This window comes from Jaculus jaculus, chromosome 13, assembly GCF_020740685.1.
Source record: "Jaculus jaculus isolate mJacJac1 chromosome 13, mJacJac1.mat.Y.cur, whole genome shotgun sequence".
Lineage (NCBI taxonomy): Eukaryota > Metazoa > Chordata > Mammalia > Rodentia > Dipodidae > Jaculus > Jaculus jaculus.
In genome coordinates this window covers 90385497-90457585 of record NC_059114.1, presented here as the reverse complement: position 1 = coordinate 90457585, position 72089 = coordinate 90385497, and positions in this window count along the sequence as shown.

Genomic DNA, 72089 nt, shown 5'->3' with positions numbered 1-72089 from the left:
ACCATAGGAATGGAGGCTTTTCTTTTAAGACAATTATCATCCAGCACACGACCATGCGCATGGCTGGTTTTCTTCCCCCAGAGCCTCCTGGCTCCACCTCTTCAGGAGTATCCTACTGGCATGTGCCACCACAGCCGCCTGGTTTTCTTTTCTCTTTATAATGTACACGTTATATTCTTATGAATGCCGTCTAGTATGTAGTAGTAGTATGTACATAAGTCGGAGAGTTGACCGTTGGTGTTTTCACTTTCACTGGACAATTCTTTCTGTCTTCTGAGAGTGTCATAAATCAGTTTTCCACCACTGTACCAGTTGGCAAATTTTGCCTGGCTGGCCAGCTATGAAGCTTGCAGGAGCTCCTGTTGGTGATACTGTTGGCGACTTTCCCCCACTGCAGGTAGCGCAGGTCTCTGCATTGTCCTGCCTGTGAGTCGACAGGGCTCTCTCAGCTCTGCCCTGGTTCATTTTGTTGGTTACCTACAGCCCAGACTTCTGGAGTCTCTAGCAATAGGGTCTTACATCAAGATTTTGTGTCAATAGACTGTATTGTTTTGGGGACATCAGGAGTCTCTCTGATCAGCAAGAGTATATGTTTTAATAACCCAGACATATTAGGCATCTGAGAAAAATTTCATGGGACAAGAGATCTATTAAAAAAATCATCATTAAAAAAAAGTGATAGTTCTTAAAAAAGCGATAGTTCCGGTATTCTATGAAATTCTCTCTGTCTCCCACGTAGCAGAGGCCACTGGGTTTGTTTTGTGCTCTTCAGCCCCGCACAGTCCCAAGCTCAGCTCAGCGGAATATTTTCATGTTTTTGGTCCATCTACATTTTAAGTTTGGCAAGGGAGCAAACTTTTTTGTTTTTTTCTATCTTCCATATGGTGTGAAAAAAAAAAAAAAGATGGTAAAGCAGCAAATCTGGTGAAGAAGGAGATGAAATGCAGAGAGCTGAGTGGAGCTGAGAGGCGAGGTGGAGGATCCGAGGGTTCCAGCCTCGGCTTCGGTCCTTTCTGGCGAAGTGGCCGCCTCCCCGGAGTCCGGCAAGGCCTCGTCTGCACTTCTGTGACCCCTGTTCTGAGTGGGCCAGATCCTGCAGAGACGACATTCTCCTGTGCTGTCTTGCATTGCCTTTTAATCGGGTTACACTGAAATTCAATCTCACAGTGCTCCACAGAAATGTAGGGTTTTTTTTCTTTTATAACAATTGGCATCTCGCACAATACTATGTGCATGGCTGGTTTTCTTTTCTCTCTAAAATATACACATATTCTTATGAATATTATCTAGTATATGGTCATATATATGTGCATATACATATATGTAAACACACACACATATGTCAATAAGTTGACAATTAGTATTTTCACTTTTATTGGGACTACAATCCTCTCTGTCTTCAGAGAGGATCATAAATCTGTCTCCACAGCTTACAGCTAGGACAACATGCAATGATTCTTTCATATCATCTTAAAATTGTGTATCACACATCAGCTCTCCACACTGGTTGTGATGTCACTCTGGCAAACTACAAGGCAGACTTTGCCTGTTGCCATGGCCATGTGTAGGTCACCTGGTCCCCAGTGCACTGTGATTCCCACTTGGGGACTATTTGAAGGGGTAGGTGACACCCTCCCCCAACCCTCTGTGGGCACTCTGGTTTCCAGGTTTCTCTGTGGGCTCAGCTTTACTGCTTGCTCTGCACAAGGTCTTCCAGCGTGGACTGATTGTGGAATCTTCCAGCAAGCAACCACCGTCTCTGCCAGCTTCACCTTAGCCCCAACGCAACAGCCCAGAGAACTTTCTTGCAATTAACTCAGCAAAACCAACACTACATCAAACACAAGGGTGTTAAGCTCAAGCTCTACAAGACACCAATGTGCGAAAGCATATATTTAAGTGATGTCAGTTTAATACTGTGTGCAATTTTGATAGTTTGTATTTCTTTCTTTTTAAAATGTATTTTATTTATTTGTAAGCAGAGACAGATAGAAGACAGATGGACAGTGGAATGGGTGTGCCAGGGCCCCCGTTAATGAGAAACCATTGAAACCTTGTCAAAGGTAGAAAAACTATGAATATTTCCAGTAAGCTTGGAAATATTTGAAGAGACAAAAGATGATGTAAAGACAGGATGTTAATCCTGGCTCCTCGTCGTAGTGAGAGGCACAATGAATGTGACATCTCTTTCTTGTGCTTAAGCATGCTATTGGTCCCCTAGTGCCTTCCTCTAATCCAAGTATTTTAAAACTGACATTTCAATTCAAATTTCTTATGTACAGTTATATAAATAAATTGAAATTCCTAGTACATACAGTGTCATCTGTTTCTACTTTCTCAACTAAATTTACCACATTGACTTCTTTATAATTTCTAGGCATTTTGCCCACACTTCACATTCTTAAAATTATCTAGAAGCTTTGCAATGACTTTTGCCAACACCTAAGTACCTCATTAATTGGGACTGAAAAAAATTGTATTCAGACTGGATATTCTTCAATATATTCAATTAATATCAATAAGTATCCATGGGGCTGCTGCCTCAAAGTTGAGTTCATGCCAATCATTTCTAATCCAAAGTATAATGTACTCCCTTCTGGAATAAGTCTCCATTACCCTCAGCAAGACCGTTGATCTCTTAATTCTCCTCAGTGCTTCCACCAGCTCCTCACCATGGTTTGGACTCACTGACGTGGGAAATGTAGGTATCTACTTCCACGCTGTGTCTGTAAGAAGTAAGGTGATAAACCCAATGGTTCCATGATGCCTATTCTCTTTGCAGATTTATTCAAAATCGTGAGAACCCAGGTTGGTTTCCAGAGGCTTTGAGTAAGTACAAAGGAAGAGGAGACTATCCTAACTGTAGTCACTCCCTCTTATTGGATTTTAAGACAATTTGGGTATTAGTTTGTATATTGTACATATTTTTTTCTTTCCCCCTTGCTTCCATTTCAATACTTTCCACCTGTATTTAACCACACATAAATTATTTAAATAAATCAAGTGACAGAAATGGGTCGGAATTCAGCATTATACTTATTTATTAGAGCATATTGTGGCAAATGTATTCAGATCACTGCAATTTTTAATGTCACAAATTTAAAGTGCATGGAGATAGACATTTTAGTCTCTACCTCATCATCTTGGAGTCGACTCTATAGCCAAATGGAACAGTTATGGGAGCCGCTGGGGGAATGCCATTCGTCACATTAGTCTAGAAGTCCTTCTGTTCTGAAACAAACACCCAGACAGTATTTTTAGCTTGTATTATACATAACTTGCAAGGAGCTGTACTTGGATACCTCCCAAGTGAAAAATGTAAGTATAACTGTAGATATATTCTTTCTTGTTTTGAAGGAAAAAAATATTACCCTAATTAAATAAAATTACATGGGTTTAATGAATTATGATTTAATTAGTGGAAGCTGTATTTGTAGAACAAGGTCATTTTACTTATTGTTCCTTAAATATGTGCTGGAAGAAAAAGACTTATCACAGCTGTAAATAAACATTTGTAGTAGTTAGTACAAATTGGTGAGCTCAGTGTTGTCCTCTTCCCCAGGCCCTCATCATCTGTGCTGTGATTGGTCCCTAGGAGCCAAACATGCAACCTCCTACTTCTGAGTTTCTTATCACCACAAAAAGGGGGGTTGGGTGTATTTTCATGAAGCAGTCTATCACATTTTGGTTCTCTTATTTAGATATCCTTTATAACTGGCTATACTGCATCAATATAATTAAACAATTGACTGGAGAAATGGCTCTGCAGGTAATAGTGCTTGCCATTCAACCGTGATGGCCCGAGACAGCCCCAAACCACAAAGCCTGAGTGTAATGCCCTCATAAACATCTAGGCAAGGCGGCACATGCCTGCTGCCCCTGTTCTGTGGGGAGAAGAGACTGCAGAATCTTTAGGGCTTGATTGACCAAAAAAACATATCCCAAGTTCAGAAGAAACACACAAATAAGTGAAAAGAAAGACATTTAACTTTCTCCTCTGGCCACTCCACATGCATGCGCCTTATGGATCAACATACATGTACACACACAGACCCCACAACAAGACTACTCATACCCAAAAAATAAATACACCATGGAGAACTTATGTTTAGCTATTGGGACATTAATAACTGTGTCCAACACTCTCCTTTCCTGGAGCGCTTCCTCATCAGAACACTTTACCTTCCATATCACACTCGTTATTACAAATGTGAACCATGAGCATGTCAAGACATCTATCTACCATCCTTCATCTATCTGTATTTATCTTTGATGGTTAATCTTGACTATCAGGCTGATGGAATTTAGAAGAAGCATGGAATAAATGTCTAGACATAGCTGTGAGAAGGTTTCTAGATATGACTAATTGATGTCAGCGGCATCATTCCCTGGAAGGGGCCCCAAACTGAGTAAAAAGGGAGAAAACAGGTTGAACACCAGCACTTTTTCCTGTTTCCCGACTACAGGACATTCACCCTCCGTCACACTCCTGCGACCATGTCTTCTTAGCCTCCGTGGGCTATAACCTTCAACTATGGGTCAAACTCATCTCTTCCTTTCTCAAATTACTTCTGGGAGACATTTTGTCACAGGAATAAGAAAAGTAATTAGCATGCTATCTTGCATCAATCTAACTACTTACCTATCCATCTACATACCAGACATGGGCAGGTATGGAGCGTTTAGTGTGATCAGTGTGTGTACATGGATACATTTAGCAAATTGAGGACTGCTACATTAAACAATAAAAAAAAAATGATAGATTGGTAAATTAGCAATCACTAATACCCCCCACCCAAAGGCTAAGAATGATTGCCTAATCTAAGAAGCTATCTTTTCCTCTGCCAACTGAGAGGGAGTAGGCAGTTAGGATGACTGTGGCCCCTAAAAGTAAAAAGGCAGGAAAGTCTGCACTTACTAGAAATCAAAGATGATCTGACTTCTTATCTCTTGCCTAGTTCCCTAGACCTGTTTCTCCACAAACAACCCGGGGCCCTCTTGAGACGGAGGTCATTCCTAGGATTTAAATCTCACACTAACACTGTGGTTGGTCAAGCTTGGACCTCTGAACTTGGCTGGCCTCTTCCTGAGACAGCCCTAGCCCAAACCAAACAGCTATCCCTCAGCTCACCTGGGCTGAAAGGTAGGGCCGACCACTCTGAGGTTATAAATACATTTGTGAAGGAAGGACACACTCTTGGAGCTGCCTAATCACTTGTTAACTTCCAGCTGCTGCTAAGTTTTCCCTGGGCTTCGTACAGGCCCATCTGGGTTAAGCCGAGGGTAGGCCCAATAGCCCTTACTCTCCACACGGGTTCTTCATCACCTCCAGCTCCCCACTTGGCAGGAGCGCTTTGAACTTTATTTTCTCTTTTCTTTCCATGATTTTCCTAGGCCCTCTACGTTGGATCCCTAGCTATATAGGTGCCTTTCTTCGGCTCTGTACTTCCCTTAATAAATATAATAATTTAATAATTTGCCTTCTCAGTCTTTATTTAATTCAATTCTTTGACTGAAATTAGAAATGAACCTAGTGTTTGGAGTTCAAGGACCTTCCTGAACCCTGAGAACCAGTTACACAACCTAGGAAAACAGAGATGAGTGAGCACTCAGGACACAGTGAGGTGTGGATGTCTGGAGGAAGAGGCACTTAACACAACTACGTGATTCAATGCTATTCCACACTTTTCTTTTAGGGGGAGCCACAGGTTATCTACAAGATTTTTGGCATTTATGTCTTCAGCCACTTAAACTTCTAAGGCACACACACACACACACACACACACACACACACACACACACACACGGGTGGGGAGATTATACATCATTGGCACATTGGTCAATCTTCTCATTAGTAATTTGCTCATGAGCTTTTTCTTCTGAGTCAAAACAATGTACATTCAAAAGAAAACGGTAACTGTGTCTTGGAAGTCTGGGACTCTGTCTAAGCATTCTGTCAACACTATTAGTTCTGATCCGCTAAATCAGTCCACCATCATTCAGAAACATGTAAACACAATTTCTACAAAACAAATAAACTATTATAATAATTCTGTAAATAATGATTTGCTCTTTACAAGTCAATGCAAATTTTTCATTCAAATGGTTTCTAAACAACCTCCGCAGACAATGGAGTATTTAGTGGAGTGTGTACTATGCAAATTTTAATACTTGTGTACATTTCTAATTAATTACGTATGCTAATGTTTATATAGCATTCTGTCACAAAGTGGTTTTACCTTTTCAGCTTTTTTGTTTCCTTTTTTTAAAAAAATAGTTTTAGACATATTCAGTATGTAAACAGCATTGTTAGCACCATGCTTACCCTCGTCCCTGTGGCCCCTCAAAAGAGACCTTCCTTGTTGGTCATCCCCATGGGGACTGGGGGTCGTACATTGTGTGGTTAGACATCAGTTATGGGGAAGAGGCAATGTCTCTGTGCATAATGTCCCAACTCGTGGCTCTAACAATCTTTCTGCCCCCTCTTTTGTGAAATTCCCTGAGCCATGTTGGGTTTGTTTTAAGTCTGTTTCAGTGGTGGGCTCCTAAAAGCCTCTGGATCTCTGGATCTACCTCATTTCAAATTCACACACTCTTTGGTAGGAGAGAATTCCAACTTGAGCAACATAGAATAGATTTATAAAGTTAGCAATTTAACCAACATCAAATAAAAAGTGATTTTCAGGCCTGGAGAAGATGGCTTAGCAGTAAAGGCACTTGCCTGTAATGCCAAAGAAACCTGGTTCTATTCCCCAGTACCCACGTTAGCCAAATGCATGTCACATGAGTCTAGAATTCATTTGCAGTGGCTGGAGGCCCTGGCGCACCCATTCTCTCTCTCTCTCTCTTTCTCTCTGTCTCTCTCAAAGAAATGGGTAAGAAATATATTTTTAAAAAGTGATTTGTGGGCTGGAGAGATGGCTTAGTGGTTAAGCGCTTGCCTGTGAAGCCTAAGGACCCCGGTTCGAGGCTCGGTTCCCCAGGTCTCACGTTAGCCAGATGCACAAGGGGCCGCACGCGTCTGGAGTTCGTTTGCAGAGGCTGGAAGCCCTGGCGCGCCCATTCTCTCTCTCTCCCTCTACCTGTCTTTCTCTCTGTGTCTGTCGCTCTCAAATAAATAAATAAAAATTAAAAAAAAAAAAGTGATTTGCAGGGAAATAATTATCATCAGTATCTGCTTGTTAACAAGTATCCTGGTCATAAATATAGGTGTTCTGTATTCATTGCCCTGTATGGCTCTGGCTCTCCTTCCAGGGGAGACAATTGTGTTCTCAATTAATTGATGTGCTATCGAAGATTAGTTCACATAAGCAGTGCTGCACAGAAGTGAACTCAAGAGAGTTTCTTTATGTGGGTCACAACAAACTTTCTAGCATCCGCATTCGATGTGTTCCCTCCTCTCTTAATAGTCTGCATCAATGAATTTTTTATGGTGGTGGAAGAGCAGGGCTCCGATTTTTCAGGTCAAAGGAGTAAATATAAAATAATTTATAGTTGGCTCCTGGAGATTTCTGTTGACAATATCTTTTTTTTTTTTTTAAAGTAAGCTATTTTGAATGGCAATTTTCTGCCAAATTATGAATGTCTTCTCCTCCCTGCAGAGTGCTATAATAGGAAGGGCAGTATCTGGTGGCACTGAGTTAGGTGCTGCAAAATAAACTAGCTGGGCCTGTTTAACTCATGCTTCTGGTAATTTAATTTTTTATCAGACATTCCTCTCAGTTAAGACTCAAATAATGGGGAGGAGGAGAAATCTCATGGAAGCTTCATCACCATTTGTTTCCAAGCTCTTAATACATTAACACATGAATCCTTCCTCAATCTGCAATCTAAAAATGTCTAAAGACAAAGCACCCAGATAGAAATACTTTTTAAAAAAATAATTAATGGTTCTTTTCCAAACTAAAACAAAACAAAACAAAAAACAAAAAAAAAACCCCAGAAAACAAAAAACAAAACAGGCCTGACAGGAATGATTAAAGTCAAGTGTTAGGGATGGTCTGGGGATACTAGCTCAGCTGGTCCAGCACTCACAGTGCCAGCATGGAGACCTGGACTCAGGCCCCCAGCATCTGAGAAAATGCCGGCCACTCCAGCAGCGTGGACGTGGAGAGTGTCTCTGGACCTGCGGGCTGGCTAGAGTCAAACAGGCCAGCCCTGAGCTCAGCAGGAGATGCTTTCCTCAGTGACTAACACAGGGAGTAAGTCAGGAAGACACCTGATTTTGTCCCTTGGCCTACACACACATACACATGTACACCTATGTGGATATGAACATGCATATACACACATGCACAACACACACACACACACACATACACACACAAGAAGTATGAAGGAAATGCTTGAAGGTAAAGATTTCATTGAAGAATGTATGTGTCAAAGTTATATAACCACTAAGATAACTGCAATATTTTTTTTTTCTTTTTTCTTTTGGAGTGGAAAAAAATAAACTTTATACACGTATTACATGTTCATGTGCTGAAAAAAGACATGTTGTGTTATTTTGCTATTTGGGAAGAAGAGGTTTATTAGGCAACATTTCAATTTTAGTGCTAGAACTTTGTTTCACTCATGGGTTCAGCTGGAATAAGCCCTTCTACAGTAAAAACTTACTGCATTCCAGAAGATCGCTCACGAAGCCAGTCAGTACAATTGTCTTAAGGGACTTTCTCCATCTTTTCTTTCTTTTTTCTTGATGGTTTTTCAAGGTAGGTTCTCACTGCAGCCCACGCTGGCCTGGAGTTCACTATGTAGTCTCAGGGTGGCCTCAAACTCTTGGCAATCCTTCTACCTCTGCCTTCTGAGTGCTGGGATTAAAGGCGTGTGCCACCACACCCAGCTTGACTTTCTCCATCTTAATTGTTGTAGCCAAAAATAAAATAAAAGATGATCATAACTTTTCTAATTTTGTTCCTGAATATTAAGTCCTAATATTAATACTTTATGACTCATATTGGAGGATAATGAGGATTACCAATGCTCAGCTGTGTACTGACTGCTTAGCTATGTGCTGGTTTATAAAGACACAACATTTCTTCAGAGTTCTCTGTCTCAATAAATGAAATTGGTTGTTCTAGGTGTAAGAACAGTGGGGTAATTCATTCACAGGCTCCTGGAGAACCTAGACTGTGAAGGGATGGTTCCTGAATGTAGCACTGCCCTCTACTGGGCAAAGAAAACCCTGATGCTGTTAATGGATGCCTAATTACGTAAGGACAACTTTGGGGGAAAACACATGAAAAAAAGATCATGGAAATTGAAATAGCTGATATTTTGGAGGTGAAGGGGGTGAAACACAGTATTTCAGAATATTAGAGTATTCAATTTATTAATACAGACTCTGCTGTTGTTTTGAATACGCTTGTTTGATTTGAACGTGAGATCTCCTGGGACTGACGTCACGTTCTTTTGAGCATTAACTTATGAGAGGTGATTCCTGTAGTCTATTATTAACTAGTAAACCTATAATTGCATCAGTACATTTGCCATCAGTTTCAAGTGCTTTTTGTTTAAGTGGTGCTTAGGAGGCAGATAAAGTGAAATCTATCTTTCATTTGTAACTTTTACATTTATAAGCTTGATTATACTTTGGATCAATTCATACTTGGATGGTAATATTGTGTTATGGGTTCTTATGTATACTTTTTCTTTGGACAAGGATGACAAAACATGAAGCATATTTCCTTTTTTCTCCTTACTGTTATAATGCAGGGAGAAACATCCAAAGGAGGATAACTACTACATAAGACAAAAGTTAAAGGTGCTGTAAAAAGGAGTGTGCTCTTAAGGTTCATATCTAAGTAACACCAAATACAATTTAAAATATGACTGTTTTACACACTCATTTGACAAAATTGAGACATCTTTGATGATATGGTCAACACTAGATATCAGAAGAGTCACAAAATCAACAGCACGGATAATAGTTTTTCCAGAGCATTGTTTTAATTATTTACTCTCTAATGAAGTCCTTAGCTTTTGAATCTTTCTTTTCAAGTCAATATTTGTCTCAATCAAACTTAGGAGATATAAGCAGTAGTTGGATATTATTTTCCTTCATGGGCACCTATGAAGATAGTAGACCTGTGTAAGTAACAAAGTACTTTTTCTAACAACAGGTAAACTGAGGTAGATGACACCCTCCTGTAATATTTTTTGACACATGAAAGATTATTTACCATGAGGGATCAAGGAGTTCCTGATGACAGAGCTAAGTTACTCTAAGAAAATACATTGCATTCCCTCCCTTCCTACTCTTCTAAGAGAAACACGTTCTTAACCTAAAAGTGAAAGGCCATAGATCTTTCAGCAAAGGATTATTAAAAATTATAGCAATGCTATAAAGCGTTATTCTCAGTGGAATTGTAGCATAGGACTCTCAAGAAGATGTGACTGATTGGGATGAACTGGAAGCTTCTTTGATTTTCTCTTATCTACCAAGCTTTCCTGAGTCGACTAAACAATAATAAACATGCTTACCACCAGTGAACACTTGAAAAATAATGTGCCACGAGATTCTCCCATTCAATACCAGTGATGGCTTTCTGTTACCTTCTAGCTAAATCTGAGCGATCATATTAATGGCATGAGAACTTACAGGATCTTGCCTCTCTTGTCTCTCTAGCCATGGTATACACACCATGCTTGGTGGGCATGTGTACACACTCAGTCAATCATACAGAAAGCCATACTGATTCTTATTAAAAATATACCCAGACACAGAAATAATTTTGGTTAACTGTAATACATATTGATAGGAAATAGTATTTTTTTCTCATAATCTCTAAGTGAAAATTAGCACTACTTTTCAATGGCAACTCTAAGTAGACATTACCAATTACCTGAGATTTTATAACAAATAGAAATTAAATTTATTTTGAATCATATTATACTAGCTATAGATACTAAAATTGTCACTAAGTCAAAGTTTAAAATTAAGAAATTGTAAGAATCAATACTAGACTTTATTACTTAATTCACTTACAATAAAATTCATGCTTCATTATACCATATTTATAGTGATTGAATACTTGTTTTTATAACTGAATATATTTATAATCATATTTACTTTAGTGGCAGATATTAAAATTTTTATACTATTTCTAGATTGGAAAAACAATATTTACATGGAAATAATCCAGAAGAACTGTTTGAAAGATTGTCATCTAGGTTGCCCAATGGTTAAAAGTACTTGTTTGCAAAGCGAGATGGAGTGGGTTTGCTTCCCCAGTACCCATGTAAAGCCAGATGCTCAAAATGGTACATGCATCTGGTGTTCCTGTGCGGTGGCAGGAGGTCCTGGCGCACCCATACCCACTCTTACTGTCTTTCTCTTTCTCTCTGCCTCTTTCTCAAGTAAATAAATAAATTTTTTAAAAAGAGAATGCTTTATTAAAAATGAAAAAGTAACATTTAAAAATAAATTAAAATGTGGAAGCAATGAAAATTAATTAGCTGTTGAAAACTGGGACCAAATGTAAATCTTAAAAGGTACCAGGGGACTAAATATATGTGGTTAGTCTAAAGTCAAGAAATGAGCAAATAATGTTTAAAGATGCAAAAAGATATTCCAGTGTGATATATACAATGCCACAGAATTGGCAAGAATGAGTCTGTAAGTAGGAGAATGAAAAGAGGAAGCAGAGAATTCACTTCAGTGATGGATTGCTTAATTGCTGAAAGAACAGCCCTATAAAATTGACAAGAGTATGACAAATTTGCTAAACATAGCTAACATTTGACCTATTTTAAATGTGTGTATGTGTGTGTGCCACTGAATCATATCCTATTATAATAGAACGTTGATTCCTTAAATGTGCACTGATCATTCAGGTAATTAAAGTTAATGATATTATGAAAAATACTTGCAAATTAACTTCAAATTTAAATGAAATGAGTTCCTTGATAGCAGCATCTTAACCAAATGAACAGAAGAAGAAATAGAAAATAACAACCAACCAATATTCATATTCACCGCAGATGTGAAATTGTGTGTGTGTGTGTGTGTGTGTGTGTGTGTGTGTGTGTGTGTATTTAAACCTTCTGCTTTTTAAGGTGTCTTGGTATCTGAATAAATCTGTGGTCTTTGCCACCTGTAAACTTTTTCTTCTTATACTGGAAAACTCCTGTTAAAAGGTAACAGCAGTTTATAGGAAAAACTTTAAAGCAAATAAAGATTTTAAGCAAGAAGGAAGTTGGACATGGTGGTGTACACTTTTAATCCCAGCACTTGGAAGGCAGAGATCAGAGAATTTCCACAAATTCCAGGCCAGCCTGAGACTACATAGTGAAGTCCAGGTCAGGCTGGGCTAAAGTGAGATACTACCTGGAAAAAAAAAAAAAAAAAAAACCCAAACAAGAAAAGAAAAGAAACAAAGAGTAACGAGAGGCTTAAGGTACACTGGAATAAAGCTCCAAGAGTAGCACAAAGAAGGAAACAAATATGCGCCTTGAGGGAAAGACTACAGACACAGCATGGCTTGAAGAGAAGACCAGGGGTCATGCAGGCCTACGTGACCGCTCTGCACAAAACTCACTTTGAGTTCAAGTACTGCTTCTGTGAGGATTATATTCTCCACAGTCTGGGTGGGTTCCCAGCATCACCCACACATACATTATCCAAAGAAAAGAATGAAGGAACCCCAATAAACATAATCGGATGGGTCTTTATACCATGATACAGATAAATCGGGTATCAAAGTGTATTTTATTGGGTTATTAACTTTTCAAGAGCATTTTTACTTGGTTTGGATTGTGCAGTATCGTAAGTATGTCAGTTCTCAATTGTTTAGTTTTAATCGATTCTTTTTGAGATAGATTCTCACACTAGCACAGGCTGACTTGGAACTCACTCTGTAGTCCCAGGTTGGCCTTGAACTCACAGAGAGGCTCTCACTTCAACCTCCTGAGTGCCAGGATCAGGGGAGTGACGGTACTGAAGGAGGATAGGAGAAGGCCAGCTTTCGTTAGACAGTTTCGGTTAGGGATTGAGGGCCAAAGAGAACCAGGAGATGGCACCCCACCTGCTGCCTTGCCCTGGCACGGTAACGGAACTCGGCAGAGAGGGAGCTCGTTGTCTGATTGAGAGTGACCTCAAGCGCCCCTTGCTGCCCACAGTCTCGTGCCCCACCTGGCTGGGCTGGCCCCAGGGTCCACCATCCCAATCTATGAGCCAGCGGGTTTTCTCCTTGCGTACCTGAATCTGATGCTGTGAAGACTGTGGCACTCCAGTCCCTTCCTCTCTTCTGGCATGACCCCCAGGGGTGCTTGGGTCTCTCTGGCTCTTACCCTGTGATGCTGGGACACACATGAGTGTGGCCTCCTCCCCCACCCAGGGCTCGGAGAACCTGACATTGTTTCTTGATGTAAACTCTTCTGCCTCTGCTTTATAGTTTGAGGCAACTTCTCACTTTGATTCCATGCATGACTTTTCTCTGGTTTCTGAGCCTCCCGGGTGGGTGCTTTCATCAACTCTGCACTTGCTGCTTGTGTAGTGACTCGGACCTCAGGTTGACTCATTTCTCCACTAAATTTCTTAGTCTCTGCTCTGGTATTTCCCCTCTGTAGGAAAGCACCCGGGGGATGCCCCAGGTATGTTCTAAGTCTCCCTACATACACATCCAAATTCCATCCTCCACACACTTGGGCTCTTCTCCACTTTCTCCTCACAAGCAGTTCCCAGAGCTTGTGACTGGGAAGGTGTTATTAAAGGATCAGACAAGGGAGAAAAGTTCTTAATCTAGTATCATGTTATCAGTGAAAAGATTGCAAAAAGCCGCCCATGGGCAATGGAAAATAGCTAGGGTCTTTGCCCCCAGATAAACCCTTCAACCAAACGAGGAAGTAGTGAAAACCTTTGGGAAGAGTTGCTACCTGTCACATTGAACAAGACAATCAGTGAAACCACATAGCTCCAAGATACATCAATGACCCACCTTGAGTTGCTCTAATATGTAAATAAAACTATCCTCAATTTAAAAAAAAAATGGACTTAATCCAAAAGCTCTAGAAATAACAGATTCAGGGGATGAGACATCATTCAAATATACCTTTACATCACACATACCTTCAAAAGGAGGCACCAGAAAGGTGGCAGGATCGGTGGTTTATACGTGTGGTTCTAGCACTTGGGAGGCAGAGAAAGGAAGACCAGCAGTTCAAGATCATCTTTGGCTACATGGTGATTTGAGGCTATCCTGGGCTGTATGAGATCAAGTTTCAGAATAATAATGATAAAAAACAGAAGACACACATGTGCAGTTGTAAAATGGTATTAAGATGGGAAAGTGATAAGAAAAGTGGTAAGAGAAGAAACAGTTACCTCATTCATAAATCCCAGGTAAAAATCTGCTCCCCAAATTAAGGCACAGAAAGGAGTCCCATAGCTTCATTAGGCAGCTTAGAGATACAGCTGACAAGAGAGAAATCTTTTTTAAAAAATATTTTTATTTATTTGACAGAAATTGGGGAGAGAGAGGGAGTGCACACCAGGGCCTCCAGCCACTGCAAGTGAACTCCAGACACATGCACCACCTTATGCATCTGGCTTACGTGAGTCAAATCTGAGTCCTTTAGCTTTGCAGGCAAACACCTTAGCTGCTAAGCCACCCCTCCAGCCCAAGAGAGAACTCTTAAACTGATCTCTGCTGTTGTTTGAAACACAAGCGACTCCTCCTTCCTTCAGTCTGGGTCACACAGCTGCCCTGCTGCAGCCCCTGAACTGGAATTCAGCAGCTGCTGGTGTCTCCCATCAGCTCTTTCTCTCTTTCCCCACCCCAACTCAGGTGTGTGTGGAAGGACCCAGGCCAATTTGCTGTCACACCTTACATAGGTATCCAACTTCTTTTGGAGACAGCCCGTTGACCTCAATAAATACTTACTGTAGCCACATGGTAGGCAAATTCTTTTCTGGCTCCTTGGCTATTCAAATCTCCATGTCTGAGTCTGGGGATGGGGGTCCCAACACTAGTAAGATATTTTGATTTTTTAAAAGCACAAACATTTTTAGAAGAATCCCCTTTTACATTTCCTCCCCCACCCCCCGCCACCTAGGTCCGTTAGCTCACACATGGGCTCTTGGACCATGTGAGTGTGCCCATTTTCCTTTCAGGGGTTCTTGAACTCTTCCTCTCCTTGACGTTCCTAAATAAAAATATAACAGTTAGGCCAGGTGTGGTGCTGCACACCTTTAATCCCAGCAGTTGGGGGGTAGAGGTAGGAGGATCACCGTAATTCCGAGGCCACCCTGAGACTACATAGTGAAATGCAAGACAGCCTGAGCTAGTGCGAGACCCTATCTTGAAAAAAAAAACCACCCCCCCAAAATGCAACAGTTTATAAACCATCCTTCACAGTCATGTTTTATTCCAATTCTTTATTTAAAAAAAAAAAAGACACAAACTAGGTTTAGACTTTTCGGACTTTTCTTGAATCTCCAAATTTTGGTTACATTATCAAAATAGTAACATTATTTTATTCATGGTTTTGACCCTTAAGATTTGGATAGAACCGAATGTGGGTAGAATCCACTCTGGGGGCTGGAGTTGGATCATCTGTTTGAAGGTGGCTATGCATGCATTATCTGGCTGTAGGGGTTACTTGGCATCTGTCTTTCTCTCCTAGCAACAAGGTGTCTTCTTTCTCAGGACCAGAGGGGTAGGTGAACCTGTTGTTACTACCTGTCTGCAGGTGCTCAAGAAAAGACTTCTCAGGGGCTGTTTGGAAATCGCAGCCTGCCACAGCAGATTCAATGGGCATTTCCACATAGAGAAACAAAATCTGAAAATTGCATGGAATGCAAGTTTAGGAAATGTTGGAAATTGTGAAACTGAGTGATTGAAGGGAAAATGAGATTGAGGAAATGGCTTAGTGGACAAGCCTCCTGCAGGGAAAAGGTAAATGCTTCAATTTGTATCCCCAGAAGCCATGCAGAAAGCCAGGGGCTCTAGCATGCACATCTGCAATCCTGAGGACCAGTTAGCCTGAGGAATGTAGCCATGGACAGAAGGGCTGGAGAGATTGATTAGTGATCAGAGACATTTTGCTTGCAAAACCCAGAAACCTGGGTTCAGTTCCCATACCCATGTAAAGCAAGATGTAAATAATGGGGTGGCAGCATTCATCTGGAGTTCATTTGCTATGGTAAGGTCCTGGTGCACCAATTCTTTCTTTCTCCCTCTCTCTCTCCTTGCAAATATATAAAAAAACATATTTTTTTAAAAAGAAGAGCAAGAGAGACTCTGCCCCAATCAGGTGAGTGGTGACAAGGACCACCACCAGATGTTACCCTCTGGCCTCCATAAGTGCAATGTGACACATTTATACACCCACACATGAGTGTGCAAAGCATCTTCCCACACAAAAGGAAGACAGGAGATGAGCAAGGTTGCCTTATATCAAGTGAAGCTATCAGAGGAAAATGTAAAAAATTCCCAAAAAACAGTGCTCAAGGAATAATACTCTGGTTTTCTTGAGATGTGAAGAAAAGATTGATTGATTCTTTAGATCAAAAGGTCAATTTGAGTACTGAGCAGTACTAGAACCATTCAAACCTAGATATGTTGAGGAGAAGCTAGACAATATCACCGACAAGGAGATACATTAGTAACTCACCTGCCATGGAAGTCCCATTACTAAAAGTAAATTAGCATACAGTGCAGGGTATAGTTTTCAGAGGACTAGGGACTTGTGGCTATTGGGATATCCATAATAGGTTTCCTGAAAAATGTTGGATTAGACTTGTGGTTGCAGCACCGGAGCAGAGAGTGTTAAGCCGTTAGCACCCGTCTGAGGACACACACTCTCCGTTTCTTGTTTGAACACCATAGAATACTTTATCTTAATAGAAGTCATAATTATTATAATCATGTTTTCATGGTTATAAGGGCAAGATTTTTTAAAAGGTCATTTCAATCATGATGTCATCCTTAAAATAATGCTGGCAGATGGCTGTTATTTTTCTCATTTTATGGACAAAAAATAAATAAATCACCGGTTAACATATACTATGTGGAAAAATTAGCATTGAACCCAACGTCTCATCCTCATAGTACTAACTTCTTAACAGCCACTGAGTAGCCCTCCAAAAGTTCTGAGAGTCTGTGTGCTTTCTCATACTGCCTGGACATGCATATTCTTTCAGAGGCTAGCTAGTTTGCTACATGTGATTGTGTGCACAGAAAGTGATTTCCCCTGATAAACAACTGGCCTTATGGAATAGTGAGAACTTTTACAATGGGGCTATAATATAATTGTGGTTTTAGTCTGTCTTTCCTAATAATAGTGATGTTGTAAAAAGAAGCAAAACCTGAGATGAAATTTTCTCTACAGAGCCGAACAATGCCTTTTCTTTCTACTTTGAGGCTGATGGAAGAAGGTTAATGTTTCTCTTTTAGTTTTTATCCATTTCATGCGGTTTAAAAAATGGTGGATAGCAAACACTGCCTTTTCACTTCAAACTAACCCCACCTGTATCTGCAAAACCAACAAGAAGCTTCTTCCTTGACCGACTGCTGGGAAAGGTGAGCTCATGGCATGTTTTTGTGTCACGGTTCAGTGTGAACGGTCTCTCACCAGTTCATGAGGTTGAGTAAGGCTCCCCAGCATGTGAGGCTATTATGAGCGGATAGGGAATCTGTTGAAGACTGAGCCTGGCTGGTGGAGCTAGACGCCGGAGGTGTACTCTTGAAGGTACCGTCCAGCCCCAGCTCCCATCAGCCCTCCTTGTTTCCTACTTGCCTGTGCGGTTGACCAGCCACCTCATACTCCCACCCACATGCTCTGGCTGCTGCAATAGCCATAGCTGTACCCTGCCTTCACTGGGGTGCTGAAATCTCCTGAACTATGAGCCTAAACAAATCCTGCTCCCTTAAGCTGCTTCTGTTAGCACCTGTCACTGTGAAAGAAAGGCAGCTGAAATGACTCTCGGATGAATGATCGATGGGCACTACTAAATGTGTCCTCCTACACTGATGACAACGTGAAACTTACTGATAACTGGTACCCTATTTATCATGAAAGGAGGGAAGAGACGTCTATCCCATAAGTTACAAGGAGGCTGGGCATATGCAAAGCTTCTCTTGACATAGTGGTGGCTGGTCATAGTGGCTCTAACTATGCTTGTGCTTTTGTCTCCTAACTGGCACCCAGGCCATTCAAAATCACATCAGGATGGAGCTTCACATTCTCGATCCTTTTTACGCTTCATTCTTAGGTCTTAAATATGTTTCCTCCTATGCTTATGAGCTGATAGGGAGAGCTGCGGGCTCTCTGTCTGGAAGAAGTTGTGTTTCTATGCTGGAAAGGTTGCCCCTCGGCCTCACATCCTCAGAAAGGGGTATCTTTCAGAACAACCACTCACCTCAGCACTGATTTCTCTCAGCCGTTACGGCATTCACTATAGTTCATCCCTATTCTAGTTGTCCCTTCTGCTACCATTTGTCATTTCTTTGTAGCATATGGATGAAAATCAATAACCAATTTAGAAATGAATGAAAGTATTGTAATATATGATGGACACTTTACTTTTAGAACTATTTTGACAGAAGGAAAATTTAGTTCGCATCCTGGGGGAAATATTAGACAGGGAAGAAACGAAGAAAGCTTTAGCTCTAACTCTATTCGTGACTGTGTGATAAAGTGGCAATTGGCTGTCATTTGATATTTCATCAATATCTTTTGTAAAATAAGATAGTGAGGTAGTATTATTGAGTACTTCCTGCACGTGCAGGGCATTTCAGACCATCACATCAAGAAGCATGGTTTTAATTGTAAATGTCTGAGGCAGTAACTGCATTGCAGAGGGAGGTAAACAATGTTCTGAGCCCCCCAGCATTTAGGGAGCAGAGAAGGCCAGAGGTCTAACCTGTAATCTGGACTTCAAGCCTGGCCACAGCTGCTCTTCTGGAAGTAGACAACTACCCAATCTTTCAAATCCTTCCTATTTCAACTGGATATACTTCTTAGTTTACGCAAGTGTCAGTAAGTATAGGAATCATATGGAAAATGGGATCTGTAAAAATCAAATGCTTAAAATAGAAGGATGTCTGGATGGCACAAATCTAAAATGATTATCTTGTGGAGCGAGTACATTCTTTAAAATGAAATTCATTTAATTAAGAAACATGGGGCCAATAATGTATTCCTATATTTAAGTAGCATCGCTCCTTCTTGCTTCTTCCTTTGCTCTGTGCTTATGCATATACTATGTGTGGTGTGGCATATGCAGATGTGTGTGCCCCATGCAAAGCCCATTCAGAAATCGGAGGAGACCATGGAGCCTCTTCCTCTGTCACTCTTCCCCATTGCTTCCTCAAGAGAAAGCCTTTCATTCAGCGTGGTGCTACAATTTTTGGTCAAAACGGCTGACCAGTAAGCCTCAGAAATTCTAGAGTCTCTTCCCTTCTCAGCACCAGGGCTATGTCCAGCTTTTTATGAGGGTCCTGGAAATGAATCTCAGGACCTTTCAGGCTTGTTCTGAAAACACTCTAGCTAAGCCATTTACACAGATACTCTGTTCACTTTTTTCTTTTATCGCTTCTTATTTATTTTATTTTATTTTTGAATTTATTTTGGTGTAAGGTCTCACTCTAGTCCAGGCTGACCTGGAATTCATTCTGTAGTCCTAGATGTCTTCCAGCTTACAATGATCCTCTGAACTCAGCCTCCTCAGTGCTGGGATAAAGGAATTTGCCACCATGCCTGACTTTTCTCCCACTCTTTAAAAAAACAAAAATTTATTTATTTATTGAGGTAGGGTCTTTCTGTAGCCCAGGCCCACGTAGAATGTATTGTCAGGCCTTCAAACTCACAGCAACCCTCCTACCTCTGCCTTTTGAGTGCTGGGATTAAAGGAAAGTGCCATCAAATCTGATTGCCCCATTCTTTTAAGAACATGAAGATTATAGATATAATTAGAAAATATAAATGTAAAAACCCCTGTGGGGTTTAATTAATTAGTTAGTCTATGGGGTTTAGTTAATAAGTCTAATATTGGCTAATAGTTCTATGTCCTGAATAAGTAATAGATTGTTCCCCCTATTTTGCTATTTTTTTCGATTTCCAATAATGATAGTATGTGTTTCTTCAAGCAAGCATACTGAATTTATCCAGTAGGTACTAATACACCTCACCAGCCACTTTATATCTGTCATTTGTCCTAGCTTATGATTATATAATTTTTGTGAAGTTCTAACTCCATCTCCCCGTGCCAACTTCCTCTAGTGTAGATGCTTGGCTAGTGTTAACAGTCTCATCCAGTTCACACTTGTTTCAGCCCTGCAGTAGCAGGTGGTATGTTAAGGCTTCTATTGTTCACACTCTCTCCAAGGGAAAAAGAAAATCCTGAGAAGATGTCCCTAGACATAACGATGTCATAACGTTTCCTCAGCAGGATTGTGAATTGGTGCAGAAGTAGGTAAAGTGGCCTAAAGGCTAGGGTAGAGAGGTTGGAAGTGGCATTGATATCCAAGATGTCACAGATTTTGCCACAAGGACCAGGCATAAAGGGACAGCCTAGTCAAAGTCGAATGCTGGGGTGCATGGAAAACAGTGAAATAAGATGCCTTCCTTATGCATGCAGAAATACACTTTAAGAAATTGGAAAATGAGCACTTAAAGGCAAGGCTTATGCAATTTAAGGTGGACTAATAGTGTTTGACTTTAGTGAATAATTCTATGAGCTAGTCACACAAGGTGAAAAAAATGAAGATTGTTGTTATTAATATTGATTAGCTATGCAGCTAGAAGGTGTTACTGGGGAGATCTGTTTTTAGCCTAAAGGTTTGCATAGTGCTTGCGCTCTGCCTGGGGTTCCCAGAGTTTACTTGCTTGTGGTGCTGGCAGAGGTTTTTCTCTCTCTGTGGATTTGGTAAAGGAAGCCAGCCTCATCCACCATTATGGAACTTCCCCTGGCTCTGTGAGCCTGCAATAAACATCATCCCTCCCATAAACGATGTCTGGTGGGAGGTTTGCCCCAGCAGCGTGTACCTGACTACAAGAAGGTCCTTGCGCAAACAGAGCTCCTCTAGGCTCACTGGATCTTGCACTTCCCACCTCCATGCTGAGAAAAAACATTCTGTTGTTTAGGAAGCCATTTTTAATTGCATTTTGTTATAGCAGCTAAAACTGAGACAAAATTTTACTATTCATTGAAGATAAAACACTAACTAATTAATAGTATCATAAGTGAAACAATTGGGTGAAAAGATATTTGCAAAATATCAAAGCAATCACCAAATAATACCTCTAAAATGGAAACAGCTAAATATACCTAAAAATATACAAGCAATTAAATAGAAAAATATGAGACATACTAGAGTGTATAATTAATAAGAAAAAAACTTGACAGTGAAAATGGACATGTAGAATATTCTCAAATATAAGGTATGGAGGGAGGTGTGAAAACCCATAAAGAAACACCACTTGACAGCTACAAAACTGGCAAAACAATTAAAAACTGATAATTAAGCATACCATATGACTACTTGTAACCATAGGTATGCTTACACAGTGATGGCATATGAGCAAATTGGGATATGTCCTTTGGAAAATGATCTGGCGAAGCCTAGTAAATGTGAAAACATTCCTTGCTTCAGACCCCATAACTACAATCCCAATATGATGCCATTAGAGACAGCATAGCATAAATGGGAACACTGCACAAAATGTTATTTGTATCATTGTCAATAACAGGGTGCAATCTAAGCCGCTCTGCCCTGCTACTCTCTGATAAATGCCCATTTTAGAGGGAAATTGACATGGGCACTCCAGAATGAGCATTAGCATTTGTGACCCCAGGAGCACTTCCCTCCTGTGTGTGGTAACAACATTCAATTGTCTGTTTACTTGGTGGATTTTTCAGTCATTTTTACAACTCATTGTGTAATAAGTTTATGACAATGAAAATGCTCACTGAAATATTTTACTTATTTTTTGAATTATTTATTGAAAAATTTTAAAGATTTTCTTTTTCTTGTTTTGTTTGGTTTTGTTTTTGAGATAGGGTCTTGCTCTAACCCAGGCTGACCTGGAATTCACTATGTAGTCTCAGGCTGACCTCAAATTCATGGCCATCCTCCTACCTCTGCCTCTTGGAGAGGCGGGATTAAAAGAATGTGCCACCATGCCCAGAATTTTTTTTTTAAGATTTTTATTTATTTGCTCTGAGAGAGAGAGAGAGAGAGAGAGAGAGAGAGAGAGAGAGAGAGAGAGATTGGGTGTGCCAGGGTCTTTAGTCACTGCAGATGAACTCAAAATACATGTGCCACTTTGTGCACTGGCTTTACATGGGTATTGGGCCATAAGACCCGGGTCACTAGGCTTTGCAGGCCAGTGTATTACCCGCTGAGCCCTCTCTACAGCCCTTGACTGAGGACCCGCTGAGTTTACTTAGCTTGCATGGGCTCAGGATGGAGATTATTTACCAGTAACATGGGCCTACCAGTGGTTGCACCACTGTAAAAAATGTCTCTCACGTCTCCAGCCACCATTAAATGCCTGTAATTCCTCAGGGAGGAACGGGGACCTCAGGACATCCTCCATCATCTGAGAAGGAATGTTGATGGGCCCAGATCATCCAGTTGGCCTGCTGGTAAGAAGGAACTTACATACAATATTATGTCACATTAAATGTAACTTTTGTTCCTATTCTACTCAAAAAATGTCAAAGGTCTTACACCCAGTAGTGACCACTGGAGAATGTGACACAAATGCTTTAAGTTGTAGTTGTAAACAAACATTCACGACTTCTGGTTAAGATGGCAGCGTAGGTACCACACCAAAGCAGCCTACGGGGGTGGGGTGGGGGGGAAGACCAAAAAAAAAAAAAAACCTCAGCAAAATACACACTTTTACTAAAAAGTGAGGTGTACAGGAAATTGAAATGGCAGGGGAGAAGTAGAAGAGATTCGGAGCATCCAGAGCCCGCACAGGCTGGCAGAAGTAGCCCCAGCAGGTCTGCCGACCACGGTGGAGGCAGCATACCAGAAAGCCACCAGGCTAGGCCTGATCCACAGGAAAAGACAGGTGCAGGGAGCTTCCACTCACACTGGAGCTCTCCACAAACTCTAGAAACATGAAGGGAGAGCAGCAGTGAACAATGGAGGAACAGATCACAAGGTAGAAGAACATGTGGAACAGTGAGAGAACCATAGCAGCTGCGCCTGGGAATTTCAAGATATTCGGGACACCATGAAAAGATCAAATACAAGAAATCAGGGCATAGTAGAGGAGAAGAATTCTAATCCAGGGGCATAGTAGGCATCTTCAACAAAATCATAGAAGAAAACTTCCCCCAAATTGGGAAAGAGGTGCCAATGCAGATACAGGAAGCCTTTAGAACCCCAGCCAGACAAAACCTAGAAAGAAACTCTACTCGCCATATTATAATCAAACTACCAAACTCACAAACCAAAGAAAAAATATTGAAAGCAGTTAGAGAGAAAAATCAAGTTACCTACAAAGGCAAGCCCATCTGGATCACAGCAGATTATTCAACACAAACTTTAAAAACCAGAAGGGCTTGGAGTGATATGTTCCAAGTTCTGAAAGATAACAACTGTCAACCAAGGTTACTTTAACCTGCAAAGCTATCCATTCAAATAGATGGAGAAATAAGGACATTCCATGACAAAAGCAGGCTAAAGGAGTATTTGAAGACAAAACCAGCTCTACAGAAAATACTTGAAAGAATCCTCCATGCTGAAGAAAAGGAAAAGCACACATATAAGGAACCTGGAAAAAACAAGGAATATTCAAATACTACTTAACACAAGAGAGCAAAGGTAGAACCGTAACCACCAAAATAAAAAAAATAAAAAAAGGCAAACATAAATACACACCTTTCAATAATATCTCTTAATATCAATGTCCTCAATGCCCCAACCAAAAGACATAGGTTTGCAGGCTGGGTTAAAAAGCAGGATCCTACAGTTTGTTGTCTCCAAGAAACTCACCTTTCTACAAAGGATAGACATTATCTTAGGGTGAAAGGTTGGAAAATGGTGTTTCAAGGAAATGGGCCTAGAAAACAAGCAGGGGTTGCTATGCTAATATCTGACAAGGTAGACTTCATTCCAACATTAGTCAAGAAAGATATGGAAGGTCACTTTATATTGATTAAGGGCACACTCCAACAGGAGTACATTATAATCCTAAACATATATGCATCTAACATGGGGGCTCCCAAATTCATCAAACAAACACTATTAGAACTAAGGTCACAGATAACACCAAACACAGTTGTAGTGGGTGACTTCAACACCCCACTCTCATCAATTGACAGGCCATTCCGGGAAAAAAATAAAGAGAGAAGCATCTGCAATAAATGAGGTCACAGAAGGAATGGACCTAACAGATATATACAGGACTTTTCATCCAAATGCTGTAGAATATACATTCTTTTCAGCAACACATGGAACATTCTCTAAAATAGACCATATATTAGGACACAGACTAAATCTTAACAAATTCAGGAAAATTGAAATAATTCCTTGCATTCTATCTGACCACAATGGAATTAAACTACAAATCAATAGGAAGAACAGCTATAGAACATACTCAAAATCATGGAAACCAAACAATATCCTGCTGAATGATGAATGGGTTAATGAAGAAATCAAGAAGGAAATAAAAAATTTTACAGAGTCAAATGATAATGAGAACACAACAAACATTCACACAGGAATGTCTAAGACTTAAAAATTGAAAGTAACATGACCATTATGCCCATACTGATAGAATACCATGCCACCTGCTGGGATCGATTAACACTAAGTCTCTTGCTCCAGAAAACACTGCTCTGGATGATACAATTTTCATTCATTTCCTTTTGAGAAACTGCCCTTCTCATTTCCATTGTCAGAATACCACAGTTTCCATTGGTGGCATATAAGGCTTTCCTTTTCTCCCTGTCCTTGTCAGCATTCCTTGCTTATTTTCTCACCATGTCCCAGTGTACGCGCTTGCTTCTGTCCCCTGCACTGTCCCTCTGCTCTTGCTGTGCTGCTCCCACCGTTTCTAGTCACCCCAGACTTTTATATATGACCAGAGCCCACACCATGCAGAGCTGCCTTACTATTTTCTTTTGTACCCTTTTGATCGCACCTCAGGAAAACCTTGAAACTCCATCTTGATCTCGACAGGCCACCTTCACCACGATGCCAAAGTCAGAATTAAAATCTGTTCCACACGGTGCTCTGGCAAGCTGGCTGGTACTCAGTTCTACTGGTGCCATTTTGCAAGTTGTGAATCTGCCGCTCCCTGAGGTCATGCCTCCGGTTAGGAACTCATGCTTTCCTTTTCTTCTAGGCTCTTACATTATAAATTTCATCAAATATATGCACACTATTTTCTTGATTCAAGTTCATCTAAAACACTCAAAGTAAAAATCAACTCCTTCAAGGAAAAGAGGTCATTTATTGTAAAGTGGTGTGTATATACATGCTTTGAGATGTTGTTACAAATCAGTATTAATGAAACAAATATACCAACTAAAGCCATGCACTATGAGCAATTGAATGATAATTTCCCAACTCGATTTTCTGCAAGCCGTTCTCTACAACACAAAATCAGAGAGCCTGTAAAATTTAGGTCAATTTTCCTTCTGCTCAGCAGGAATACAATTGCAAAGTTCAGTAACTTCAGAACAAAAGCACGTTTATGTTTTCTTTAGGAGTCCTTAAATTATAAAGATTTTTACTTTCTATTTCATTGATGGAATCTCATTCTATATTGGAGGGTTTAACTCATTCTCTTACTTTATTGTCTTTCATTAAATGTTTTTATATTTGTGATACAAATATTTTGTAAGTTCTGTAATATATATATATATATATATATATATATATATATATATATGTAAAGTTGAACAATTACCAATTTATAAAACCTCATTTTTGCATGTGTATGCTTGTGTACATATATGTGTGCATGTTTATATGTATGTGCTTGTGGGTGTGAGAGAGAGAGAGAATGTGTGTGGGGGCTTGAGTTCAATGCTCAATATCTCCTTCAGTCACTGCCCACATTACTCACATTAGTCTTTGAGAGTGTAGTTTGCTCATCCTAGAGCTCACTGAGTTGGCTAGTTTCACTGGCCAGTAAGCCCAAGGGATTCCCTTGTATCTGCTTCCTGGGCACTGATATTACATACAGAACACCACCATGCCTAGCAAATTCTTACAAGTAGTCCGTGTCAGAAAATTGTAAAACAATTTTGATTCCCCAGTACCCATATCAACCAGATGAAAAAAGTGGTACATGTGTCTGGAGTTCGTTTGCAGTGGCTGAAGGCCCTGGCACATCCATTCTCTCTCTCTCTCTCTCTCTCTCTCTCTCATAAAATAAATTAACCAGGCCCTTAGAGGGAATACCTGAATCACAAGGCCCTGGAGAGTGTCCTATGAAGACTGACTTTAATCTTCTCCTGTTACTGTTTTTTTTTTTTTTTCTCTGTCTCCCTCCTCCCTCTCTTTTCTCTATCTCTTTCACTTACCTTTTTCTTTCTTCTCTTCTTGGGTGCTGACCTATAACTGCCAGTACCAGCATGTGGCTATCACCAAGAACAAGCTCTTGATGAGAGAGCCCTACAAGGTTTCCCAAAAGAAGACAGGTTCTTATCAGAGTACTTGATGACCCACCAAAGGTTAATTGTAAGAACCTATTGCTAAAGATGCCATATGCTGTTGGCACTTAACATTGAGTAACATGGCTGGAAGGTGGATGAGAGTCAGTCCCCATACAGTTAGCTCATCTAGTGCCAGAAGGTGCTACATGAGTGATTGGGGGAAAATCTGTCCAACCCACTTGTAGTTTAAGCTACTCAGCAGCAAACAACCTGATGTGATGCTCACACAAGTGCAATAGTAGCACACAGCCATGGTAGGAAACCAACTGCTGTTGATTTGGCTCACTGATCTACTCAGTGGAATGGAACCCATAGCTGGAGCTGGAAAACAAGTCAGAATCATATCCAAAAATGAGCCCACTCTCCATTATCAAGTTCCCACCAATTATGGGCTACAAGAGGGTCTATGCCTATTAAATTCTCTCTAAAAAAACAATGGTTATCCCATTTGTCTGGTGTTAACTTTACTCTCTGTTGGAGAATTTGCTTCTCTCTTTCAGATATATGCAGATCCTAAGGAGACAATCAACCCATCATACCTCAAAAGGACCCCAGCTGAAACTAATAGTAATTGGGGAAACAAGCAAGAATGCTGTTTCTTGGTGAACCTGGTACCAGCACAAGGGTGAAGGAGATCAACACAGAGAACAATCAACTCCTACCAAACCAGATATCCAGAGACATAGAGGTTCCCAAGACTTCATTACTGAAGCAGACCTAAAATGAACCCAACATGGCTCATGGAAATTTGCGGAAGGAGGGGTGGTGGAAAGAATGTCAGAGCCACAGGTTGTTATGATACATAGAGACATTGCGTCCCATCCATAACTGCTGGATAACCCCACAATTCACGACCCATATTCCCCAACAAGGAGGGTTCCTGTGGAGGGGGAGGACAGGGAGGAGGCTAACAATGGTATCAACTTGACTGTATCCACTGAGTACAAAACTAATAAAAAAATTTTAAAAACTAATTGCATATATATTTTTATTCCTCAATTGATCATTTTGACACTTCATCCTGGAAAACATATTTCTATATGATATAATTTTATTAATTAAATATAGTGTTTATTAGGTATCTTAGCAAAGCATATTTAGATTAATTTATCATAACTTAAAATGTCTCAATAAGGTTCATGATAATTATTGTTGAAAATGACTTACTATTGCATATTGTCAGCATCTTACTTATTTATGCCCCTTCAGTTTAACCTTAGAACAACTATTGCTAGGTTTTCTACCATATATACAAGACTACCAGAACATCTGAGAACTGACTATGCCATCAGCTAGCTTCGCTGCTTGCCGTACATCTGAGTGTTTCCTCTTCCACAAATTATTTTCATGTTCTCTATTTTCAGTTAAGAGATTAAAAAAAATACAGTCATCAAGCTGTTTTGGTTGATACACAGGCTTTTCAGGTCATTTCAGTTGTTAGCCTTAAAATGTGATTCAAAATATAATTAAAATATTAATTACATTATATATTACTAATCATACTCAAATATGTAGAATTAAAATAACACATGGTCCAGCCACATTATTTTTTGACATCGATTACAAAAATAAATATTTGGTAAAATTGTGATAATCTTAGCATATGGTGAATGCATATTTTATCAGTATCATTTTCATTTCAATAAATTTAAAATTGGTATTTAAAATAACTGAGAAAACTGGAAATGATGACACCTGTGTTTGGTCCCAGCACTAGGGAGGCTGGGGTTGGAGGATCACCATGAGTTCCAGGTCAGCTTGGGCTAGAGTGAGACCCTGCCTCAAAAAACAAACAATAAAAAAAAAGAAAAAAACAAAATATAAAAAGACAGAGATGCCTCATTTTGTGCTGAACACTGTCACTTCTCAGCACTTTAGTGGGTTTGGAATTATCCCAGTGACCATTGCCATCTGAAAAGAGAAGATTCTGTAACTAAAACTGAGAGTTGCATTAATGTATGGGCACAAACAGAAGTATTTAGAGGGGAGTTTGGTGGGCATAATATACCCATTTAGCCAGCCATAGTTCCCCCCCATCCCCCAGGTTTTTTGACACCCCCACAGCCTTAGGCTTTTGATCAGGTTTTCAGTACAAGGCAGGAATTTCCTCTCATGGAGTGAGCCCCAAGTCCCATAGAGGGCTGTTGCTTTCCTTGGTAACAAAGATACCACCATTTCATAGAGACCATGTTTGGAAGAGACTGTGGAAAGATTGTATGAGCCACGGAGGGGAGAACCGCTTCCAGTGCTCTCTTCCAGACACGCAGTGCCCCTGATACAGATGACGTCACGTGACCCATGCGGCTGACACACGACCTGCATAACGGCAGAATAAACGATGACATCACAAGAGAAGAGACGAGTTAGGCAGAAGTGGGGATTCCAAGGAGGGGCATTTGGGAAGGGGACAAGGGGGGATCATGGGAGTAGATTATGATTGGCATATATTTTTTACGTTTGTGAAAGTGGTCAATAAAATTGCAAATATTAAATGAAATAACCAGGAATTCAACCAAATTGCAAAGGGGTGGGTTAGTTTGTATATGTGATGGAAGAAAATACATTGCCTCATTTGGCCTTCATCCTCCCAAATTTGAGCGTTTAAGTTTATATAGTTTAGTGCATTTATGTTCTCCTTAGGCATAATTAAACTTTAGAGAAGATTATTTATACAGAGACAAGATACTGAGGTCCTGAAAAAATTTTAAGTGGGTTCTTTAAATCATTAAAACAATTCACTAACATAATCTCTCCTCCCACCTATGCTCATGAAATTAGTATTCACAGGAGATTTCAAGAATGAGTTAGGAAACTAGAACTTCCATTATTGGATGGACTATTTTTAAGTCTAAGATGGCCACTGAGTCTTATTGTAACACAAAAGAACAGGCACATTAAAATTATAAATACTAAACATTGACTTCAAAATTTCAAAGGGCATTCCATTATTAAGACATGAATATCTGCAAATATTATGAATGTAAGAACCATGAAAATGGTTTTTTTATTAAGATGTAAGATTGGAAAAATCCAGCTTAATTAGCAGCATTCTTTGTATGACAGGGATAATTATCTGATTTACTGAGGGTATTTTAATAGGGCAGGAAATCCTCTCAATGAATATCAAATGGAATGAAATATGCATAGACTATTAATACCAATCCACTTTCCCTGACTAGTTAGCATTCAGTGCCTACATGTGTGGGAAATATATAAATTTTTTGCAAGCCCTTAACTGCAGTCAAGAAGTTTAGAGTGCAATGCATATGAGACAGAAGGATGGACAAGACACCACATTAAAAGGCAAAATGATACTCATGGAAAGACAATCATGCAATGCATAGGGACAGGAAGGAAAGGATCTACTTTTCATTTCAATGCAGTAATCAGAGGAAATGTTTACCTACATGGACCCTCAAGGATGAGCAGGTGTTCTTTTTAATAACAAAGAAGATGGGGAAAGTATACTAAAATTCGACAGGTTGGGCCGGAGAGATGGCTTAGCAGTTAAAGCACTTGCTTGTGAAGGCTAAGGACCCAGGATCTATCCCCCAGTGCCCACATAAACCAGATATACAAGGTGGTGCATGCATCTGGAGTTTGCTTGAAGTGGTTGGAAAACCCTGGCATGCCCATTCTCTCTCATCATCCCTTTCTTTCTGTCTCTGTCAAGTAAATAATATAACATAAAATTTAAAAAAATGAATCAGGTTGCAAAAAGCTCAAATAAAAATTACGAAGAGAGTGAACATCATGCTGATTTCAACTGGAAGGGATGCCTTTGTGTGTGTGCGTACATCATGTATGTTATAGTATATGTGAATTCAGAAAACAACCTTCAGTGGTCGGTCTTTGTCTTCAGTGCTACTTGACACAGGATCTTTCTTGTTCTTTTGGCCTTATGAATACCAGGCTACCCAGCCCATGAGCTTTGGGAGTCTTCTGAGTCCCCCATTCATTGTTGTATGTACATTTGATTTTAGACACTTCTGCTACTTGAATCAGGTTTAATGTGGGTTCTAGGCACCTAAACTCTTGGCATGAGGCTTACCCAGCAAGTGCTTTTAGCCATTGAGCTATTTCTTCAGCCCAACATTTTTTTTTTTAAGAATCAAATAAATCTCTTCCTTATAGAAGAGCCTATAGAACATGGAGCTGAGTGGATAGGACTTCCTGGTTGACGAGGTTTCCATGTGATGGAATCAATTTTATTAATTCAGTCGGAAGTCACTGATCAGTGGAGAGAGTTGGCAGATTTATTACTTTGATTTGTGTTTTATTTATTTATATTTTCGAGACAGAGTCTTACACTGTAGCCAGGCTCTCCTGAACTCATGATGTAGACCAGGCTGGCCTTGAACTCATGGCTATCTATCTGCCTCAGTCTAGAGAATGCTTGGGTTCCAGGCATGAGCCACCATGCTTGGCACTTCACCTTGATTTATAAAATTGGGAAGATGATAGCTAGATGCTATGATCATCAAAGAAACTGTGCATTTTAAAAATATTTTTATTGACAATTTTCATAATTTTGACAATAATATCCTCTTTTAATTTTCTTGTGACCACTTCTTTCTCTTCATATTCCCTTTCACTGAACCTCTTAATATTTCTGAGTAGTCCATCTTCTATTTTGGTGCCAATTTTGCCCTCCTCCATCATCCATGATGGAATGTGAAGGACCCAATGTTGCACAGGAGTTTCTAGGAACAATGGTCTTTGTGAGGGCCTGAATACAGTGGCTACGTCATGTCCAGAAGACAGCATTCCAAAGCTCTTCTCCCCATCCTTTGGTTCTTACATGCTTCCTGCCAATAATTCAGCAATGTTACCTGAGCCTTGGTGGGTGTGATAGTGATGTGTCATTGTGTACTGAGCATTCAGTTGGCGCTTATTCTCAGAAATTTGATATGATTTGAGTCTCCCCAGTAGCAACTGCCACCCAAGCAATGCATTTTTAAAGACAATGACAGAAGTGGTTTGGGTAGGAAGATCATATAAGAGAATCCAGCCTCATGCAACAGCTGTGAAGGCAAGTGAGTTTACCCTGGACAGAGTCCCAGACAGGCACAAGCATAGCAAGTAGGTGAGAAAAGAAATTAACAATGCCAGCAGTTTGTTCTTATTCAGGTGGAAAACAACAGGGCATGTTTACGATGGATTAGGGCATGTGTCAAATATAAATTCAGTTTTATTAGTATGTTGGAAGACCTACATGTTGGATGTTCAGACATAAATACAAGGATAGCTAATGCCAGCCTCAAAAACACGAACTTGAAAACACTGCAGGTCCTGTCTTGGAGACTATTAGGAAGTTGGCATCTGGGAGGGCAAAGATTGGCCAGAAGAGACATTTCAGATGAGATGGATTTTATTTTATTTATTTGAGGGAGGGAGGGAGAGAGGGAGGGAGGGAGGGAGGGAGGAAGGGAAGAAGGGAGAGAGAGAGAGAGAGGGAGGGAAGAAAGAATGGGCACCAAGGCCACCAGCCACTGTCAACAAACTCCAGAAGCATGTGCCACCTTGTGCATCTGGCTTATGTGGGTCCTGGAGAATCTAACCTGGGTCCTTAGGCTTTGCAAGCAAATGTCTTAACCACTAAGCCATCTCTACAGCCCTTCTGTATTAGTTAGAATCAACTATATCACTTTCTCCACCACACACAGCTTCTAACTGGTTTCTCTGGTGGACAGGACGCTCAAGGCAGCTCATAGTGAGTAATAATGCACACTTTCTGCTGGGGCTTCCAAGGGGCCCAGACCTTTCACTCAGTCTGATTCCTGCTTGGAGAGGCACAGCACCAGCAAACCTGCGTTTGCAGTAGGCATTCAGCTGTCTTAGTCACCGTTCAGACAAGTGTCTTCGCACGAGTCAAGGGCGGTGCAAGGGGAGTGCGGGACTTACTTGAAGGGAAGGCTTAGTTACTCTCAGCAGAACGCCTTGGTCCGCCTTCCAAGGAATGCTGGATGCTGCTCTTGCTGGTTATAATCGACATTATAGACTACACACTATTCTTTGTCATATGTGTGGTCTTCTGGCTTCCTGGAAAAGGGACAACAATGCTCGTTGAATTAATGTTTCTGTACCTTGGGACTGAAACTTTGTAGTCATCTTGGAACATTACACACAGCACTTCACAGTGGAATAGTTGTGCCCTCCAGTGTCCCCTCTGCTGACTGGGTCCTGTGGTTTATAACGACACCCATATCCTAAGAAGCTTTCTACCAGCTATGAATCAGCACAACTTTGGCTTTCTAGTCCCAGGCCATGCTCAGGAGCGGGCCATCACTCAACGTGAGTCAACTTCCCTGGGTTTTCCAAACAGGCACTTACCATGGATTTACTCACTTACCTCGACAGTGTCCCAAGTGAAGATAACTCTACAGCTGCTTATAGCTGTAGCTCCTTGGGGGCTGTGTTATCATATCTCATGGAGACTGAATCAAATCTCAGAGCATTTAGAAAATATCTAATACATGAAAATTAAATCATTTGATGACAGCATGCTATGTTAAGTGTTTCTAGAAGGGAAGAACTTATTTTTAATAGGTCTGTAATATTATGCAAGATTGATTTATAAAGAACACATATAGAGAAGGGTTCACATAGTAATACAGAAACTCTTGGAATTACTTGCCTGCAATGTTGGTTTTAGCATTGACCTCTAATATAAATTTTTCTTACAAGCAATTGTTTATTATCATTGGAGTTTGCCTTCCTTGTTGGAGTTTAAAAAACTTACACAAGCCAGGCAGAGAATGCCAGTGTACTCAGCCCCCAAACAAACCATGGACTAGTCTCAAGGGCATCTCGCAGTTGCTGATGGAGAAATTCAGCTTGCCCTGTGTGGCACTGAGGGGAGAAGCCTCTTGGAATCTTGCACCTGGCCTCTTGCACACATTGCCACCTGCCATGACTTCTGCTGATTTTACCTTTTATCCTTTATCTACAATAAATCACTGTCGTATGTACGATGGTATGCTGAACTTGGGAGTTCTTTGGGAGATACACCATACCTAATGGTGGTTTGGGGGAACCTATGGTCTAGTATAAAATAAGTTTGGTCTTAATAGGAGTATAGTTAGTAAGGGTGGACTCATCTTTAAAGCTAATTGAATAGTATACTTAAGATCTGTGCATTATAGTTAATTAAATGATGTGTTAAAAATATAAAGAAAAAAGTTTCTAAGCATAAATGACGCTGTTGACAATTCTCTGGTTGCATGTATTGGCACATGAACAGTGATAGCATGGGCAACAGGTAGTGTGGCTGCAACCATTACAGAAACGAGCTCTTCCGTCTTCACAGCAGCCTTTGCTGTGTCTCAGCTCATAGGAATAATGACACTCAATTTCTATATGAGTATTTAGCATGATGTTCAATTAGCAGTGCATTTAAATAAAAGGCATTTTCAATTGTTTAATTTCAAATAAGTTAACATAAAAACCATGATAATTTTGATTTACACTTTTCCTCTCAGTTTTCTGCATGGTGAGGGTGTTTTATACGGTCCAGAATATTACCACAGGCCAATGTACCATAAATGGACACTGAATGAAATTAATGCTAGTGAATATTCTGGGATAGTTTGTATCAGAGTTTATTCTTCTAATAGATACATCAATAAACGAGTTCTGTCACCAAAACAGTATTTTTTATTGTAATATCTTAGTTATTAGTATATTGTTATGAAATGGTATAAAGAGAGAAAGGAATCTAACATATCTTATTTGTTGATAAAACAGTTTTTATCTATATTATGGATAGATTCCTGTAGAACACTTTTTGGAATCTCTTTTTAAATGAAGACATAATTTACAAGAGGAAATGGCTTTAGTGAAACAATGTACATTTAAACAAAATATGATATATGGCATTTAAAAATTACATGATAAACTAGTGTGACAATGTACAGTATTATACATTGAACACTGTGGTATGTAGTTAACACTAACTTTTGAAAAGGACATGAAAGTGTCTATATTTATGCTCATTTTAGATTTCTCATAATACTGACTTCCCTTAGATTTAGAACTGAAGGACGTAGGTAAGATTTTGCAGTGTGAGTGTGTGTGTGTGGGCGGGGGAAGGGGAATCCTTTCTTCATTGATATGTATAGTTTAATGGGGAATTTTCAGGTGTCAGATGGGTTAGAAGGAATAGGATCCATTCCTGCTGTGTTTGCTTAATTAGAATTGGTACATCCAGATGTCATCTACTGCGTCAAAGAATGTTCAAACAACAATGAAGGAAAACATCAATTTTACTGCATTCTTTGGCTTATATTTTTATTTTAAATGTCTTCCCAATAAATCCAGTCTCTCAATTTTTTGTGTTCACAATATTGTGTTTTAGTATAAACTGCTCAAAAACAAATAGGAAACTCAATAGCTCAAATTTCTGTGTGAGACTCAGAAAAATGTATTCATCTAATACTAGCTCATAATTTGTGGTATTACTAATGGATATTTGAAAGAAGGCTCATTAAAATTCAGAGGGAAGGTTGTGAGTTAGACAGAGAATACAGCTAGAAGAAAAGAAAAACATCTTCCTTTTGAAAGCAACATAACACATGAGGAATGCCAGTTTTGAGTAGAAATGTAAGCATGTGGCTGTGTCCTGCAAAGTAATGTTATGTCACTCCAAGGCATCATAATTCTAGTCTTAAGAACTGCTGTGATCCCGAGTTAAGAAGAAATGAGTTACATTAATTTTAAGTAAATTATTTACCTCATTTTAATATATATAATTTGATCATTGTGATACTATAAATATTTTTATTAATTATAGTTTTTAAAACTCTAAATCTTTAAAGATATACAAGACCTGTGATTTATCACTTGCTTATAACTTCTAAATAGTAAGCCTACACATATTTTTACTCAAGCGAAAGCTCGAGATTTCAGGAATTTGCAGTTCAGTGGATTTTAATGGTCCTGAAAGGAGGAAATGATGTGTAAAATAACCAAAATGTACCAATTTGAAGCTTGCAGAAAGCCCTGTAATCTATAATACACAGATATCATGTTTTCCATTCAATTTACTAATTCTTTCTGGAAACATACTACTGACCTCATCTTTGAAATGCCTGAAACCGCTGATCCAGATGATCAGCCCAGGAAATAACTTGACTTTATTCAGTAATTATGCAATGAGAAGCGCTTATTCATCCCAGTGATCATGGAAATCAACCCATCTTAATGATGAGGTGGTAATGGATGAATTTGGTGACACAATTATATTTCATCACTTCCTGTAGATAGGCCCAGATTCTCCACTTGCTGCTCATCAGCTTCCTTTTTGAAGCAGTGAAACTTAGAGTGTGCAGGTGGCTAGAAATATGTACCAGCCTACATGAGAAGTTATTGGATATTTATATAGGAATCAGATTGTCTTGTCTACTGCCCAGTAAAAGTGTAAATCCTAGAGTTAGTCATTGTATTGGCAAATGAGTACAATAACTGTACAAGATCTAAATCAAAACTCCCTTCTTTTTAAAATATTTTATTTTTATTTATTCATTTATTTGACAGAAAGAGGTGGAGAGAGGGGCGATTCACTTCTTAATAATTACCATGTGTATCAGTGCATTCAGTATTAAAGAAAAGAAACTGTACTTGGAATTACTTTCTGGACTGTTAATGAGGAACAGTATGTGGTTATGGACCCAAACCTTTTTTCCTACTGAAATGACATATTTAGATAAGAATGTTTCTGTGTAAATCAGGTTTCTACCTATATATCAGTCGTTCCAGTCTCAGCAACCTGGGTCCTGATGTTCACAGAACATATGTTCTCAGATATAGGTATCTATTTTAATCAGACATGACAGCACAGTGATAAATCCATCAAGGTACATGTAGACACACAAAGCGATGGAACTTATTGCTCAAGATAAACGACTATGCAAAGGTGATTATTTATTTGTACTTTCATAATACATAGTGGATAACTTAAAGTGTGGCACTTATAATTGGTACTCAGTTTGGTTTTTTAATGTGGATCTATTATGAAGACATTTAAGCAAAAACATAGCCTTCCTTCACACTGTTTCCTTCCTCCCTCCTTCCTTTCCTTCTATTCTTCCCTCTCTCTGTCCTTCCCCCATTTCTGCACTCTTTACTCCTTCCTTCCTTTGTTTTTCTGTCTTTCATCAGTCCTCAATTCCCTTCCTTTATTCCTTCCTTCCTCCATTATTTCCTCTCTTCTCTCTCTTTCTTCTCCACTTCCTTTCTCCTTTGATTCCCTTTTCCTTTCCCTTCTTTCCCTCCTTCCTTCCTTCCTTTGTTCCTTCTTTCATGTTTCCTCTCTTCCTCCCCCTTCTTCCCTCCCTCCATTTCTTTTCTGGTACATAACACAATACTTACCCACCAAAGAAAACAATTTAATGTAAATAGGTGGAATGGAAGAATGAAAGGCAAGAACCCTGATACACATTTTTGGGACCATTGGAGAGCTTCATTCTCCTTAGCAATAAAGGCCACTCTACCTTTTTAAGTGGCTCAGTAAGATTGTAAAACTCAATTTTTTGTAAGTAAGCATCATGCCTCAGGATAGCTTACAGGATTCAGTTCTAGCCAGGACTGCTGCCCAACATGGATGATGCCATGCACTACATACACAGGGCAGAGTAAGCAAGGGTGGCATGTGCCGGGAGTGTGACTTTCCTGTTCTTGGGTTCCATGTACTTGAAAGTGATGGATAACCCCATGTATTAGTTATTAATACTAATAATTGCTGTTACTAAATACTTTACTAGACACAGCTTAAGGGAAGGGAGGGTTTCTTAGGGCTTATTGTTTTGAGGGGGGCACCTTCCATGTGGTAGAGATGGTATGGCAGGCTGACTTGTCAAACTGCAGACAGGAAACAGGAAGTAGGATGGGTAATAAAACATCAAGACACTTCCCCAGGGACACCTTCTCTAGAAAGTCTCCAGGCTGCTTAATGTTCCAGAACTTTCCAAAACTGACCTACCAGGTGGGTCCAAGGATTCAAGTACATGGGCCTATGGTAGTTATTTCACATTCAAATCTCAACATGCTGAGAGGAAAGATGACACATAGGGTGTCCCAAGTTCAGTGAATAGATATCGCCCATGCTTCAGGTTGACACTAGAATCAGGTATATTCAGGTTTGGCTCTGGTTGGAAAAGAGTAGCAACATGATGTCACTGAAGTGGGAGACAAAGAGGTACAAACACCTGCACTTCTAAACAGCAAAGCACAGATACTTTCATGAGAGTGCATACTTGCAGCGTTAGATGAGAACTGAGATTAGTGACAAGAATTGGAGTTCTAGTCACTACAGCAATTCCTAACTGAAATCCTCCTAGGTAAAAAGAAAGGGGCTTGAGAAAAACTGTAGTTGTTTGGGAAAAACCAAGCATTTAAGGAATTGCAAATGATGAAATTCATATGAGGTTTCCCTTTTGGTTTCTTTAAAAAACATAATATTCCTCAAAGTAAAATTCTAACATCGCCATGGCTTATTTGTTATCTGTCTTCCCATCTAACATCTATCTATCTACGTATGGTAGCATGGTAATTGTGAAATGAAGTATTAGGAGAAAGACCTTTATATTTATATTCTTACCGCCTCTTATATGAGCTTGACACATCATGTTTAAAAATAAACAGGTTTGGGCTGGGGAAATGGCTTAGTGGTTAAGACATTTGCCTGCTAAGCCTAAGGACCCCAGTTCAATTTACCAGGGCCTACCTAAGCCAGAAGCACAGGAGGTGCATGCTCCTGGAATTCGTTTGCAGTGGCTAAAGGCCCTGGTGTGCCCATTATTTCTCTCTATCTGCTTCTTCCTCTCTCTCTCTCTCAAATAAATAAATAAATCACACACACACACACACACACACACAGACACACACACACACTCCAAAAAAAAAAATAAACAGGTTATTGAGGTAGGAAATTTTCTCATGTGAGATACAAAGTCTGTAGGCTTGGGTTGCCCTCATAATTGTGCAGCCATCACTAATGTCAACTTCAGAACATTCTCACCACCCCAAATAGTCCTTTGTAACCATTGACTGACACTCCCCATTCCTCCAGTTGGCTTCCCATTCTCTTTCTCCCAGTCCCAGCTAATCATATACCTCCTTCTTGACTGTATAGATTAGCCTTCTCTGGGCTGTTATGTTTATATTCTTCCTATGTAATGGTAGTTACACATACTTTCTAAATAGGTTTTCAGAAGTTCAGAGTATGTGTGTGTATATTATATTATATTATATTATATTATATTATATTATATTATATTATATTTATTATATACATGGGTGTGTAATATATATATAGAACACATCCATCATGCAATTTCTACCTCCCTCCATTAAGTGGGCAGGATACCTGAAGGAGGGGGTTTCCTTGGCCCACAGGAGACCATATCCTCTCTCCCAGGTAAACTTCACATAGCAGGAGACATACACTTTGTATTGTGAATTTCATGGGGCCTATCACAACAAAAGACATCCTGCTTTTTTTTTTTTTTCTGCAACATAGGTAACCTGGAATCCATTAAGTCATATGAACAAAGCAAGATCAAGAAGGTAAATACCACAAGATTGCACTTCTATGAGAGATGCAATCTAATTGCTGTCACAGATAGAAAAGTACGAATCGTGGTTACGATAGTGAGGACAGGATGGGGCACAGGAGCCTGGTTGGTATTTTCAGTGGGAAGTAAGTGGGAGTGCATGAGCCTCACATGGTATTGGGCCATACGGTAACCACAGCTAACTACAAAGTACCTTGCATTTCATACTGGTGTGCTTTTGAGCATTAAGTGGGACCAGGTTGTTGGGCTCTGAAAGGCCCAGGCATGAGGCCTAGTGGAACTTCCTGAGCCTAGCTAAAGTTTGGTGACCTGTCTCTGGCCACCTAGGACTCAGCAAGACACCTAATGGCTTCTGGCCTGTCACTTCTGTGTGGCAATTGTCATTACCATTGCAATAGTTAAAGTTTACTATTAGCCCTTACCTCTTCCCCCATCCTAAAATCCCCACCTTCATTCCCAACATGACATAGGTAACTGCTCATAGCAATAAAGCGAGTTGTTTCTGCGAGTTCCTGCATTGAAAAGACTCCTGACTCAGTGTGGTTTTTCTCCGGTGGCCAGGAGAGGTTTCTGAGTTGTCCGACGCTCATCATCCTTCTCAACCCCTAGGGAGGAACCAGCAGGCCTGGTCCTTCCCTCGGCACTACCTGACCAGGAAGAAGCCCCGCACCAGGTGAATCATGTCTGGGTATTTGGTGACCATTGGCATGGCTAGAATGTCACCTATGTAACTAAAGATAATTTGCTTCCTGTCTTTTTCTGTATTTATGTCTCCTGGACATATGCTTTACCTAGGAGAAGTTCGATGAAGTTTATATGGATGGTGAATGAATGGCAGAACACTTTATTGGGGTGTGTGTCTGTGTGTACAGTATATGTGGTGTGTGTGTGTGTGTGTGTGTGTGTGTGTGTGTGTGTATCCCATGTACATGTGTAGGAGCCAGAGGCGAATGCTTGGTGTCCTTATTTTATGGCTCACTCATGTATTTCTTGGGATGGGATGGTTCCCTCCACCCGGAGCTTCTGTCCATCCTGAGCCCCAGGGATTCTCTGGTCTCTGCATCCAGGTGCCATGGACTAGGGTTACAGATGAAAATGACCACAACTAAATGTGTAACCTGGGTTTTGTGGAGTCTACTTTAGTAGTCTCTAGTCTGAGAGGCCCTCATGCTTAAGGAACGAGTGCTGCTTGCCAATGAGCTATCTTTCCAGCTCCACGTTACTTCCCCATGGCTCTCTTTTCAGGGAGCAATGTGCTATTCCAACTCATCCTTTTGTGAAATGCTTTTCTCAAGCCATGTGGAAATTTAACTCTTAATCCACGAGAATGTACACATAAAAGCATTACATCTTTTACATTAATAAATGTAGAATGTGTATAATGACTTTCAAATTCAATTAGAACCTGTCTCTTGTGGTATCGTAACATTATCAGCAACACAGCTCACATCTCTCTTTGAATCATGAAATCAGAAAGCTAATGCTAATAATAGAGGACAATAATGAGAAATACAAGAAAGAATTGAAATTCACAATAAATTTCCTAGCCACATTTTGCCTAATAAATTAAAGTCTCTACCTCCTAACCTTTAAGTAGATCTGTTTCAGGGAAGGAAAGTGGTTCTACCTCTCCAGGTCTCTATATCCTGGAGGGTTAAGAACTATGAAATATCTAGTGGCAACTAGGAGGAAGAGGGACAATAAAGGGCATTACTGATCCACAGAAAATCCCTAAATAATTAAATATGCAATCAAATGAAAAATTCATGTCATAAGACATTATTTTTGAGCACATTATACTCCCAACAGTTTGCCTCAGAACTTAGTATTCTATCCCTTAGTGCTTTCACACTTATTCCATTCTATATGCTAACAGGGTTATAAGTACTTTGGAGACAGAATAGGAACATTTTCTTTTCTAAATGGTATATAGAATTTTATATGTGATATATAAAACTAGATGGCACTAAATTGATGCATAGATAATAAATATTTCATGATTATCCTTCTCTGTTTCATTAACAAGCAAAACTATGATGAATGGGAATTGACATTTTATGTTAATAGATAATGAAATTTCTTTAACTTACTCTTTCTGAAGTTTTCACATGAAATATCTAGTGCTGCAAAGATCTGGCTTACCCCTCACAATGAGAAGTTTGCCAGGAAGGACCATGAGGTCCCCCAAACAATGCAGGCCATTGCCAAGCACTTGGTGACCCAGCAGAGATAAAAGGTAAGACCCTATTGCTGTAGACACTGCAGGCAGGCTGCCGTCTCAGGACACCAAGAGCCACTGTGGGAACCGGGAGGAAAGCCAGGCCTCTCCTGACAACTCCATGTGGCACTGGAAAGTGCTATGGGAGCTACTAGGCTGCAAAGTATGCGACACACCAGACAGACAAGAAGCACACACTTGGGCTGGAGAGGTGGCTTAGCAGTTAAGGCACTTGCCTGAGAAGCCTAAGCACCCCAGTTTGATCTCCAGGTCCCACGTAAGCCAGGTGCACAAAGTGATACATGCACCTGGAGTTCTGTTGCAGTGGTTAGAGGCCCTGGTGTGCTCATTCTCTCTCAATTTGTCTCTAATAAATAAATAAATAAATAAAAATTTTAAAAAGAAGCACACACTTGTGCAATAGTGGCACACAGCCTTTGTGGGGAACCAACTTCCCTCTGATTGGATAAGAGACCTACTCAGATGGAGAGAGATCATAACTGGTGGTGAGAACCAAGTCAAAGCCCCACAGGCAGGAAACTCACAATCCCCAGAGAGAAGCCCCCATTGTTCTCTGGACAAGTTGAGTCTGCAATAAAGGGTCATGGGAACAAATGTACTTCTCAGCTTTCTTTGGACTCAGAATACAGAGCAGCAAAGCCAAGCCAAGCTGGGTAGAGAGGAGAGAGAGAGAGGATGAGGACACTCTGAAGAGTAAGTGTCACTCTTCCACAGACAAGTGTTGAGAAGAGAGGACATTACAGGGTTCAACCACTAAACTTTGCTCTCTCTCTCTTTTTTAACTTGGTATGTACATGTAGCATATGATGTGTGTGTGTGTGTGTGTGTGTGTGTGTGAGAGAGAGAGAGAGAGAGAGAGAGAGAGAGAGAGAGGGAGAGAATGAGTGTGAGAAAGAGTGAGGGAGAGAGAGAGAGAGGGACTACGCTTGCTCACACCATGCATGATACGAGTATGAAGACGCGTGTGGAGGCCAGAGGAGAGCTTACTCCTCCCTTGATTTCCTGTTTATTTTTCTCAGGCAGTGTCATTACCAAATGTGGAGCTCACATGTTTTTGTTCAGACTGACCGACAAAGATCCGCAGCTGTCCTCCTGTCTCTAGTTCCCCAGGTCCTGGGGTTCCATGCATACCCAGACATGCCCTACTTTTTGTTTGCATGCTGGGTATTGAACTCAAGCCCTCTTGCTTGCACAGCAAGCACTCTTAGCTGATGAGCCATCTCCCCAGCCTCTATCACGCACTGCTTTTCAAGATATCCTTTAAAAATACATTATTACTTATTTATTTATTTGGGGGAAGATGGGCATGCCAGGGCCTCCAGTCACTGCAAGCGAACTCAAGATTCATGTGCCACCTTGTTCATCTGGCTTACGTGGGTCCTGGGGAATTGAACCTGGGTTCTTTGGCTTTGCAAGCAAGCTCATTAAACACTAAGCTATCTCTCCAGCTCAAGATATTCTTACCACTCAGGAATAACTCAAGTATCAGATGCTAGGAAAATAAGAGGCAAATGAACAGTGGATATGGACAGATGTGAAATAGGAAAATACATTTTGTCATCTCATAGGACTGGTAGTTAAGCCCAGTGAAGGACTTCACATAAAATTCTGTGTGGAGGAGTTCTTTTAGCAAAGACCTCAAACAAGTGCCTCTGGAATGTTCTGATAGATAGATGAAGGTGATAAGTGAAGTTTCCATAGTTGATGGTCATTCATTTTGAAATGAATCTACTGGTCCAGTCCAGTTCTAAGCATCCCCACTTAGGGGCTTTCCATCTGTATGTCTGGCAAGATGCTCCTGTTGTCCTGCCTGACACACAAGGCTATCTGTCTAGACTGGGGATAGACCACAGAGTGTGACGTGTATCCAGATTCTGTGTCTGACAAATGTTCTCCGCTCCTGTCCACTGGCAATCCCTCTTCGCTGTCTATCAACATCCACCAGAGAGCTGTAGGCCTGTGCTCCTCTCCTTTGTCCTTGAGAGCCCTTGTACACAGATACTGTATTTCAGTTGTGTTTTCTTCATTTTCATTCCTCTGGTAATATCCATAGTTTATATTCAGAAGAGGAAGTAGATTATTCCTACTACTCTTCTTGCCCTTCCTCCTGTTCCATCTCCTCCTCATCTTCTTCCTTCTTGAAGTCATGCATTATGACCTCAGTTTCAAAGTTTCAAAGAAATTAGAATAATAAATAGTATTTTATACATTAATGAGTTGCTTCACATTTCCTGGCATTCTAAATACAGTTGTACAGTTGGCGAGAGAATCTCCCTAGTGACTTATTTTAGAGACACAGTGAGCAAAATCAGAACTCAAATAAGCTCATTAATGAGATTTTTCTAGTACCATGTCTCTTGACAGGTAACACTTGCCTCAGAATTTTCCAGGCCCAAATGTTCAACGTCGGGAGGCCAGGTGAGAAACTGTAGGACTATCATGATTTGCTCAGTTTATGTGGACCCGGAAAGGTCACCTGTATACCCCAGCACTCGAAGAGGGTAGGGGGGTCATCTGCTTATATGAAAATCATAGTAAGAGTTTTTAATTATCGGTGAAATAGTTCCACTCTTACAACTGGTCTCTGTGGCATTTCATATTTGGGATATTGTCCTTAATCAGCCACATAGGTGATCTGTAACAGACCTAATTGGGGGGGAGGAAACATTTTAGTCCAACACATTAAGTTCCAGAAAAGTATATATATATTTTTTTAAAAAGCTTGCTGCTTTTATATGTGCTACAGATACTTTTTTAAAATGATACTCACAAGAATTCAAATTATTATGGGGCATGCATAAAAATTGGTGGTCGAATATTTTCTGAGAGCAATAAAGTATCAATGGAAAATTTGAAACAGGTTTCTTAAATGGCAGCTTTAAAACAGATTGGTATGAAATGAGCTTGCAATGGACTGGAACAAAATGAAGTAGAGGGAAGATGGGGAAAAGAAGCCATGGTGTTCATCTACAAAGCACATACTGTAGTCCTAATCCTAGCAGGGTTGCCCATTCTTGGTGGCACACAATGAACAGAAAAGAGAATAACTTAGAGGCTTTGCTGGTGAACAGGGCTTCTCGGGATATTTGATAAGGTAGTTTTCCGATACTGGGGCTCCACCCTCCAGAGCTCTTCATGCAACCACAGGTCTCTTGTCCCCAAGTCATCTTCATGACATCACAGTCAGGAGCTCTTCATGCAACCACAGGTCTCTTGTCCCCAAGTCATCTTCATGTCATCACAGTCAGGAGCTCTTCATGTCACCACAGGTCTCTTGTCCCAAGTCATCTTCATGTCATCACAGTCAGGAGCTCTTCATGTCACCACAGGTCTCTTGTCCCCAAGTCATCTTCATGTCATCACAGTCAGGAGCTCTTCATGTCACCACAGGTCTCTTGTCCCCAAGTCATCTTCATGTCATCACAGTCAGGAGCTCTTCATGTCACCACAGGTCTCTTGTCCCCAAGTCATCTTCATGTCATCACAGTCAGGAGCTCTTCATGTCACCACAGGTCTCTTGTCCCCAAGTCATCTTCATGTCATCACAGTCAGGAGCTCTTCATGTCACCACAGGTCTCTTGTCCCCAAGTCATCTTCATGTCATCACAGTCAGGAGCTCTTCATGCAACCACAGGTCTCTTGTCCCCAAGTCATCTTCATGCCATCACAGTCAGGAGCTCTTCATGTCACCACAGGTCTCTTGTCCCCAAGTCATCTTCATGTCATCACAGTCAGGAGCTCTTCATGCAACCACAGGTCTCTTGTCCCCAAGTCATCTTCATGTCATCACAGTCAGGAGCTCTTCATGTCAACACAGGTCTCTTGTCCCCAAGTCATCTTCATGTCATCACAGTCAGGAGCTCTTCATGCAACCACAGGTCTCTTGTCCCCAAGTCATCTTCATGTCATCACAGTCAGGAGCTCTTCATGTCAACACAGGTCTCTTGTCCCCAAGTCATCTTCATGTCATCACAGTCAGCAGCTCTTCATGTGACCACAGGTCTCTTGTCCCCAAGTCATCTTCATGTCATCACAGTCAGGAGCTCTTCATGCAACCACAGGTCTCTTGTCCCCAAGTCATCTTCATGCCATCACAGTCAGGAGCTCTTCATGTCACCACAGGTCTCTTGTCCCAAAGTCATCTTCATGTCATCACAGTCAGGAGCTCTTCATGTCACCACAGGTCTCTTGTCCCCAAGTCATCTTCATGCCATCACAGTCAGGAGCTCTTCATGTCACCACAGGTCTCTTGTCCCCAAGTCATCTTCATGCCATCACAGTCAGGAGCTCTTCATGCAACCACAGGTCTCTTGTCCCCAAGTCATCTTCATGTCATCACAGTCAGGAGCTCTTCATGCAACCACAGGTCTCTTGTCCCCAAGTCATCTTCATGCCATCACAGTCAGGAGCTCTTCATGCCACCACAGGTCTCTTGTCCCCAAGTCATCTTCATGTCATCACAGTCAGGAGCTCTTCATGCAACCACAGGTCTCTTGTCCCCAAGTCATCTTCATGACATCACAGTCAGGAGCTCTTCATGTCACCACAGGTCTCTTGTCCCCAAGTCATCTTCATGTCATCACAGTCAGGAGCTCTTCATGTCACCACAGGTCTCTTGTCCCCAAGTCATCTTCATGTCATCACAGTCAGGAGCTCTTCATGTCACCACAGGTCTCTTGTCCCCAAGTCATCTTCATGCCATCACAGTCAGGAGCTCTTCATGTCACCACAGGTCTCTTGTCCCCAAGTCATCTTCATGTCATCACAGTCAGGAGCTCTTCATGTCACCACAGGTCTCTTGTCCCCAAGTCATCTTCATGCCATCACAGTCAGGAGCTCTTCATGTCACCACAGGTCTCTTGTCCCCAAGTCATCTTCATGCCATCACAGTCAGGAGCTCTTCATGTCACCACAGGTCTCTTGTCCCCAAGTCATCTTCATGTCATCACAGTCAGGAGCTCTTCATGTCACCACAGGTCTCTTGTCCCCAAGTCATCTTCATGTCATCACAGTCAGGAGCTCTTCATGCAACCACAGGTCTCTTGTCCCCAAGTCATCTTCATGTCATCACAGTCAGGAGCTCTTCATGTCACCACAGGTCTCTTGTCCCCAAGTCATCTTCATGTCATCACAGTCAGGAGCTCTTCATGCAACCACAGGTCTCTTGTCCCCAAGTCATCTTCATGTCATCACAGTCAGGAGCTCTTCATGCAACCACAGGTCTCTTGTCCCCAAGTCATCTTCATGCCATCACAGTCAGGAGCTCTTCATGCAACCACAGGTCTCTTGTCCCCAAGTCACCTTCATGTCATCACAGTCAGGAGCTCTTCATGCAACCACAGGTCTCTTGTCCCCAAGTCATCTTCATGTCATCACAGTCAGGAGCTCTTCATGTCACCACAGGTCTCTTGTCCCCAAGTCATCTTCATGTCATCACAGTCAGGAGCTCTACATGACACCACAGGTCTCTTGTCCCCAAGTCATCTTCATGTCATCACAGTCAGGAGCTCTTCATGTGACCACAGGTCTCTTGTCCCAAGTCATCTTCATGCCATCAGAGTCAGGAGCTCTTCATGCGACCACAAGTCTCTTGTCCCCAAGTCATCTTCATGTCATCACAGTCAGGAGCTCTTCATGCAACCACAGGTCTCTTGTCTCCAAGTCATCTTCATGCCATCAGAGTCAGGAGCTCTTAATGTCACCACAGGTCTCTTGACCCCAAGTCATCATCATGTCATCACAGTCAGGAGCTCTTCATGCAACCACAGGTCTCTTGTCCCCAAGTCATCTTCATGTCATCACAGTCAGGAGCTCTTCATGTCACCACAGGTCTCTTGTCCCCAAGTCATCTTCATGCCATCACAGTCAGGAGCTCTTCATGCAACCACAGGTCTCTTGTCCCCAAGTCATCTTCATGTCATCACAGTCAGGAGCTCTTCATGCAACCACAGGTCTCTTGTCCCCAAGTCATCTTCATGTCATCACAGTCAGGAGCTCTTCATGTCACCACAGGTCTCTTGTCCCCAAGTCATCTTCATGTCATCACAGTCAGGAGCTCTTCATGCAACCACAGGTCTCTTGTCCCCAAGTCATCTTCATGTCATCACAGTCAGGAGCTCTTCATGTCACCACAGGTCTCTTGTCCCAAGTCATCTTCATGCCATCACAGTCAGGAGCTCTTCATGTCACCACAGGTCTCTTGTCCCCAAGTCATCTTCATGTCATCACAGTCAGGAGCTCTTCATGCAACCACAGGTCTCTTGTCCCCAAGTCATCTTCATGTCATCACAGTCAGGAGCTCTTCATGTCACCACAGGTCTCTTGTCCCCAAGTCATCTTCATGTCATCACAGTCAGGAGCTCTTCCTGTGACCACAGGTCTCTTGTCCCCAAGTCATCTTCATGTCATCACAGTCAGGAGCTCTTCATGTCACCACAGGTCTCTTGTCCCCAAGTCATCTTCATGTCATCACAGTCAGGAGCTCTTCATGCAACCACAGGTCTCTTGTCCCCAAGTCATCTTCATGTCATCACAGTCAGGAGCTCTTCATGCAACCACAGGTCTCTTGTCCCCAAGTCATCTTCATGTCATCACAGTCAGGAGCTCTTCATGTCACCACAGGTCTCTTGTCCCCAACACATCTTCATGTCATCACAGTCAGGAGCTCTTCATGTCACCACAGGTCTCTTGTCCCCAAGTCATCTTCATGTCATCACAGTCAGGAGCTCTTCATGCAACCACAGGTCTCTTGTCCCCAAGTCATCTTCATGTCATCACAGTCAGGAGCTCTTCATGCGACCACAGGTCTCTTGTCCCCAAGTCATCTTCATGCCATCACAGTCAGGAGCTCTTCATGCAACCACAGGTCTCTTGTCCCCAAGTCATCTTCATGCCATCACAGTCAGGAGCTCTTCATGCAACCACAGGTCTCTTGTCCCCAAGTCATCTTCATGCCATCACAGTCAGGAGCTCTTCATGCGACCACAGGTCTCTTGTCCCCAAGTCATCGTCATGTCATCACAGTCAGGAGCTCTTCATGCAACCACAGGTCTCTTGTCCCCAAGTCATCTTCATGTCATCACAGTCAGGAGCTCTTCTTGCAACCACAGGTCTCTTGTCCCCAAGTCATCTTCATGTCATCACAGTCAGGAGCTCTTCATGTAACCACAGGTCTCTTGTCCCCAAGTCATCTTCATGCCATCACAGTCAGGAGCTCTTCAAGTCACCACAGTTCTCTTGTCCCAAGTCATCTTCATGTCATCACAGTTAGGAGCTCTTCATGTCACCACAGGTCTCTTGTCCCCAGGTCATCTTCATGTCATCACAGTCAGGAGTTCTTCTTGCAACCACAGGTCTCTTGTCCCCAAGTCATCTTCATGTCATCACAGTCTGGAGCTCTTCTTGCGACCACAGGTCTCTTGTCCCCAAGTCATCTTCATGTCATCACAGTCAGGAGCTCTTCATATCACCACAGGTCTCTTGTCTCCAAGTCATCTTCATGTCATCACAGTTAGGAGCTCTTCATGTCACCACAGGTCTCTTGTCCCCAAGTCATCTTCATGTCATCACAGTCAGGAGCTCTTCATGTCACCACAGGTCTCTTGTCCCCAAGTCATCTTCATGACATCACAGTCAGGAGCTCTTCATGCAACCACAGGTCTCTTGTCCCCAAGTCATCTTCATGTCATCACAGTCAGGAGCTCTTCATGCAACCACAGGTCTCTTGTCCCCAAGTCATCTTCATGTCATCACAGTCAGGAGCTCTTCATGTCACCACAGGTCTCTTGTCCCAAGTCATCTTCATGACATCACAGTCAGGAGCTCTTCATGTCACCACAGGTCTCTTGTCCCCAAGTCATCTTCATGCCATCACAGTCAGGAGCTCTTCATGCAACCACAGGTCTCTTGTCCCCAAGTCATCTTCATGTCATCACAGTCAGGAGCTCTTCATGTCACCACAGGTCTCTTGTCCCCAAGTCATCTTCATGTCATCACAGTCAGGAGCTCTTCATGTCACCACAGGTCTCTTGTCCCCAAGTCATCTTCATGTCATCACAGTCAGGAGCTCTTCATGTCACCACAGGTCTCTTGTCCCCAAGTCATCTTCATGACATCACAGTCAGGAGCTCTTCATACAACCACAGGTCTCTTGTCCCCAGGTCATCTTCATGTCATCACAGTCAGGAGCTCTTCATGTCACCACAGGTCTCTTGTCCCCAAGTCATCTTCATGCCATCAGAGTCAGGAGCTCTTCATGTCACCACAGGTCTCTTGTCCCCAAGTCATCTTCATGACATCACAGTCAGGAGCTCTTCATGTCACCACAGGTCTCTTGTCCCCAAGTCATCTTCATGCCATCACAGTCAGGAGCTCTTCATGTGACCACAGGTCTCTTGTCCCCAAGTCACCTTCATGTCATCACAGTCAGGAGCTCTTCATGTCACCACAGGTCTCTTGTCCCCAAGTCATCTTCATGCCATCACAGTCAGGAGCTCTTCATGCAACCACAGGTCTCTTGTCCCCAAGAAATCTTCATGTCATCACAGTCAGGAGCTCTTCATGTCACCACAGGTCTCTTGTCCCCAAGTCATCTTCATGTCATCACAGTCAGGAGCTCTTCATGCAACCACAGGTCTCTTGTCCCCAAGTCATCTTCATGTCATCACAGTCAGGAGCTCTTCATGTCACCACAGGTCTCTTGTCCCCAAGTCATCTTCATGTCATCACAGTCAGGAGCTCTTCATGCAACCACAGGTCTCTTGTCCCCAAGTCATCTTCATGCCATCACAGTCAGGAGCTCTTCATGTCACCACAGGTCTCTTGTCCCCAAGTCATCTTCATGTCATCACAGTCAGGAGCTCTTCATGTCACCACAGGTCTCTTGTCCCCAAGTCATCTTCATGTCATCACAGTCAGGAGCTCTTCATGTCACCACAGGTCTCTTGTCCCCAAGTCATCTTCATGTCATCACAGTCAGGAGCTCTTCATGTCACCACAGGTGTCTTGTCCCCAAGTCATCTTCATGTCATCACAGTCAGGAGCTCTTCATGTCACCACAGGTCTCTTGTCCCCAAGTCATCTTCATGCCATCACAGTCAGGAGCTCTTCATGCAACCACAGGTCTCTTGTCCCCAAGTCATCTTCATGTCATCACAGTCAGGAGCTCTTCATGTCACCACAGGTCTCTTGTCCCCAAGTCATCTTCATGTCATCACAGTCAGGAGCTCTTCATGTCACCACAGGTCTCTTGTCCCCAAGTCATCTTCATGTCATCACAGTCAGGAGCTCTTCATGACACCACAGGTCTCTTGTCCCCAAGTCATCTTCATGTCATCACAGTCAGGAGCTCTTCATGTGACCACAGGTCTCTTGTCCCAAGTCATCTTCATGCCATCAGAGTCAGGAGCTCTTCATGCGACCACAGGTCTCTTGTCCCCAAGTCATCTTCATGTCATCACAGTCAGGAGCTCTTCATGGAACCACAGGTCTCTTGTCTCCAAGTCATCTTCATGCCATCAGAGTCAGGAGCTCTTAATGTCACCACAGGTCTCTTGACCCCAAGTCATCATCATGTCATCACAGTCAGGAGCTCTTCATGCAACCACAGGTCTCTTGTCCCCAAGTCATCTTCATGTCATCACAGTCAGGAGCTCTTCATGTCACCACAGGTCTCTTGTCCCCAAGTCATCTTCATGCCATCACAGTCAGGAGCTCTTCATGCAACCACAGGTCTCTTGTCCCCAAGTCATCTTCATGTCATCACAGTCAGGAGCTCTTCATGCAACCACAGGTCTCTTGTCCCCAAGTCATCTTCATGCCATCACAGTCAGGAGCTCTTCATGTCACCACAGGTCTCTTGTCCCCAAGTCATCTTCATGTCATCACAGTCAGGAGCTCTTCATGCAACCACAGGTCTCTTGTCCCCAGGTCATCTTCATGTCATCACAGTCAGGAGCTCTTCATGTCACCACAGGTCTCTTGTCCCCAAGTCATCTTCATGTCATCACAGTCAGGAGCTCTTCCTGTGACCACAGGTCTCTTGTCCCCAAGTCATCTTCATGTCATCACAGTCAGGAGCTCTTCATGTCACCACAGGTCTCTTGTCCCCATGTCATCTTCATGTCATCACAGTCAGGAGCTCTTCATGCAACCACAGGTCTCTTGTCCCCAAGTCATCTTCATGTCATCACAGTCAGGAGCTCTTCATGCAACCACAGGTCTCTTGTCCCCAAGTCATCTTCATGTCATCACAGTCAGGAGCTCTTCATGTCACCACAGGTCTCTTGTCCCCAAGTCATCTTCATGTCATCACAGTCAGGAGCTCTTCATGTCACCACAGGTCTCTTGTCCCCAAGTCATCTTCATGTCATCACAGTCAGGAGCTCTTCATGCAACCACAGGTCTCTTGTCCCCAAGTCATCTTCATGTCATCACAGTCAGGAGCTCTTCATGTCACCACAGGTCTCTTGTCCCCAAGTCATCTTCATGCCATCACAGTCAGGAGCTCTTCATGCAACCACAGGTCTCTTGTCCCAAGTCATCTTCATGCCATCAGAGTCAGGAGCTCTTCATGCGACCACAGGTCTCTTGTCCCCAAGTCATCTTCATGTCATCACAGTCAGGAGCTCTTAATGTCACCACAGGTCTCTTGACCCCAAGTCATCATCATGTCATCACAGTCAGGAGCTCTTCATGCAACCACAGGTCTCTTGTCCCCAAGTCATCTTCATGCCATCACAGTCAGGAGCTCTTCATGTCACCACAGGTCTCTTGTCCCCAAGTCATCTTCATGTCATCACAGTCAGGAGCTCTTCATGTCACCACAGGTCTCTTGTCCCCAAGTCATCTTCATGTCATCACAGTCAGGAGCTCTTCATGTCACCACAGGTCTCTTGTCCCCAAGTCATCTTCATGTCATCACAGTCAGGAGCTCTTCATGTCACCACAGGTGTCTTGTCCCCAAGTCATCTTCATGTCATCACAGTCAGGAGCTCTTCATGTCACCACAGGTCTCTTGTCCCCAAGTCATCTTCATGCCATCACAGTTATTAGCTCTTCATGCGACCACAGGTCTCTTGTCCCCAAGTCATCTTCATGTCATCACAGTCAGGAGCTCTTCATGTCACCACAGGTCTCTTGTCCCCAAGTCATCTTCATGTCATCACAGTCAGGAGCTCTTCATGTCACCACAGGTCTCTTGTCCCCAAGTCATCTTCATGTCATCACAGTCAGGAGCTCTTCATGACACCACAGGTCTCTTGTCCCCAAGTCATCTTCATGTCATCACAGTCAGGAGCTCTTCATGTGACCACAGGTCTCTTGTCCCAAGTCATCTTCATGCCATCAGAGTCAGGAGCTCTTCATGCGACCACAGGTCTCTTGTCCCCAAGTCATCTTCATGTCATCACAGTCAGGAGCTCTTCATGGAACCACAGGTCTCTTGTCTCCAAGTCATCTTCATGCCATCAGAGTCAGGAGCTCTTAATGTCACCACAGGTCTCTTGACCCCAAGTCATCATCATGTCATCACAGTCAGGAGCTCTTCATGCAACCACAGGTCTCTTGTCCCCAAGTCATCTTCATGTCATCACAGTCAGGAGCTCTTCATGTCACCACAGGTCTCTTGTCCCCAAGTCATCTTCATGCCATCACAGTCAGGAGCTCTTCATGCAACCACAGGTCTCTTGTCCCCAAGTCATCTTCATGTCATCACAGTCAGGAGCTCTTCATGCAACCACAGGTCTCTTGTCCCCAAGTCATCTTCATGCCATCACAGTCAGGAGCTCTTCATGTCACCACAGGTCTCTTGTCCCCAAGTCATCTTCATGTCATCACAGTTAGGAGCTCTTCATGCAACCACAGGTCTCTTGTCCCCAGGTCATCTTCATGTCATCACAGTCAGGAGCTCTTCATGTCACCACAGGTCTCTTGTCCCCAAGTCATCTTCATGTCATCACAGTCAGGAGCTCTTCCTGTGACCACAGGTCTCTTGTCCCCAAGTCATCTTCATGTCATCACAGTCAGGAGCTCTTCATGTCACCACAGGTCTCTTGTCCCCATGTCATCTTCATGTCATCACAGTCAGGAGCTCTTCATGCAACCACAGGTCTCTTGTCCCCAAGTCATCTTCATGTCATCACAGTCAGGAGCTCTTCATGCAACCACAGGTCTCTTGTCCCCAAGTCATCTTCATGTCATCACAGTCAGGAGCTCTTCATGTCACCACAGGTCTCTTGTCCCCAAGTCATCTTCATGTCATCACAGTCAGGAGCTCTTCATGTCACCACAGGTCTCTTGTCCCCAAGTCATCTTCATGTCATCACAGTCAGGAGCTCTTCATGCAACCACAGGTCTCTTGTCCCCAAGTCATCTTCATGTCATCACAGTCAGGAGCTCTTCATGCGACCACAGGTCTCTTGTCCCCAAGTCATCTTCATGCCATCACAGTCAGGAGCTCTTCATGCAACCACAGGTCTCTTGTCCCCAAGTCATCTTCATGCCATCACAGTCAGGAGCTCTTCATGCAACCACAGGTCTCTTGTCCCCAAGTCATCTTCATGCCATCACAGTCAGGAGCTCTTCATGCGACCACAGGTCTCTTGTCCCCAAGTCATCTTCATGTCATCACAGTCAGGAGCTCTTCATGCAACCACAGGTCTCTTGTCCCCAAGTCATCTTCATGTCATCACAGTCAGGAGCTCTTCTTGCGACCACAGGTCTCTTGTCCCCAAGTCATCTTCATGTCATCACAGTCAGGAGCTCTTCATGCAACCACAGGTCTCTTGTCCCCAAGTCATCTTCATGCCATCACAGTCAGGAGCTCTTCAAGTCACCACAGTTCTCTTGTCCCAAGTCATCTTCATGTCATCACAGTTAGGAGCTCTTCATGTCACCACAGATCTCTTGTCCCCAGGTCATCTTCATGTCATCACAGTCAGGAGTTCTTCTTGCAACCACAGGTCTCTTGTCCCCAAGTCATCTTCATGTCATCACAGTCTGGAGCTCTTCTTGCGACCACAGGTCTCTTGTCCCCAAGTCATCTTCATGTCATCACAGTCAGGAGCTCTTCATATCACCACAGGTCTCTTGTCTCCAAGTCATCTTCATGTCATCACAGTCAGGAGCTCTTCATGTCACCACAGGTCTCTTGTCCCCAAGTCATCTTCATGTCATCACAGTCAGGAGCTCTTCATGTCACCACAGGTCTCTTGTCCCCAAGTCATCTTCATGACATCACAGTCAGGAGCTCTTCATGCAACCACAGGTCTCTTGTCCCCAAGTCATCTTCATGTCATCACAGTCAGGATCTCTTCATGTCACCACAGGTCTCTTGTCCCCAAGTCATCTTCATGCCATCAGAGTCAGGAGCTCTTCATGTCACCACAGGTCTCTTGTCCCCAAGTCATCTTCATAACATCACAGTCAGGATCTCTTCATGTCACCACAGGTCTCTTGTCCCCAAGTCATCTTCATGCCATCACAGTCAGGAGCTCTTCATGTGACCACAGGTCTCTTGTCCCCAAGTCATCTTCATGTCATCACAGTCAGGAGCTCTTCATGTCACCACAGGTCTCTTGTCCCCAAGTCATCTTCATGCCATCACAGTCAGGAGCTCTTCATGCAACCACAGGTCTCTTGTCCCCAAGAAATCTTCATGTCATCACAGTCAGGAGCTCTTCATGTCACCACAGGTCTCTTGTCCCCAAGTCATCTTCATGTCATCACAGTCAGGAGCTCTTCATGCAACCACAGGTCTCTTGTCCCCAAGTCATCTTCATGTCATCACAGTCAGGAGCTCTTCATGCAACCACAGGTCTCTTGTCCCCAAGTCATCTTCATGCCATCACAGTCAGGAGCTCTTCATGTCACCACAGGTCTCTTGTCCCCAAGTCATCTTCATGTCATCACAGTCAGGAGCTCTTCATGTCACCACAGGTCTCTTGTCCCCAAGTCATCTTCATGTCATCACAGTCAGGAGCTCTTCATGTCACCACAGGTCTCTTGTCCCCAAGTCATCTTCATGTCATCACAGTCAGGAGCTCTTCATGTCACCACAGGTCTCTTGTCCCCAAGTCATCTTCATGTCATCACAGTCAGGAGCTCTTCATGTCACCACAGGTCTCTTGTCCCCAAGTCATCTTCATGCCATCACAGTCAGGAGCTCTTCATGCAACCACAGGTCTCTTGTCCCCAAGTCATCTTCATGTCATCACAGTCAGGAGCTCTTCATGTCACCACAGGTCTCTTGTCCCCAAGTCATCTTCATGTCATCACAGTCAGGAGCTCTTCATGTCACCACAGGTCTCTTGTCCCCACGTCATCTTCATGTCATCACAGTCAGGAGCTCTTCATGACACCACAGGTCTCTTGTCCCCAAGTCATCTTCATGTCATCACAGTCAGGAGCTCTTCATGTGACCACAGGTCTCTTGTCCCAAGTCATCTTCATGCCATCAGAGTCAGGAGCTCTTCATGCGACCACAGGTCTCTTGTCCCCAAGTCATCTTCATGTCATCACAGTCAGGAGCTCTTCATGCAACCACAGGTCTCTTGTCTCCCAGTCATCTTCATGCCATCAGAGTCAGGAGCTCTTAATGTCACCACAGGTCTCTTGTCCCCAAGTCATCTTCATGCCATCACAGTCAGGAGCTCTTCATGCGACCACAGGTCTCTTGTCCCCAAGTCATCTTCATGTCATCACAGTCAGGAGCTCTTCATGCAACCACAGGTCTCTTGTCCCCAAGTCATCTTCATGTCATCACAGTCAGGAGCTCTTCTTGCGACCACAGGTCTCTTGTCCCCAAGTCATCTTCATGTCATCACAGTCAGGAGCTCTTCATGCAACCACAGGTCTCTTGTCCCCAAGTCATCTTCATGCCATCACAGTCAGGAGCTCTTCAAGTCACCACAGTTCTCTTGTCCCAAGTCATCTTCATGTCATCACAGTTAGGAGCTCTTCATGTCACCACAGGTCTCTTGTCCCCAGGTCATCTTCATGTCATCACAGTCAGGAGCTCTTCTTGCGACCACAGGTCTCTTGTCCCCAAGTCATCTTCATGTCATCACAGTCTGGAGCTCTTCTTGCGACCACAGGTCTCTTGTCCCCAAGTCATCTTCATGTCATCACAGTCAGGAGCTCTTCATGTCACCACAGGTCTCTTGTCTCCAAGTCATCTTCATGTCATCACAGTTAGGAGCTCTTCATGCAACCACAGGTCTCTTGTCCCCAAGTCATCTTCATGTCATCACAGTCAGGAGCTCTTCATGCAACCACAGGTCTCTTGTCCCAAGTCATCTTCATGTCATCACAGTCAGGAGCTCTTCATGTCACCACAGGTCTCTTGTCCCCAAGTCATCTTCATGTCATCACAGTCAGGAGCTCTTCATGCAACCACAGGTCTCTTGTCCCCAAGTCATCTTCATGTCATCACAGTCAGGAGCTCTTCATGCGACCACAGGTCTCTTGTCCCCAAGTCATCTTCATGCCATCACAGTCAGGAGCTCTTCATGCGACCACAGGTCTCTTGTCCCCAAGTCATCTTCATGTCATCACAGTCATTAGCTCTTCATGCAACCACAGGTCTCTTGTCCCCAAGTCATCTTCATGTCATCACAGTCAGGAGCTCTTCATGTCACCACAGGTCTCTTGTCCCCAAGTCATCTTCATGTCATCACAGTCAGGAGCTCTTCTTGCGACCACAGGTCTCTTGTCCCCAAGTCATCTTCATGTCATCACAGTCAGGAGCTCTTCATGTCACCACAGGTCTCTTGTCCCCAGGTCATCTTCATGTCATCACAGTCAGGAGCTCTTCATGTCACCACAGGTCTCTTGTCCCCAAGTCATCTTCTTGTCATCACAGTTATTAGCTCTTCATGCGACCACAGGTCTCTTGTCCCCAAGTCATCTTCATGTCATCACAGTCAGGAGCTCTTCATGCAACCACAGGTCTCTTGTCCCCAAGTCATCTTCATGTCATCACAGTCAGGAGCTCTTCATGCAACCATAGGTCTCTTGTCCCCAAGTCTTCTTCATGCCATCACAGTCAGGAGCTCTTCATGTCACCACAGGTCTCTGTCTCCAAGTCATCTTTATGCCATCGCAGTCAAAGTAGGGTGTCAGCATGTGCATTTTTCCTATTGTTTATTTGGAAATAGAGATAGGGTAGGGGAAGGGAAAGAGAAAAACGAGAGAGAGAAAGAGGAAAGATAGATAGATAGATAGATAGATAGATAGATAGATAGATAGATAGATAGATGGATAGATTGACAGATAAATAGGGAACACACCAGGGCCTCTTGCCTCTGCAAATAAACTCCAGATACAAGCACCAGTTTGGCATCTGGGTTTATGTGGGCACTGGGGATTTGAACAGAGCCATAAGGCTATACAAGATAGTGGATTTAACTACTGGGCCATATCTCCAGTCCAGCATGTACATTTTATTTTTTTGCTTTTTCAAGGTAGGGACTCACTCTAACCCAGGCTGACCTGAATCTCCCTATGTAGTCTCAGGGTGGCCTTGAACTCACAATGATCATCCTACCTCCACCTCACAAGTGCTGGGATTAAAGGTGTGTACCACCACGCCTGGCAGCATGTATATTTTTGAAGGACATGGCTACATAAAGGAGTCTATAAAGGTAAAGGTGTAAGATAAGGAATGATTTGTAAGTTTGGGTTTTGGTTTTGGCTATTAAATTATAGAGATATTACCAATCATGGCAATTACATGGGAAAATGTTTGTCAACTCAGATTTAGATATATTAAGTTTATTGTCCACACATTTTTTTATGACAGTATTTTTTAATAAAACACATTTCTGGATTGAAGTCTTTCAGGAACTGCTTGAAATGATGTGGAGATGAACTACATCAGGGCCTGAGCATCCTGGGAGACTGCATACCACGGAAATAAGCCGGGCTAACGGTGAAACTGAGAAAAAGCCTCGCTATCTCAGGGAGATGAAAAGCTCTGAACTAATATTAACTGTTTTATGAAATAAAACTTAAACTATTTCCTATTGACTAAAACCTGAGGTCAGATACTTTAAAGTAAATGATGACAGTAAAGTTGGCTGATGTGTACTCGTTAACGCAATGGATTTTCAGAAATGACTTTTGGGTAGAGCCTGTCTGGCAAACACTGGGAAAGAGGAAAGTATTTTTTGTCAGAGGGGGAAGAAGACAATAAATAGAGGCAGAAAGTTATAAGGAATTCTCTGTGGTTGATTAATATCTTGAGTATAGACTTGACAGAATATAGGGAAGAGCAAAAGAAAATAATGATGGAAAAAATAAACTTGGAAGAAACTAACCGAATTTAGGCTGCTATTCAGATCTAAATTAAGCAACAAAGATTTTTGCTATATATTAAAGATGGAGCAGGATGTGCTGGTGTACAGGTTGAGTCCCAGCACTTGGGAGGCCCAGGTAGGATTATCGCTGTGAGTTTCAGGCCTGCCTGAGACTACATTGGTCAGCCTGGGTTAAAGCAAGACCCTACCTCTCAAAAGCTATAAAAGAAAGAAAAGGAAATTTGGGATGGTTGCTTAACAGTTCTTGATAGTTAATCTAGCTACTATTTAACATGTAGGAAAGCAGAAAATGCATTGCAGTAGGCTATTTAATTTGGTTTTCATATCGGTGTTGAAAAATCTTGCATGTAAATTAAAAATTTAAATTTATACATAAAAGAATTTTATTTGGTCAAATATTTATCATGTGCACAGTCAATGGAAAATTATGAACAGAGGTTTACTCCTGAGAGATCAATTGGGTTTAGCATGGTAAATAATATTCTCAAGACTACTGAAGCATCTCAAAGCAATTTAACATTTTTTGGGGCAAGCAATGTTTTTTAAAACAATGTAAAATACACGTTACTACTTAGTCACTGCTTTATGTGGAAATGGGCATTGCTTTTATGAGCTCCTTGCAAAATATGATCTAAAAATGTCATTCTCCATGAGCCCATTCTAGTCAATTGCTGGTGCACTTGTGGACTGATCAGAATGCAAAAGCTGTCAGAGTCTCTTTCTTGCAGCTCTGAGTTGAGCTGAGAGGCTGGAGTAGTTTGACTCAGAGGATCTTGTACTGTAGTTCTGCACCTAGCTCATTGAAGGGAAGATGCCATTCGACACCAAATATTAGGAAGGCAGTGTGTTTGTTTGCATATTAAATCTAGCACGAATCAAGAGTAAAACCCAACGCACAACACCTGTGGGAAAATTTACAGTTAAACTTAATCTGTGAAATGTATTAAACTGATATTGAAATTCAGACATTTCTGAGTGGCATTAGCATTTCATTTGATAGCATCAATAAAACAAATATAAAACCTTAGCATTCTTAATAAAGCAACATTACTTTTGAAATCATATTCATATACAAAGTAAAGAAGATAAAAATTGTAAGTAATTTTGATACTTTTCAAACAAAAATTGACAGGATACACTTGAAATGACAGCATTTTACATTATAAAATTGCATGTAAATGAATGTAACTTTATGAAACTCTTGTTCACAACTGTGATAGAAGGGTGGATATTTCCAGGATGTCAGGGACAAGAAGTCATATCTAATATCGTGACTGTTACTTAACATAAATTTGGAAAATGTTAGGCAATATAATAAAATTAAAATTAGATATAAGAGGGCTGGAGATATCACTCAGCAGAGAGAGAGAGAATGGGCATGCCACAGCCTTCAGCCACTGCAAATGAACTCCAGTCATATGAGTCCCCTTGTGCATCAGCTTATGTGGGTTCTGGGTAATCAAACTAGGGTCCTTTGGTTTTGCAGGCAAATACCTTAATCACTAAGCCCTCTCTCCAGCCCTGAGATTTTCTAACACAACTTGTACCACATAAACCTTATAAGAAAAATTTTACTTAAATGAAACAGAAAATCCTGTGTGTAATATGGATTATAAAACAATTTTTGAGAAAAACATTGAAAATGAAAACATACCATAGCTATTATGAAAGAAAATAATGGTATAATTATTGTTTTACATGTCAATATGAGGTATTGCAAGTGGGAAGATTTGCATGAAGATTGCTGAAGAGTATTTAACATAGGTGACAGTATGCATTTACTATATAAGTAAGGTAGCTTGCAGAAGCATAATGTTCACTAAAAATAGATGCATTTTAGAATAATACAAACTACAGGATAACATTTTTATAATTAAAAATTGCAATTAATATTCTATTTTACATTTTTCTGTGTATGAACACATTAACTTTAGACTAGGAAATTTGCATCTGGATAATGGGCAAGAGAATAAAATAACATCTAATCTACCTGTGATGATTTTAATAATAACTTAAAAAAACTGTTTTGGAAAAGAGTAACATAAGACAGAAGAAATGCCAATTTGGAATCTTTGATAATTGAGTTTACATGCTTTTTATCTTTTCTTTTTTTTAAAAAATTTTATTAGCATTTTCCATGATTATAAAAAAAAATCCCATGTTAATTCTCTCCCTCCCCCCCCCCACTTTCCCCTTTGAAATTCCATTCTCCATCATAGTACCTCTCCATCACAATCATTGTACTTACATATATACAATATCAACCTATTAAGTACCCTCCTCCCTTCCTTTCTCTTCCCTTTGTCTCCTTTTTAACTTACTGGCCTCTGCTACTAAGTATTTTCATTCTCACGCAAAAGCCCAGTCATCTGTAGCTAGGATCCACATATGAGATAGAACATGTAACGCTTGGCTTTCTGGGCCTGGGTTACCTTAGTATAATCCTTTCCAGGTCCATCCATTTTTATGCAAATTCCATAACTTCATTTTCTTTACTGCTGAGCAGAACTCCATTGTATAAATGTGCCACATTTATACAATCTCATTTCCTTAGAAGAACGTGCTCAACCATGTTTATTGCTGCTCAATTTATAATAGCTGGGAAATGGAACCGGCCTAGATGTCCCTCAACTGATGAGTGGATAATGAAGATATGGCACATTTATACATGCTTTTTTTCAATGCTATGTACCTGCATATTCTTCAAAGTCTAACATGATTGTTAGAAGCAATAGGTATGATTTGGTAAGTCATAAACAAGAGGCTTTATTTCCTCACAAAAATAAATATTCAGCAGTACAATGACCTCAAAAGAAACCCTATCCACAAGATAACAGGAATCAGCACCAGTGATGGACCAGAAACAGGAAATTGTGCCCACATAGCGTAATACACAGCCTCTCAGTCCTGTTTTAGGCTCTCAAATTTTGACACAAAGCGAGGTGACTAAATTGTCTAAAGGTAAACACCTTCTACCCTATAAGCCAGACATTAGAGCAGAATTTAACTTAACAATGCAGAAAATGGTAAACCATATTTGGGTAGAGATAAGTTTGTGAACTTCTATTTAAAACTGTTTTAACAATCTTTTCTCATCTTTTGCACTGAGTAATGGATTTCACTCTGACATTTTCCTACACAATTTGTTCCTCATGTCTTCCTATCCCTGTTCCCCAGCTGGTTCTTTCTTCTCTCCAGATCCCTCTTTCTGTTTTCAAGTCACATCTATGTCTTACCCTGTCACTTTCTCCTCAACCCCAAGATCTCTTTGTTCCCTCTTGTGATCTACTTTTTTATTTTTTTAAAAATTATTTATTTATTTATTTGAGAGCGACAGACACAGAGAGAAAGACAGATAAAGGGAGAGAGAGAATGGGTGGGCCAGGGCTTCCAGCCTCTGCAAACGAACTCCAGACGCGTGCGCCCCCTTGTGCATCTGGCTAACGTGGGACCTGGGGAACCGAGCCTCGAACTGGGGTCCTTAGGCTTCACAGGCAAGCGCTTAACCACTAAGCCATCTCTCCAGCCCTCGTTATCTACTTTCTGGCTTAATGATCTAAATGTATTAGCCTCTCACGTGTTCACAGCACTGTGGTTGGGGTTAGACTTGTTGATGCCCATCTTTGTATGATGAAGGAAGGACAGTTGTGATGTATGATGTGTGTGTGTGCATACAGATATGACGTCTCAGGATTTTCAGCATCACAAAGAACTTAGCTTCATCTCAGGGAAGCCACGGCATGCACTCAGATGACCCTTTGTTCTATCGAATGTCTGACCTTTCATGTGAAGTATTTATAGCAACTAAGCCTAACAAACATTTAATTCTGTGAGCTACAATTTTCACCTCTCAAGGTCATACTTATAAAAGAAATACTAATTAATACTTAACACATATGGGCTTTTGATCTTCTAATATGCTACTAACAATTAATTTAATCCCTGCAAGAATCAGAGCCTGAAACTTCTGTAGAATACAATAAAAGCATAACTAGGCTGCTTAGGTACAAGGATCAGGATATATCCTCACATATACTTGCAAAACCCATCAATATTAGACTGAGGATAAGAAAAGGCACAAAAATGTAATGCGTAATTTACTTTATCTTTGCAGTAAAGTTTCTGACTTCTAGGAAAACACCCATTTTTTTTTTTCTTTCCCCAAGTTAAAGTGGAAGAAATAAACTTAGACAATGTGCATGTGTTTCGGAGTGCATACGGAGGCTACTGAGCAAACCTGGGTGTACCTTCCCAGAAATAATCCCTATTTCCTTTGAGGCAGTCTGTCTTGGCTTCGTGCTTACCAAATAGGCTAGAATGGGGGGCCAGTGAACCTCAGAAATCTTTCTGTCTCCACCTCCCCAGTGCTGGGGTTACAGGTGTGCACCACTACGTCTTACACTTTTATGTGGGTACTGGGGATTGAACTCATGTCCTCATGCTTGTGAGGCAAGCATGACACCAACTGAGCTATTTCCTTAGCCCCCACTCAAATATATTAATTAGTTCACTCTTTAATTTAAAAAATCAAGAAATCATGATATTCTACTATGTAACTATTAATTAAAAGACTTAATTTATTTCTTGGTCCTCATTACCATTTTACTACTTTTACCAGTGTTCAAGGCTTACTGTGTCAATAAAGAGATAATTTTATGCCAATAATGAGTTTGCTAATTAATAGCTTCTAAAGATCAATATTGGCATTCTCTTAATGGAGTCTACAAACCGTTCCTGATGGTTTGCTCAGCCAGGAAAAGATATAGAGTTGCAGGTTCTCCTGTTTTCTGGGCAAATGTTGTTTCCATTGATGGTGCAGGTTTATAAATTATTGACACACACCTAAGGAAACATTTTGCAACTTTGCCAAAACTGTCTGCCAACGGACACATTCTTGTACAACTTCTTATCTGATTAGGGACTTCAGACTCCCAAGCCTGCTCAGTGGTGATAATCATAGGATTTCTTTCGTCAGGTTGAATAATGACTCTATATACTCCATCTTTATCTTTTCAATGAGAAACAGTTACTTTTTATGACTAACAGGACTTTATAGATGTAATTAGCTCTATTGAAATATCCACATGGACCCTACAAACAGTTTCACATGTCCTAAAAGAGGAAAGCTGAGAATATTTGCCTATAGTGAGGAGAAGGCAATGAGATAGGAAGCAGGAAGAAGTTTTCATCACAGTGAGACTGCACGTAGACTTGATGTTTCCAGAATTACACAATAATACACTGTGTTGTAATAAGCCAAGTTTGTGGTATTTTGTTATTGCAACTGTAAGAAGTTAGGACAATATCCTTCAATGTCTCTCTCCCACTGGCTTTGCACACCTACTCTAAGGCCATGAAGATCAGTTCACATCTATGTGAAACATTTGTCTGTCACATGGAACCACATGTGATGGTACTATTTTGTTGGTCCATCTTTGCACAGTGGTCTCAGATTCCTTTAACTTGCATTGACTTTTCCCTCAAGCATTGTCTGTCATTTCTCCATCTTCCTGCAGTGTCAGCAATCCACCTGTTATCATGTATAATCCATTTTCTAAGTCACTCACTCTGTGAAGTTCAAAGGATTTTAATAATTTGCCCATAATTAAGATACTTGGGTCCATACCAAACTTATTCCTGAAGATAGAAAACCTAAAGATTCAAAGAAGAGATGTCTCCATTTCAAAATATGCCTTATATATCACTGAACACTTGGTGGGGTACATTTTAAGTATACTTATGTAAGTTTTATCCATACTTCCTTGCATAAATCAGATGAGACTGGATCATCTATTACATTGGAAGTGCTACGTGACAAAGGTCGGCACACTACACTGTCAGCCTAGCCCAGTGGCCAAGTCCTCAGGAAGCCCGTAGTTCAGAAGGGCAATAAGCCAGCAGAGCAGAGAAAAGAGACTTCCACTGAGCACACACTTGGTATCAAAATTTTCAGAACATTTCCCAGGGCTGTGTTCCTTGCTATCCACATTTTAGGCATGAAGAAAAGAGTTGACATGCAAGTGAAGTAGTTGTCTAGATCTCAGAGAGAAGAGAGAGAGGAGCCATCCTTGCCTGGGTCTGTCTTTGTCTTTTGCAACTCCCTTACCTTTCACTACCTGTTCTGTTTGCCTGGAGAGTGGGAAATACAGCCTAAAACCAAGTCTTGAGAACGATGGAGTGCTCTGGGTGCAGAATGGATGCTCTCCCTCCAGTGAAGCAATCAGTGCACGCTTTCCTGTACAGAGACCGTGCTTGAAGGACAGGAAGGAAATGTTCAGAATTAGACAGAGAAGGTGGCCAGGGCAGGAAGAGGCGAATGCTCAGCCTTCTTAGAACATCAAAACCGAGAGCTCTCATGTAGAGACAGACGATTGCCGAGGGAATACTTCAGAAGGGTGTCACTGCCTCCAGCTTCAGGACCTTGTCAGGAGTGTGAGGCACTTTTATGAGTTGTAAGAATTGTGATCTAAAGTCAAAATATGTGGCATTGTTAGCAGTGAGTCTAGGTTCCGGCAATAACCATGGCAAGCAAAGTACATCGGCAAGGCGATGTTTTCTTCTGCAGAAGGATGAACAACTTTTAAAGGCATTGAGGCTAGCAAGCACAGCCATCAGGAGGTCTTCAGGCTCTCTCATCTCCTAATGTGAGTGTCCCATGTCTTCTCCACCTCAAAGTCTTAACACAGCTGGCCGAAATATACAACTGACACAGATTCTAGGGACACCTAAAGGACAGGAAGATGTAGGGCCTTTTATCAAAGGCAGAGATAGAAGCACTGGTGTCAAGGATTGTTGACTCTTTTGGTCTCAAGGCAGACTGATTCAGAAAGGGGAGGTGGGCTTTCATTCAATGGAACCCTCCTAGAGTTGAGCACTTCCATCTTTACAACCCTTTGACAAAACACTACATGTCTCACTCTCGTTAAAATTACTCGCAGACTATGCTTATTTGAACTGGAAATGAGGAATTCACATTTTAAGGGATGCACTGATTAGGATGCACCATGTTGAGGAGGATATGATGGCTGCAGCGTGAAGCATGAACACACACACACACACACACACACACACATACACACACCCCTACTAAGATTGCTAAAGGGGAAAATGAACATTGTGTTGGCTATACACATAGTTTTGATGACAAAAATATGTTTGCTTCTTTTCTTGCTTGCTTGTGTGTGTGTGTGTGTGTGTGTGTGTGTGTGTGTGTGATGCTTGCATCTGTGCACAGATGTGTATATTCTTTGGATGTATGAATTTGGAGAACAGAGGTCTCTGGGTGGCCACTATCATTTGTGTTTGTGCTTGGTAGAGAGGCAGTATCTCCCTAAACCTGAAGCTGCCATTGCTTTCTTGTCAGACTGGCTGACCAGTGAGTGTGAGGTGGAGTCATTGCCTGCATGTCTCTCTCTTACGTGTGTATGTGTGCACATGCATGCGTGTGTGTTGTGGTACACATGTGGAGGTCAGAGGACAACTTTGCCCTTACCTTCTACCTTATTCTGAGACAGATTTTATTTGTTGACCACCACTGTGTATGTCAGGTAAGTGAGCCCCTTGAACTTCTAGGTTTTTACCTCCACCTTGTCATAGGCACCCAGGGGTTACCATGTGCTAACATGTTTGTCATTACATGGTGTTGCAGTCAGGCTCACATTGCTGGTAGAAATCACCCAACCAAGAGCGGCTTGTGGGAAAAAGAGGTTTATTTTGGCTTACAGACTCGAGTGGGGAAGCTCCATGATGGCAGGGAAAGTGATGGCATGAGCAGAGGGTGGACATCACCCCCTGGCCAACACAAGGTGGACAATAGCAACTGGAGAGTGTACCAAACAGAGGCAAGGGGACACCGGCTATAACACCCATAAGCCCGCCCCCAACAATAAACACACTGTCTTCAGCAGGATTCCTAAATCTCCATTAGCTTGGAACCTGGCCCTCAGAACACCTAAGTTTATGGGGGACACCTGAATCAAACCACCATACATGGATTCTTAGGATATAAATGCAGGTCATCATGATTGTGAGAAAAGCACTTTAACTCACTACTTCATCTTCCCAGCTCTTGTGCCAGAATATTTGTGAACATTTTTAACTGAATGGATAGAGATAAGAGGCCTGTGAGCCAATCAGTAGGAAAACCGCTGTTCCTTGGCAGGGGGCACATAGTTAAAGGTGGAAATAGAGATGAGGCATCTTCCATGTATAATATTTATGCACCAGCAACTGAATGTGTATCAAGAAAAAGGGGAATGATTCAAACTGGTGCCGACGCTGCCTAGAACGCCACGGTAGGGCCCTGGCCATGAGAAAACCAGAAGGAAGAGTTTATTTGGGTTGAAAGGGTGTAGGTGTTCTTCTCAACTATATATGCATAAGATCACTTTCTGAGATGAGTGGGAAGCGTGGTACAAAGAAGGAATGCCTGGCGGGATGGAACGAAGGACAGGAGAGGCCACGAGGGAAGTGACCGTCACGAAGACAGCAGCCCATGCGCTGCGCGTGGCCGGGAAAGCCGTGTCCTGCGCGTGGCTGCTGCAGCAGGGCAGGGACTGAAAGCTCTTCCAGTAACAGCAGCACGTTGCTCTCATGGAGACAATGGTGGCCAGGAATGGCCAGGCTAGACGTGCAACAGGCTTGTCAGGGAAAGAACATCCATCACGTTTCGAAGCAAGAAGGAGCTAGGCATTGATATTTAAAGATGTCTTGAAACAACAGTGAGTAACGTTAGATGAAGCGAGAAAGAAACTTATGCAGCACAGCAAGAAAATGATTAGGGTGAATGTTTGGTGGCAGGCACACAGACAAAGTGATTAGTCCTGAGCCCCTTGTGGAGGGACAGGCGTCATCACGTCTTGTGCTGTCATCATGAGGAAGGATGCGGGGAGGGAGTAGATGGTGCCGACAGAGTGGCGATGCAGGGAAACGGATCTGGATGGGCAAATGACGTAAGATGGAACCTCCTTTACAAATGTGACAGAACAAAATCAAATGTAAAAATTCTCAAAACCAGACGAGTGTGTTAATTTCATTTCACATCACTGCAATACGATGGGGTGTGCGGCACCCCGAGCTGCCAGAAAGTGTCCCTGTAACTTGGTACAAGGACTTGCTGGCCTCCTACATTCCACGAACAGATTAACTGGGTTATCACAGTGACAGGAGCTGAGAACAATTACCTGTCCTCATTACAAATCCTCATTCTCAAAGTTTCAGTCTGTAAATAAAAGGATGCATTAGTTCCCATAGCAACAGTATGCTAATTAAGTTTGTTTTCATTTGTAAAGCATAGAAAAGCCTCTTTAAAAATTAGTTGTGTGGTGGTGCACACCTCTCATTCCAGCACTGGGGAGGCAGAGGTAGGAGGACCCCTGTGAGTTTGAGGCCACCCTGAGATTACATTGTGAAATTGAGCCTGGGCTAGAGCAAGACCCTACCTTGAAAAACCAAAACAAACAAAACATTATTTGTGTGTGAGTGTTTGCACACAACTCGAATCTCTTGCTACTGGAAACTAATGCCCATCCAGCTTTCAGTGGGCAGCTGAGCAATCTCTACAGCAAACCTTTCTTTTACAAACAACTTAAATACACAGGGAAAAGTATACGTCCTAATCCAAGCATATTTTGTTGTACAGGAGAGTCACCAAGGACTCTTCTCACATGGAATCAGGTCTGAGCACTCCACAGGATCCTGCCCTTTTCTCATACTTTCCAACTTAATAGTTACTGGAGCCAATAGAGCTCACATTGAAACTTTGAGGGTAATATGGGTCCCTCATGTTAATAACTCCATGATTCCCAAAATGGCACCAAGCATACCATTCTTGCCAAAAATAAAGCTAAGGCTTCCTAAAAGTTCAGGGAAGAATGGTGAATCAACAAAGGAATTATCTTACATGTATGCGGCCATGCTTTCCCTACTCCTCCTGTCTCTCTCTGTGTCTCTCTTATTAGCAATGAAGATTTCGCTTTCATGGTCCTGGGCGTTAAGGACAATCAGTAGAGGTTTCAGCGTGGTCAGTACTTCAACTTCTCTGGGACCTTGGGCTGTAGCACTGTCCACCCTAGAGCAGAATTCGCTTGCTCAGAAATTATAGAGATCCATTCCACAGAGATTTATATTGATCGCATTTTCAAACCTTTATAAAGATCTTTGGAAGTAAAAATCCAACATAGAAGTGTTCTCAAGATACCAACATTAAATAAACTATGGTGAATTTTGGAAAGCAAATAATTTGGTAAATGTTAAGGTTATATATCCTTACAAAATAATGTGAAGATGACATTCATTCAGGGCACAATGTCATTCACCCAGCCATTTGAATTTCTTCCTGGTGTTTGTTATTCAGCCCCGTTCTATATTAAGTGATTTTGATTTACCGTCAGTGCCCAGACCTCAGCACATACACATACCTGTGCGTTAATCTTATTTGTAAGTATGATCCAGAGCCGAGTTTTATCATTCTGGGTTTATTATAGGGCAAAGTGATTTGGAATTGATAAGGTAATCCCTCTGCCAACCGTATCTCACAGAAACATTTATGGGATGTTTACTGGGAGGAGAAAGACTAAGTAGGAGAGAAGTGATGAAGAAATAGGCAGGGTGCAAAGTGAATGATAATAAATAAACATGGCATGAAATTTTTATATTTTAAAAATTCTTGGTAAGGTAAGTGAATGCACCTGTCTAAATTTGGAGTGCTTTAGTAAGGTTTGGTTAATTTTCTCAGCTTTCAGAAGATCATGCCTCTCTCAACAGCTTCTTAATATTGATAAGCTAATAGCTGTAGTGTGTTTTAAAGTTTTTATTCTTCAACAATGTGTATTCTCTTTAGCTAAATCTGAAGTACCCTAAATACCTTTAGTAGATAAAATGCCAGGTCTTGATTATAAGAATAGGGGTTAAGTCAGAAAAGGTTAGCTTGGCCACTTAGCATTTGAGACATTAGGCGAATAAATGAACATTTATTTCTTTGTTAAGTGGTGACAACAATATCTTTTCTCAAAGTTGTCTAGATATAGGCAGGGCAGAATCTGTCATCAGTAACTCAGACAAGGAAGCTTATCTTGCAAGATATCATAGTGGAGATGGTTATAGGTAAGGTGAGGGTTCAAGCTGGCCTCACTCCTTACTAAGAGTTCTATATTCACAAAGAATTGCTTTTTATTCTGACCTTAAGCATTCTAAAACTTAGATTTTGTGAAATTTGATAGACTGATAAATTTCAGGTTTGAACTCTGATTTGATGCATTCCTTCTCCAAGCATGGTCCTTTAATGCCAAAGTCAGGTGTCATGGCATTGTTTCTGCACCTGTGGTACTGAAGGCTTTCATATTTCTTGAATTTATTGAGATACTATGAATTTTCGTAGATGTATTCTAGTGTATTTTCAGTGAATACTTTTATGATTTACTGTACTAATTAGCATTAACATGTAAAACTATAAGGAAATGTTTTTGTGGCAAATAACAGAGAAGAGAAATTTAAGGAGAGATAAGTTTATTTCAGGTCACAGTCTTCCATGACCGAGCACGCATGGTGGCTGGCAGTGAAACAGCTGGTGACACTCTGCTCCCAGCCAGGATGCAGAGAGGTGAATGGTGGTGCTCACCCCACACTCTTCTCTCCATCCATGCTGGCACTTGGGGTTGGTATTTCCACTTCAATTACTCTAATTTAGAAAATACCTCAGCAATGTTCAGAGATTTGTCTCCAAGGTGATTCTAGACCTTATCAAGTTGACAAACAACACAGCTGTCATGGAAGGGCACCCATCCTAAATGAATGAAGGGCCCCTGCCTTTCTGCTAGGAAGCTACCTTATCTGGGCTGATAGTATTTGTAGACATACAATTTCCAAGCCAGGTCATCGACTGAGGTCCTGATGGTTAGCACTTCAATCTGTCTTTTGTTTGGGACACAATTCAACCTTAACAAATGGCTATTTAAAATTTCTAAATATTGATGATAGGTAAGGTCTTATACTTGGAGTTTCATGAGGATTAGGAATGAAATTACCATGATAGCTAGAAACTCATAATATGTAAAAATATTTAAACAGCTTGACTGTATGTTATACAGAATTTGAAAGTAATTTTTCTCCTTCATATCCATACACTCAGGAAAACACCCCTGAAACACTTAGGTCACTCAATGATCAGGTAATTATTATTCTTTCATAAAATTTCCTTTATGCCCCTAGCTTTAAGAAAACTGAAGTGAATTTGATGCTGTCCTCATTACAGTACCATTTGCACTGAGATGGTTATCCTAGGCTACCAGCAGGACTGTGGAGACAGACCATATAAGCTTTAATCTAGGCTCTATCACTTACAATGATATAACCTTGGTCAGTTTGCTCAGCCTCTCTCTCAATTTCTTTAATTATATAATAAAGTTAACTATAGTAGCTACAAAAACTGTCTTTAAATAAAGCAACATTTTTGACTACATAAAAAAGAATCTGACAAACAGGCATTTATAAGTAAATATATTTTCTCTTCTGCTTAAGAATCTTGGACTACCCAAAACATCATCATCAACAACAAAAACAATAACAACAACAAGCAAAAAAAAAGAAATGCATGAGAGTCTTGAATATCTTCTTAGAAAGAAGCACAAGCAGGCTGATAAGCCCTTGCACTTAATATGCAAGAAGGCGCTGGGTGTGTTTATGCACTGTTAGGTTATCCGACTGAGGGAAGTGACTTGGCTGCATCTTGATTGAAGACCCCATCCTAGAAGGGCTCCATGTACAAATTCCTGCAGAGATCTGGCTCACAGCCATCTAGACACAGGAGTGATGCTGTGACCAGGACTCATTTCCTGTGAAGTGCCAGGTATGTGACAAGTTATGGTAATTGGAAGTGAACCTTAAATTATTAAATTATTTAAGTGTCGAAAATTGTAAGTTCTCAAGTTCTCAATGGATCCAAATTTTTTTTTTTTCTACTAAAAAGAGCATTTATGTACTTAAGGGCTGCAACAGAACTGTCAGCTCTAGCAGAAACTTGTCAAAATTTGTGTGTGTCCAGGACAATCACTTCCAAGTCTACGATTTCAGCAGGATTACACAGTTAAGGCGAATATAAATTGCAGTCACAGAGACTGAAAGTCACAGTGGACCTCTGGGGGCATGTTGTGTTCCCATTGAAATAGTGATAACCAGCAGCTCTGGCCATTGCTACAACCTAACAAATTTTATCTCCATAGGAACACCCTTGATATCTTATAGCACATGTTTTAAAGTTTGTTAATTCTTTTTTTTTTTAAATTTAATTTATTAGTTTTCTTTTCAGCAAATACAGGCAGTTTGGTACCATTGTTTAGGCT